This window comes from Sminthopsis crassicaudata, chromosome 6 (genome assembly GCF_048593235.1).
Source record: "Sminthopsis crassicaudata isolate SCR6 chromosome 6, ASM4859323v1, whole genome shotgun sequence".
Lineage (NCBI taxonomy): Eukaryota > Metazoa > Chordata > Mammalia > Dasyuromorphia > Dasyuridae > Sminthopsis > Sminthopsis crassicaudata.
Window position 1 is genome coordinate 197,833,978 of NC_133622.1, and position 72,089 is coordinate 197,906,066.

General features: G+C 39.8%; 6 long non-coding RNA genes across 9 annotated transcripts; 2 read left to right on the forward strand and 4 right to left on the reverse strand.

The window, feature by feature from the left end:
• Positions 1-15,193: 15,193 nt before the first annotated feature.
• On the reverse strand, positions 15,194-19,991 carry LOC141547977 (uncharacterized). The gene is made up of 3 exons (XR_012483713.1): positions 19,966-19,991; positions 16,448-16,555; positions 15,194-15,762 (listed from the first exon to the last, which is right to left on the reverse strand). It is a non-coding gene; the product is annotated as an uncharacterized LOC141547977 (long non-coding RNA).
• A 1,794-nt stretch (positions 19,992-21,785) lies between these two features.
• Positions 21,786-49,411, reverse strand: LOC141545851 (uncharacterized). 3 transcript variants are annotated; one of them, XR_012483150.1, is made up of 3 exons: positions 49,389-49,411; positions 46,337-46,444; positions 21,786-22,327 (listed from the first exon to the last, which is right to left on the reverse strand). It is a non-coding gene; the product is annotated as an uncharacterized LOC141545851 (long non-coding RNA). The 3 variants fall into 3 exon arrangements; XR_012483152.1 differs by lacking the exon at positions 21,786-22,327 and adding an exon at positions 45,083-45,624; XR_012483151.1 differs by lacking the exon at positions 21,786-22,327 and adding an exon at positions 45,083-45,651.
• A 1,796-nt stretch (positions 49,412-51,207) lies between these two features.
• LOC141545853 (uncharacterized) lies at positions 51,208-55,541 on the reverse strand. 2 transcript variants are annotated; one of them, XR_012483155.1, is made up of 3 exons: positions 55,516-55,541; positions 52,464-52,571; positions 51,208-51,751 (listed from the first exon to the last, which is right to left on the reverse strand). It is a non-coding gene; the product is annotated as an uncharacterized LOC141545853 (long non-coding RNA). The 2 variants fall into 2 exon arrangements; XR_012483154.1 differs by having other exon boundaries at positions 51,208-51,778; positions 55,516-55,538.
• Positions 55,542-55,614: 73 nt separating this feature from the next.
• Positions 55,615-59,487, forward strand: LOC141545852 (uncharacterized). Its single transcript, XR_012483153.1, has 4 exons — positions 55,615-56,144; positions 56,348-56,471; positions 57,751-57,911; positions 59,170-59,487. It is a non-coding gene; the product is annotated as an uncharacterized LOC141545852 (long non-coding RNA).
• Positions 57,074-58,694, reverse strand: LOC141545854 (uncharacterized). Its single transcript, XR_012483156.1, has 2 exons — positions 58,587-58,694; positions 57,074-57,901 (listed from the first exon to the last, which is right to left on the reverse strand). It is a non-coding gene; the product is annotated as an uncharacterized LOC141545854 (long non-coding RNA).
• A 2,250-nt stretch (positions 59,488-61,737) lies between the features above and the next one.
• Positions 61,738-65,603, forward strand: LOC141545856 (uncharacterized). The gene is made up of 4 exons (XR_012483158.1): positions 61,738-62,266; positions 62,470-62,593; positions 63,873-64,033; positions 65,286-65,603. It is a non-coding gene; the product is annotated as an uncharacterized LOC141545856 (long non-coding RNA).
• Positions 65,604-72,089: the final 6,486 nt, after the last annotated feature.

Here is a 72,089-nt window from a genome sequence, read left to right on the forward strand (position 1 = left end):
GTTTCTGTCAAATAATGAATACGTATTCCAAAATCTGGGATCTTTGGGTTTGTCAAAAACTAGATTGCTATTTTTATTCAATATCTTGCCCTGTGAAGCTAACCTATTCCACTGATCAACTAGTCTATTTATTAGCCAACACCCAATGGTTTTGGTGACTGCTGCTTTATAATATACTTTAGATCAGGTACAGCTAGGCTACCTTCATTTGATTATTTTTTTTTTCTCATTACTTCCCTTGCAATTCTCAACCTTTTGTTCTTTCCTATGAATGTTGTTGTTATTTTTTCTAGGTCATTAAAATAGTTTCTGATTGGTGTAGCACTAAATAAATAGATTAATTTAGAGAGTATTGTCATCTTGATAATATTCGCTCTGCTTATCCAAGAGCACTGAATGTCTTTCCAATTATTTAAATCTGACTTCATTTTTGTGGCAAGTGTTTTGTAATTTTTCTCATATAATTCCTGACTATTCTTTGGTAGATGGATTCCCAAATACTTTATACTCTCAACATTTGTTTGGAATGGAATTTCTCTTTGTATCTCTTGCTGTTGGATTGTGTTGGTAATATGTAAAAATGCTGAGGATTTAGGTGGATTTATTTTGTATCTTGAAACTTTGCTAAAGTTCTGAATTAATTCTAATAGCTTTTTAGCAGAGTCTTAGGGGTTCTCTAAGTATACCATCATGTCATCTGCAAAGAGTGATAGTTTGATTTCCTCATTAGCTACTCTAATTCCTGGAATCTCTCTGGGCTCTTATTGCCCAGGCTAGCATTTCTAATACAATATGGAATAGTAATGGTGATAGTGAGCAACCGTTGTTTCACTCCTTATCTTACTGGGAAAGGTTCCAGTGTATCACCATTACATATGATGTTTACGGACAGTTTTAAATATATAATCATGATTTTAAGGAATAGTCCATTTATTCCTGTACTCTCAAAGGTTTGTAGTAGGAATGGATGTTGGATTTTATGAAATGCTTTTTCTTCATCTATTGAGATGATCATATGGTTTTTGTTAATTTGGTTATTGATATAGTTGATTATACAAATAGTGTTCCTAATATTGAACCAGCCCTGCATTCCTGGTATAAATCCCACTTGGCCATAGTTTATCATCCTGGGGAGGGTTTTCTGTAGTCTTTTGGATAATATTTTATTTAAGATTTTAGCATCATTAGGGAGATTGGTCTATAATTTTGTTTCTCTGTTTTCAGCCTACCTGGTTTAGGTATCAGTACCATGTCTGTGTCATAAAAGGAATTTGGTAGGACTTTTTCAATCCCTATTTTTTCAAATAGTTTCTATAACATTGGAGTTGTTTTTTAAATTTTTGGTAGAATTCACATGTAAATCCATCTGGTGCTGGGGATTATTTTTTCTTAGGGAGTTGGTTAATAGCTTCTTCTATTGCTTTTTCTGAAATGGGACTATTCAGACTATTTCCTTCTTCCTCTGTTAGTCTGGGCAAGCTTATTTTTGAAGGTATTCTTCCACTTCATTTAAGTTATCGAATTTATTGCCGTAAAGTTGGGCAAAGTAGCTCCTAACTATTGTTCTAATTTCCTCTTCATTAGGGGTGAGTTCTCCCTTTTCATTTTTAAGACTAACAATTTTTGTTTCAAATACAGACAACTACAGGCACACAGTAGTAGACAGAGTCTAAAGTCGAGTCCTGACTTCTTTTAATCATCTTTTCTTTCTTAACTTTTTTGGATCATGGACTTTTTTGACTTACTGCTGAATGCCTCTTCTAGGAATAGACGTTTTTAAATGCTTAAAACAAAGGAACAGGATAACGAGGGAATCACTATTACTGAAATGCTGTTTTAAAATGTTTTTTTCTCAATAGTATTTTATTTTTTCCAAATACAGGTAAAGACAGTTTTCGACATTCATTATTAAAATTAGTTTTGAAAATAAACGTGATATATCCCAGGTTGAGAACCTGTGCACTAGGAACTTGGAATTTTCCCCCTCTCTCCACTCCTGGAAATGTCTCCATTCTTTATGAGGACACTCTGTTCCAAGCTGAAGTTGCTCTGAATTCCTTGGGAAACTGAAGGAGGAATAGACCTGGCTGAGTCTCCCCAGGCCTACTCCTTGGTTACTTGAACTGTGGTTCTGTGAGGAACCCATACAGAACTATCAGCCTCCACCTTGGAGCTGGTGAAGAACCAGTTCTATTTCTGTGGGCAATGCCATGCCAGAGGCACTTGTTGCTTCTCTGTTGCCAATTACTTCTTTAAAAGCCTGGGTGTATTTATTAATACAGACAGAATAATTTCTCATAGATCCACCGAATGCACTCCCTGGGATGTAAGGCACACACAGACAAACAAAGGGAGGCCTTGCATCCCACAGCACCAAGCTCTAATCCCTCTTAGTCTGCAAACTCAAAAATTCCATTACTCAGGACAATCATGAAGCAGAGAAGAATGGTCAATAATTGTAGGGAGTCACTCTGGCACCCTTTAAGGAGGGTATCTGCAAACAGCTTAGAGCCCCTTCCTCAACCTGGAAGGCTCTAAATCTTACCCATGCTCACTGATCAGAGAAGGAGCTCCCCGGCTGCCGGGATACTAGCATGGGAAGGCGCTGAGTGCTTTTCCTTCATTGTGCATTGCTTACCAGGAGATGTAGCCGCTCCAGTGTTCATGGCACACTCTTGGGCTTCACGGGGCAGAGACAGGTTACTGAGGGGAGGGGTAAGTTGGAGGTCTGAGCCAGTGAGGCAATGGTAATGTTCTTGGGTTTTAGTCACCAAGCATTCATCAAATGCCCAGTGCAGCAGACAGATCCCAGGCCTGAAGCCAGATGTGGCCTCAGGCTCACTGGCCTTGTCACCAAGGGAGAGGGGGCCCAGCTAGCTCATTTTTGAAAGGGGGAAAAAAAGAATACCTCCACTTCCAGGTTTGAGAGGAGGATCCAATTGGGATACATGCAAAGTTTAGCAGACATCCTGGCCTGTTCCTAGCCTTGGATTTAAATTGGTTGGATTTATTCAGGGAACTCGGCTGCTTGACGATTGGAACACATCGTTTTATTTCATTGAAAAGGGTCTTTACCCTACAATTTCTCAAAGCAAATGCTTCTGTTTAATGTGAGCTTCAATCTCTTCCCCCAGTTGTTGCAACATTAGATTTATTGGTGTATTAAGCAGATGTTGTTCTCAGGGCATGTTGCTCGTGACCTCTTCCAGACTTACTATCCTATGGATCTAACATGATAACCTTGGCCTAAGATTGGATGTGTCTTGTACAGACAACCCTGGCCTAATTAACAAAAGGATCCAAGATCTGCAGTGTTCAAATTGTCCAAGATGAAAGGTACCTGATGAAGAGGTCCGGGGACATAAACTTGGCCCTAGGCTCCATCCCAAGAGCAATATGTGGGCTTAGCTCCCTTTCCCGCTGGCTGCTTCTACTCATGTCCCCAGATTCTGGTCCCTGTGTCTTTTGTGACTGTATCATTCTTTGGTAGTCCACCTCATCCATCAGGCCTTAGACTACTCAATAAGCAAAGCACAATTAAACAAGGAGCAAACATATATTACATATACTTACTAGGGGTCAGATATTACACTAGACCCTGGAGACATAAAGATAAAAACAAAATGGTCTTGCCCTCAAAGTTTATATATTATTGCGGAAAATGATGTCAACAAAAAAAAAGTAGGAAGAAAATCATTGCATAAGCAAGATAATTGCATAAATATTTTCATATACATTGGATTTATCCTATATTTTCACATATATAACATGTAATGACTGGTCATTTAGGGAAGGAGGTGGAAGGAAGGAGGGGGAATGTTGGAACATGAGGTTTCGCAAGGCTCAGTGTTGTAAACTTGCCCCTTCATATGTTTTCTACATAAAGAGGTTTCCTAAAAAATATTGTTAAAAGAAAACTTCCGCATAAAGCCTGAGCACAATCCTCATCAGATGAGCAGTTGACTTGCTTACCTTGGCCATGGAGACCTCATTGTGTCATGCCCATTGTGACACGCCTGAGAACACCCAAGGTTTTCTGACTTAAAGGTGATGTTCTCTCCCCAACCACCCAGTTGGATCCTGACAGCAAAGGAAGTAGTACGTGAATAGAAGAATGGATGAGTGGACTAATAGACTGATAGACTAGATACATAGATTATTGGTGATGGATGGATGGGATAGAGAAGATAAACAAATAGATTGAATAGATACACTTAATGCATAGTTAAAAAGATAATGATGGATAGATAAGTGAAAAGATAGATTTATAGTAGAAAAGTTTATAGGTAGAAAAGTGATTTATAGGTAGAAAAGAAATTTTTAGATTAAAAAAAGGGATTTAGAAGTAGAAAAGAGATTTATAGGCAGAAGAGAATGAATAGCTGGATTAAAATATACATACACCCCCCCCCCAAAATATTGCAGTTTGTGGATGGTTTTTCCAGTATATGAAATGGACACATATCTTTCACTTATGCTGTAACATTTTACCTTTTCAGGCAACCTATAAGCCAATACTGAAGCAAAGGATATACTGAAGTCAGAGTGACCAGATTCTGGCGATATTGCTACGATCTACTTAAAATGGGATTTAGATTGTTGTTGGGGAGTTTTGATCTACACTTTGGAGTTTATTGCACTGGTGGGGGGAAGGGAAGAGATGATGTTTCTGAGTTTGATTGTTGGGGAGTTTTGATATCTATACTTTGGAGTTTATTGTACTGGTGGGCAGAAGGGGAGAGATGATGTTTCTGAGTTTGATGTGGTTTTAAAAATAAAAAAAGGTTTTTTTTTTTTTTTCTGTTTCCAAAAGTGTCAAGTTGTCATTCTTTCAGCTCCCACATGATTAGTGATATTTCCCAGTTTCTTCTGTACTATCTGGTGATTACATTTGCCAGCTCGTTAATCCTAAAGAAATACTTCTTGGCAAACTTATTGGGTAAACTACCTTTTTCCCTTATTTCCAGCTAGCCCATACTGCTGATGGGTAAAGCTATGGGCTAAGCTGGCTATCCTATCTGGGTTTGGGAATAAGAGAGGCAGGCAGATTTGTTCTTCTTTGAGATTGTGAAAAAACTGTAAGTAGGACCTTTGCCATCAGAGGCTGGGGACCATCTGAAAGTCTGGGAACAAAGAGGTAGTGAGGGTTAACAAGCAGCAGGGCTGTTGTGTTCTAGCCAGAGAAGTTCCAGAGAAGCTCGGAACTGGCCCTGCTGAAGTCTTTTGGATCTTCCTGGAGGAGCAGAGCAGCCATTCTCCACCAGGAGGGCAATTCAGAATGACAAGGGACTGGCTTAGAGATTTGCATCCAGGTGCTTCCCCTCAGCTCTAGGGGAAGGCTGAGCCAGAAAATAATTGGTGTCCCCACAGGCTTGTGCTAGAGCCCCCCATTCCCCCTTAGAAGTTTCTTCTGCCTGACTTGTGCTCATTATAATCTATATGAGTGAAATGTCAAACTTCTGTTTCTGAAAATAACCTTTCTACAGAAGCTGGGAACCTAAATCCCCTGGATGAAGAAGAGGGATAGTAAGAGTGCTAGAAAAGCAAATGGGTGCTCTGGAGACAGCAAGATTGGAGATGGGAAAACCCCATCTGATTTGATTCCATAGATAGTGGCAAACGTCAGGTTAGCCACAAAGGATGTTTGCACTGATTGATAAAGCTGGAACAATACCTCTTGGGAATTGATGTACAGGCCCTGGCAAGAAAATGAAACCAAACTAACTCCCAAGCAGGATGCAGCCTTAATTGGCTGAAGGGCCCCAGAAGACCCTGGACAAGCCAGTCAAGCCGGCTTCCAGAGCTAGTCCTTAGCTTGGCCTTGGGAATCCTCCCAGGGGGTGGAAGAGGAGGAGGTCTGAATTGCTCTCTGACAGCACCTTCTCATCCTCCATCTTGGGCTTTCCACTTCTGGGCTTGGGCTTGGAGGGTCTCATCTACAGAAAACCACCTTCTTGAGGGCAAGAACTGTTGGAGTTTTTCCTTGGTAGCTCTGCCATTTTTCCACTTCGAATCACTTCCGATTTACCAATATTTATTAAGGAAACAAGCATTTATTAAACTCTTTTGTACTAAGCACTGTGCTAAGCACTTTACACATATTCTCTCCTTAACATCACTGGGAGGTAGGTGCTAACTGAGGCAACAGGTCAGCAAAATAGAGGCGAGATTGAAACAGATCTTGTCTTGTACAGACAACCCTGGCCTAATTAACAAGGGGATTCTAGATCTGCAGCGTTCAATGGGGTGTTTTCCAAATTCTACATGATGAAAGGTACCTGATGAAGCGGTCTGGGGCCTTAACCGTGGCCCTAGCTCCTTCTGCTTTGCAGCCAAACCCTAGGCTCCATCCCAAGAGCAATATGTGGGCTTGGCTCCCTTTCCCGCTGGCGCTTCTATTCATGTCCCCAGTTTCTGGTCCCTGTGTCTTTTGTGACCATATCATTCATCTGGTAGCTCACCTCATCCATCTTCCTTAGACTACTCAATCAGCAAAGCTCAATTAAACAAGGAGCAAACATACATTACATACTTACTAGGGGTCATATATTTCACTAGACCCTGGAGACATAAAGGTAAAAACAAAATGGTCTTGCCCGCAAAGTTTATATTCTATTGGGGAAAATGATGTCAACAAAAAGAACTAGGAAGAAAATCTATGCATAAGCAAGATAATTGTACAAATATTTTTACATACATTGGATTAAGCATATATTTTCACATATTTAACATGTAATTACCTGTCATCTAGGGGAAGAGGTGGAAGGAAAGAGGGGAAAAGTTGGAAGAGAAGGTTTTGCAAAGGTCAGTGTTAAAAACTTACCCCTTCATATGTTTTGTAAATAAAAAGCTTTCCTCAAATAATTTTTTAAAAGAAAAAACTCCATAATACCATGTAGCGTGTTGTCGTCTCCAGAAGCTGCTGGATCACTCTCTGGGAAGAGATCTGCTGTGTCTACTCACATCTCTCAGACAGATTCTTCTTCCTGTAGTGAACTGTTGTCTCCAGGTAGTTGCTGTTAACTCTTGTCCAGAGAAGTGACTCCCCTTCCTGCAGAGAGCTGCATCAAGCCAGACTTAGTGCAGAGTCTTCTCCTTGAATCCTGGCTCTGAATCTCTTCCAGCTCTCATCCTTCTCCAGGCAGACTGACTTTCCAGGCCCACTGTTGCCTCTTTTATCCTCCCAGAGAAAGGGCGTGGCATAATGCAAGGGCTTCTGGGAAGAACCACTTTAGCCAATGAGCTTGCTCCTTCTATCAAGGCATCCTGAGTTCTCACCTTGTAATTGTCTAGACAACCTGAATTCTCACCTTGTCACTGTCCAGACAACGTGAGTTCTCACCTAGTAATCCTAATATCTCCCCCTTTCTTTTGATTTAGAACATAGGACAGTCATGACCTTGAAACCTAAAGCCATCAATATGGGAAGTATTACAGATAATTACATAAATTACATAAGCACATAGTAACATAGTAACATAACACATGCTAGAAGTATATAACATAATCAAATAATCATAAATTGAAAATTTATAAATGTCCATAAATCCATTGTCCATTAGTCTCATCTTGTGTGAGGAAGTCCAATGATTCCTGCTGGTTTTAAACTTCTTTAACAGTCTTTTTATTAGCCATGCTCTTTCGGTGTAAGATGTTTCTTAGATCTTCTCCTTTATTTTGAGGTCTTTCTCTTTTTCTGTCTCTCTCTGATGGACAAGGCGAATATGACTCGTTGGCACCCATCTGATTCCTTCTCCTGCTGAAGAAATACAAGCAAACCCTCTCCCCCAGGCAGTTAACCTACCTGGTCCCTTCCATTCACCACTTTCTGGATCTCTCCACATCACCTGGCGATTATCTAAGGACAGTGGAGCTGCTCGCACTGGACACTGCCCTTCTGGTGGGTTATAAAACCTGTCTGCCGCAGCCAGTGCATCTTTGTCAAAAATTAGAAAATTAATGGTATAGAGAACTAAATTTAGAAGTTCTCTAGGGTTACCTGTGGCTCCCCCTTTCTTTTGTTTTTGGAGGAGTGTCTTAATATCTCTGTTTCTTCTCTCTACTCTTGCCTGCCCTTGAGGATTAAAGGGTATGCCCGTGGTATGTAAAATCTTATACTGTGCACAAAAGTGTGTAAAATGTTTGGACGTATATGCAGGTCCATTGTCTGTTTTTATTGCTTGTGGCACACCCATAATTGCAAATGCTTGTATAAGGAATTCAGTGACCACTCGGGCTGTCTCTTTTGCTGCTGGCACTGCAAATGTGAATCCTGAAAAGGTGTCTACCACGACATGGATAAAAGATAGACGACCAAAAGATTTATAATGGGTCACATCCATTTGCCAGATTTCATTGGGTCTCAAACCACGAGGATTCTTCACTGGAGGGAGTGTAGGAGCATGGCAAGGAAGACAAGCTGTACAGCTTTTTACTATGCTCCTAGCTTCCTCTCTTGTGATTCCAAATTGTAAACGTAAAGCTCGAGCAGCCTGATGATATTTAGAATGAGATTCTTGTGCTTCCTGAAATAAAGGACTACTGGCTAACATCGTTAGAAGGCTATCTGCCTTTGAATTTCCAACAAAAATGGGACCTGGAAGTCCACTATGTGAGTGGACATGCAAGATATAAATCTTGCCTGGATGTTTTCTCACTTGCTCTTGAAGTTCCTTAAAGAGCTGATAAATATTAGAGGCTGCAAATTTTATTTGGGCTGTGGCAATTCTTTGTACTACACCTACAGAATAAGCTGAATCAGTAATTATATTTACGTCTCCTGGGTAATAAGTAAGAGCTAGCATGATAGCAAATAATTCATTCTGTTGAGTGGATTGAAAAGGAGTCCTGATTACTCTCTTTATGGTTAAATCATGAGAGTATACAGCACAAATATTTTCTTTGGAGGCGTCTGTAAAGATTGTTGGTCCTTTAAGAGGAACCTTGGAAACCTTTTCTTCAAAGATCCATCGCCAATTATGTAGTAGCCGGGTAATCTTTAATGGAGATCCATGTGCAAAATTTGGAGCGGTGGCCAATAAAATTTGCCATTCTGGGATGGTCTCACAGCATACATTAATTTGTGCGTTAGTATAGAATGTGTATATTTTTTCAGGACTTATTCCAGATAATTGTGTTACTCTCTTAATAGCCTTTAATAAAATCCTAGCCACAAGCACTGGGTAAGGTGTAAGGCTTTGTTCTGGTTGTGCTGGGAGGTTCATTCACTCAATCACTCTGTCTCCTTGATGAAGGACTGCTGTGGGTGCCTCTTTTGTAGCAAAAACTGATATTTCCAAGGGTTTTTGAGTGACTCTTTCAACCACATTTTGTGCTTCTTTTGTAAGCTGGCGTGGTGAATTTAAAGCACTGTCTCCCCTTAAAATGTCATATAGAGGTTGTAGTTGATTGGTAGTTAAGCCTAACACTGGACGCATCCATTGGATATCTCCTATTGATTTTTGAAAGTCATTTAAGGTGTTCAACTTCTCTGTTCTTAAAGAAAGCTTTTGTACTGTGAGTGTCTTAGGATATACTTGATATCCTAAATATTGAAAAGGAGCCTGTCTTTGAATTTTTTCTGTAGCTATATGCAGTTTGTAGTACTTTAATGTTTCCATGGTCCTTTGTAGACATGCTTCTAACATTTGTTCCTCAGGTACACATCCCAAAATATCATCCATATAATGTAACAATATTACTTTTGGAAAGGCTTTTCTTACTGGAGCAAGAGCAGCAGCAACATACATTTGGCACATAGTAGGGCTGTTTTTCATTCCCTGTGGCAAAACTGTCCATTCATATCTTTTATAAGGCTCAGCCAAATTAACACTAGGCACTGAAAAAGCACATCTTTTCATACCCTCCTTATCTAGAGGGATAGAATAGAAACAATCCTTAATGTCTATAACCCATAGAGGCCATTCTCTTGGCAACTGAGTAGGAGATGGAAGTCCAGGCTGAAGAGTTCCCATAGTTTCCATCTGTTCATTTACTCTTCTTAGATCAGTTAACATCCTCCATTTTCCAGATTTCTTTTTCACCACAAATACTGGGGAATTCCAAGGACTTAGAGAAGGCCGCAAGTGTCCTTGGTCAAGTTGTTCTTGCACTATGTCTAATAAGGCCTGAATTTTATCACTTCTTAAGGGCCACTGTTCTACCCACACTGGTGAATCAGTCTTCCACTGAATAGGAACTGGTGAAAGTGCAGGTAGGCCTTCAACAGCAGCCCTGCCTAAAAAGCTGAAGTGCTTATTTGTAATCCTATCTGCTGTAAAATGTCTCTTCCCCACAGATTGATGGGGATTTTTTCAACCACAAAAGGAGTAAAAGCTCCTGTTTCTCCTTCAAATACCTATCTCAAAGGCCTAGCACTAACTTCTGGGGCTATTGATCCTCCCACCCCAGACATATAGCAGACATGTCTGCTTTAATCTTTGGCCAGTGACCGGGCCAATTGGCACCTCTAATAACTGTACGATCTGCACCCGTGTCTACCGATCCTTCAAATGGTATTCCGTTTATATAAATAGTAAGCATAGGTCGGTCAGCTGTCACAGCTGCTGTCCAATATATTCCTGGATTTTGTTCATTGGAGTCAAAATCTAGGCGACTATCACGAGGTTGCTTATTAGGGGTACGTAACAATATGCCTGATGCTACTACTTCTCCTGGTTGATAAATCACACGTTGTCTGCCTGTGTTAGTGACTGGGATATTAGATACACGTTCTCCAGTTTCCCACATCAGTGTATGGATGGACACTGTTTTGTAGGCACTCTCAGAAGGTGAAATGGTCAAGCCTACTGTGCCTGGAGGCAAAGGATCCATAGGCTCAACAGGAACAGATTTCACTTCTCCAGGGAGTATCTCGGTAGTCTCTCCTGCACACAACTCTATTTTTCCTAATTTCAATCCCTTTCTTCCATCTGATTGCCTTTTGGCTGATTGATCATGTCTTAAAATTCTCTGGATGTAACCTCGGTTGCCATCATGCCCCACTTCGGGGGCTGAAGCTGGGCCCCACCTGTCATTTCCCTGTGTCAATCTACATTCGGAGGCCCAGTGGAGGCCCTTGTGACATTTTGGACATGGAGTTTTAGGTCTTCTCTCACCCTGTCTTCTCACTGTATCTCCATATCTACACTGAGCTCTTAGATGCCCAATTTTTCCACATTGAAAACATCGCCGAGTTTCTCTAGAAGGCCCTTGCCAGGAGGGACCCTGTCTTTCCACGTTCATCATTGTCCGGGTGTAAAAAGCATTTGTTCCCACTGTAGCACAGCGTCTTATGATCTCCTCTAAAGGAGCATCTTTGTCTAATCCCCATATAATTCTTTTGCAAATCTCATTGGCATTTTCCTTAGCCAGATGTCTGGTCATTATTTCTGTAGCTGAATTTTCTCCAATAGTTCTTTTGACAGCAGTTTGCAAATGTCCCACAAAATCTGCAAAAGGTTCATTGGGACCTTGCTGTATTTTAGTGAAAGCCTCTCCACGATCTTTCTGTCCAGGAAGGACACCCCAAGCTTTTATTGCAGCCTTAGCAATTTGCTCATATATTGTCATGGTATAATTAATCTGTTCTGAATTCTCTCCATAACAACCTTCACCAGCCAAGTGCTCAAAAGTGAATTGTGTGTTAACTCCTATTTCCAAATTGCATCTGTCTTGAATTTTACATAATTCATGAAATTCCACAAGCCATAATAAATTTTCTCCAGGTTCCAGGCATGTCCTTGCTATGGATTTCCAATCATTTGGGGTTAGGACTTCATAAGACAAACCATCTAGTAACATTTTAACATAAGCTGATGTAGCCCCATAAAGGGTACAACCTTTTTTCAAATCTTTAATTTTATTCAAATCTAAAGGTGCATATCTTCTCCTTTTTTGACCTACAGAGTCAATATTTTCAATCACAGGATATGCATGTATAAAATCACTTATATCCTGTCCTTCTCTCTTAGCTTTAACCAATGCTTTTTCTAATCTTGTCATAGGCTTAGGCTGCTTCACAGGCAATTCTGTTTGTGTTTCTGCCTCTTCCCCTCCTTCTTCCTCCACCTCTGAAGGTGGGGTGGATGTGGGCCTGCCAATAATCTGTTCTCTAGGCAGGGTTGAAGCTTCTTCAAGAGAATCATACCATAATTCCTCATTTAAATCCTCTTGCTCTAAGGCAAGATCTTGATCTTTCCTTTTTTCCTCACACTTCCTCCTCTGTTCCTTTTTAAAACTTTTCCTTCTCCAACAACTTGCTTGATAGTTTAAGGTTAATTGAACTATGTTGTAGATATAAAATACTTCTGCAGAAATTGAACGAGGCCCATTTTTTGCATAAAATTCTTTCATTTCAAATCCCACTAGCTTCCATTTATCTACATCTATCTTTTCTTCCTCTAAGAACCAAGGGGATGTGCGTCTTAATGCAGCCAAGAGTTTAGCAATCTGTACCCATGTTACAAGTAAACTCTGCTCCTCAATTATCTTGATTATACTCTCTATAGTACCACTCCTGAATGGGGGTGGAGCTGAGGTTGCTTCTGGGGCTGGGGATGAGTCGGCTGAGGTCCAGGGATTGAATATAGCTAACATCTGCCCCATTTCAGCTATAAGAGATTCCTGGTTTAGCCCTTAACAAGTTAAGTTCCTTATTTATCTATTAGCACGCTCACTTAATCTTTAACAAAGTTTCCTCGTTACTCACAGTTCTGGCTCAGAGAGACTGAGATCTGGATGGGAGGCTTTTCCACTGGAATCAGGACCGTGTCTGTCCCTGTTCGGGCGCCAAATTGCGAAGGTCTGGTCTAGCTCCTCTTGTCAGGATAAGCAAAAGTCCTTGCCCCACGTGTGGACGCCAAATGTAGCGTGCTGTCGTCTCCAGAAGCTGCTGGATCGCTCTCTGGGAAGAGATCTGCTGTGTCTACTCAAATCTCTCAGACAGATTCTTCTTCCTGTAGTGAACTGTTGTCTCCAGGGAGTTGCTGTTAACTCTTGTCCAGAGAAGTGACTTCCCTTCCTGCAGAGAGCTGCATCAAGCCAGATGTAGTGCAGAGTCTTCTCCTTGAATCCTGGCTCTGAATCACCTGCAGCTCTTATCCTTCTCCAGGCAGACTGACTTTCCAGGCCCACTGTTGCCTCCTTTATCCTCCCAGAGAATGGGCGTGGGATAATGCAAGGGCTTCAGGGAAGAACCACTTCAGCCAATGAGTTTGCTCCTTCTATCAAGTAAACCTGAGTTCTCACCTTGTAATTGTCCAGACAACCTGAATTCTCACCTTGTCACTGTACAGACAACGTGAGTTCTCACCTAGTAATCCTAACAATACCAAGTGAGCACTACCCTCATCTGATGAGCATTTGCTTTGCTTACCTTCTCCATGGAGACCTCATTGTGTCATGCCCATTGTGACACGCCTGAGAACACCCAAGGTTTTCTGACTTAAAGGGGATGTTCTCTCCCCAACAACCCAGTTGGATCCTGACAGCCAAGGGGGTAGTATGTGAATAGAAGAATAGATGAGTGGACAAATAGACTAATAGACTAGATACATAGATAAGTGCTGATAGATAGATGGGATAGATAGGGTAAACAAATAGATTCAATAGATACACTTGATGCATAGTTAAATAGATAATGATGGGTAGATAAGTGAAAAGATAGATTTATAGTAGAAAAGTTTATAGCTATCAAAGATATTTATAGGAAAAAAAGTGATTTATAGTTAGAAAAGAGATTTATATGAAAAAAGCGATACATAGGTAGAAAAGAGATATATATAGTTAAAAAAGTGATTTAGGAGAAGAAACGAGATTTATAGGTAGAAAAGAGATTTATAGGCAGAAGAGAATGAATAGCTGCCTTAAATTATACATAGATAATGAAGGAGTCAATGGAGGGTTAGGTAAATCAGTAAATAAATTACTGGAGAGAGAGATCCATTTGGGCCCTCATCAGCATGATACCAAGGGCTGCTGTCATAGATTGAGACTGCCTTCACGTCAGTATTAAACTATTATATTTTATTCTTCAATATTATAGAAGCTAAAATGGTTGCTTTCTATCTGGCTTGGGAAATTGTTGACTTCTCTTTCTTCCCCTCTTCCCCCACGCCCCCCCAAAATTGCATTTTGTGGATGGTTATTCTAGTAGATCAATTGGACACATATCTTTCACTTATGCTGTAACATTTTACCTTTTCAGGCATCCTATAAGCCACTGCTGAAGCAGAGGAGATACTGAACCAGTTGTGACCAGATGCTGGCGATATTGAACGCATCTTAAGCCTCGGGATCGACTTAAAACGGGATTTAACCTGTTCATGAAGGTAAAGCATCTACATAGAGATAATGTACCTGCAGCTTCCCTCCTGCAGTCAGTGTTAATAGGAGATCAAGGTAGGGCCTGGTTGCTGACTAGCCCTATATATAAACTAGAAGTACAAATAATCTGGGAAATAGAGAGCCTACACTTAAAAGCAAACAAACAAACAAAAGCAAATTCTTTTAGTTCGGAAACTATTTTCTTTTTCCTCATCCTATGGCTGGTTCCCAGAAAAAAGATGACTTGCTCATATTAGAGGTTTCATAAATGCTTGTTAAATTCAATTACATATAGATGAAGACTTTTTCTAAAATTATAGGCAGCTGGCTGGTTCAGTGGATAACACTGTTGGACCTCCCTTGAATCAGCAACTGATTTCAAACACCAGCTGTAGGACTCTGGGCAAGTCACTTAATCTGTGTTTGCCTCAATTTCCTCCTCTGTAAATTGGGAATGATACAATCATGTTTGCTCCACAGAGGATAAGCCTCTGAGAACTATTTGTTTTCAAGTAGAGTCACAGCATCGTGGATTTTGAGCTGGCAGCAATATTTCAGGGTTTCTACTTCCATATTTTACAAAGAAAGTCACTGAGACACAAGGAGGTTTAGTATAGTTAATATATTGTTCAAGCGCATACAAGTTGTAAGTGGCAGAGACAAGATTCAAACAGATCCTGTTAATACTATCGTGTTACCTCTAAGTGTTCATTATATATGGGTGTATGGGTGTCCATATATGTGTGTGTATATTTCCATACTCCAATCTTCTAACCTATAACTAAACATATTTACTCTTAAAAAAAAAAAAGTGGTGGGATGGGGTAGGGGAAAGACACTGTAATAAAGTAACATTAAACAAGTGGTATTTTGCTCTGCTGTTTATTTCTTACTTTCATGACTTTATATTATCACTTTAAACTCCCTGAGCCTCAGTTTCCTCACATGTTAAATGAGATAGTTGAGCTCCATGACCACTAGGAAACTACATTTCCAGTTCTAAAATTGTGATTCCACAGTGAAAATCTAGCAACATTGTGTCCTAATGTAAGATCTGTATTTGATCATTAATGAGTCATATATTTTCTCTTGGATTTTATATAGTTCATTTGTAGCAACATTAACCTGGCATTCCCTTCTGAGGGCTGACCCCATCCTTGTTGTGGTGACTGTTAGAGGTGGGCCGCCCTCATCCCGGTGACCATCCACTCCAGATCCTCTTTGTGGTTGGTGGGGTGACAATATCAGAAGCCAAAATGTTGAAAGATCTCGTTTCTTCCCTGAAGCCTGGAACACAGGTACCGAACCCGAAATAACAGGACATGCATCTCCCTGGCCCAAGGATGGGAGAGTCTGGCTGTTCCCACAAGACTTGGTCTGAGCCTTAGGGGTAGCATTTGAGGAGATGATCTATAGAATTCGGGAGATGGTGAAGCACTGTGTAAAGGTCAGATAATTCTCTTACTACTACCATTATTACTTGTACTCTTACCCCTATTATTATTACTACTATTTCTACTATTACTCCTCTTCCTACTCCTATTAGTATTACTCCTACGATTACTACTATTACTCTTCCACCAACTACTACAATTACTGCCACTCTTATTATTGTTATTATTCCTTCTAGATCTCTTCCTCCTGCTACTAGTACTATCATTGCTCCTATTACTATTAATACTCCTTTTACTACCACTACTACTATTATTTCTACTACCACTTTTACTATTTCTATTACTATTACTCCTACTGCTACTGCTACTCCTACTCCTACTAGTGTCACTCCTATTCCTATCATTATTACTGTTGCTATTACTACTTCTTCTACTACTATTATTCCTACTCCTATTATTATTAGTACTACTACCATTACTATTACTTTTATCATTACTACTCTTTTTACTACTTCTATCACTACTTTTATTCCTCTTCCTATTACTGTTACTACTCATACTACTCCTACTTCTTCTACGCCTCCACCTCCTACTACTGCCACTACTCCTTTGTCCGGAAGTCCATATGTTTTCTAAATAAAGAGGTTTCCTAAAAAATATTGTTAAAAGAAGACTTGCGCATAAAGCCTGAGCACAATCCTCATCAGATGAGCAGTTGACTTGCTTACCTTGGCCATGGAGACCTCATTGTGTGATGCTCATTGTGACATGCCGGAGAACACCCAAAGTTTTCTGACTTCAAGGTGATGTTCTCTTCCCAACAACCCAGTTGGATCCTGACAGCAAAGGGAGTAGTATGTGAATAGAAGAATGCATGAGTGGACTAATAGACTGATAGACTAGATACATAGATTCCTGGTGATGGATGAATGGGATAGAGAAGATAAACAAATAGATTGAATAGATACACTTAATGCATAGTTAAAAAGATAATGATGGATAGATAAGTGAAAAGATAGATTTATAGTAGAAAAGTTTATAGGTAGAAAAGTGATTTATAGGAAGAAAAGTGATTTATAGGTAGCAAACAGCTCTATAGGAAGAAAAGCCATTTATAGGTAGAAAAGAGATATTTAGATTAAAAAAAGGGATTTAGAAGTAGAAAAGAGATTTATAGGCAGAAGAGAATGAATAGCTGGATTAAAATATACATACAACCCCCCCCCAAATATTGCAGTTCGTGGATGGTTTTTCCAGTATATCAAATGGACACATATCTTTCACTTATGCTTTCACATTTTTTCTTTTCAGGCAACCTATAAGCCAATACTGAAGCAAAGGAGATACTGAAGCCAGAGTGACCAGATTCTGGCGATATTGAAAACATGTCTTTGGAAATCTACTTGAAACGGGATTTAGATTGTTGTTGGGGAGTTTTGATCTATACTTTGGAGTTTATTGCACTGGTGGGGGGAAGGGGAGAGAGGATGTTTCTGAGTTTGATTGTTGGGGAGTTTTGATATCTATACTTTGGAGTTTATTGTACTGGTGGGGGGAAGGGGAGAGATGATGTTTCTGAGTTTGATGTGTTTTTAAAAATAAAAAATGTTTTTTTTTTCTGTTTCCAAAAGTTTCAAGTTGTCATTCTTTCAGCTCCCACATGATTAGTGATATTTCCCAGTTTCTTCTTTACTATCTGATGATTATATTTGCCAGCTGGTTAATCCTAAAGAAATACTTGTTGGCAAACTTATTGGGTAAACAACATTTTTCCCTTATTTGCAGCTAGCCCATACTGCTGTTGGGTAAAGCTGGCTATCCTATCTGGGTTTGGGAATAAGAGAGGGAGGCAGATTTGTTCTTCTTTGAGATTGTGAAAAAACTGTAAGCAGGCCCTTTGCCATCAGAGGCTGGGGACCGTCTGAAAGTCTGGGAGCAAAGAGGTAGTGGGGGTTAACAAGCAGCAGGGCTGTTGTGTTCTAGCCAGAGAAGTTCCAGAGAAGCTCGGAACTGGCCCTGCTGAAGTCTTCTGGATCTTCCTGGAGGAGCAGAGCAGCCATTCTACACCAGGAGGGCAATTCAGAATGACAAGGGACTGGCTTAGAGATTTGCACCCAGTTGCTTCCCCTCAGCTCTAGGGGAAGGCTGAGCCAGAAAATAATTGGTGTCCCCACAGGCTTGTGCTAGAGCCCCCCATTCCCCCTTTGAAGTTTCTTCTGCCTGACTTGTGCTCATTATAATCTATATGACTGAAATGTCAAACTTCTGTTTCTAAAAATCTAACCTTTCTTCAGAAGCTGGGAACCTAAATCCCCTGGATGAAGAAGGGGGATAGTAAGAGTGCTAGAAAAGCAAATGGTTGCTCTGGAGACGGCAAGATTGGAGATGGGAAAACCCCGTCTGATTTGATTCCATAGATAGTGGCAAATGTCAGGTTAGCCACAAAAGATGTTTGCACTGATTGATAAAGCTGGAACAATACCTCTTGGGAATTGATGTACAAGCTCTGGCAAGAAAATGAAACCAAACTAACTCCCAAGCAGGATGCAGCCTTAATTGGCTGAAGGGCCCCAGAAGACCCTGGACAAACCAGTCAAGCCCGCTTCCAGAGCTAGTCCTTAGCTTGGCCTTAGGAATCCTCCCAGGGGGTGGAAGAGGAGGAGGTCTGGATTGCTCTCTGACAGCACCTTCTCATCCTCCATCTTGGGCTTTCCACTTCTGGGCTTGGGCTTGGAGGGTCTCATCTACAGAAAACCACCTTCTTGAGGGCAAGAACTGTTGGGGTTTTTCCTTGGTAGCTCTGCCAGTTTTCCACTTCGAATCACTTCCGATTTACCAATATTTATTAAGGAAACAAGCACTTATTAAACTCCTATGTACCAAGCACTGTGCTAAGCACTTTACACATATTCTCTCCTTAACATCACTGGGAGGTAGGTGCTATTATCCACTCTCTCAGATAAAGAAACTGAGGCAACAGGTCAGCAAAATAGAGGCGAGATTGAAACAGATCTTGTCTTGTACAGACAACCCTGGCCTAATTAACAAGGGGATTCTAGATCTGCAGCGTTCAATGGGGTGTTTTCCAAATTCTACATGATGAAAGGTACCGGATGAAGCGGTCTGGGGTCTTAACCGTGCCCCTAGCTCCTTCTGCTTTCCAGCCAAACCCTAGGCTCCATCCCAAGAGCAATATGTGGGCTTGGCTCCCTTTCCCGCTGGTGCTTCTACTCATGTCCCCAGTTTCTGGTCCCTGTGTCTTTTGTGACCATATCATTCATCTGGTAGCCCACCTCATCCATCTTCCTGAGACTACTCAATCAGCAAAGCTCAATTAAACAAGGAGCAAACATATATTACATACTCACTAGGGGTCATATATTTCACTAGACCCTAGAGACATAAAGGTAAAAACAAAATGGTCTTGCCCGCAAAGTTTATATTCTATTGGGGAAAATTGTTGGGATTACTAGGTGAGAACTCGGGTTGTCTGGATAGTGACAAGGTGAGAATTCAGGTTGGACAATTACAAGGTGAGAACTCAGGTTGACTTGATGGAAGGAGCAGGCTCATTGGCTGAGGTGGTTCTTCCCAGAAGCCCTTGCATTATCCCACGCCCATTCTCTGGGAGGATAAAAGAGACAGCACTGGGCCCAGAGAGCAGATCGGCCTGGAGAAGGATAAGAGCTGGAGGAGATTCAGAGCCAGGATTCAAGAAGAAGACTCTCAATTGCATCAGGCTTGACAGGGCTCTCTGCAGGAAGGGAAGTCACTTCTTTGGACAAGAGTTAACAGCAACTGCCTGGAGACAACGGTTCGTTACAGGAAGAAGAATCTGTTTGAGAGATTTGAGTAGACACAGCAGATCTCTTCCCAGAGAGCGATCCAGCAGCTTCTGGAGACGACAGCTCGATACAGAAAATGATGTCAACAAAAAGAACTAGGAAGAAAATCTATGCATAAGCAAGATAATTGTATAAATATTTTTACATACATTGGATTAAGCATATATTTTCATATATTTAACATGTGAATCCCCTGTCATCTTCCCTGTCATCTAGGGGAAGAGGTGGAAGGAAGGAGGGGAAAAGTTGGAAGAGAAGGTTTTGCAAGGGTCAGTGTTAAAAACTTACCCCTTCATATGTTTTGTAAATAAAAAGCTTTCCTCAAACAATTTTTAAAAAGAAAAAAAACCCACATACCAGGTGAGCACTACCCTCATCTGATGAGCATTTGCTTTGCTTACCTTCTCCATGGAGACCTCATTGTGTCATACCCATTGTGACACGCCTGAGAACACCCAAGGTTTTCTGACTTAAAGGTGATGTTCTCTCCCCAACAACCCAGTTGGATCCTGACAGCCAAGGGAGTAGTATGTGAATAGAAGAATAGATGAGTGGACAAATAGACTAATAGACTAGATACATAGATAAGTGCTGATAGATAGATGGGATAGATAGGGTAAACAAATAGATTCAATAGATACACTTGATGCATAGTTAAATAGATAATGATGGATAGATAAGTGAAAAGATAGATTTATAGTAGAAAAGTTTATAGGTAGAAAAGATATTTATAGGAAAAAAAAGTGATTTATAGTTAGAAAAGAGATTTATATGAAAAAAGCGATACATAGGTAGAAAAGAGATATATATAGTTAAAAAAGTGATTTAGGAGAAGAAACGAGATTTATAGGTAGAAAAGAGATTTATAGGCAGAAGAGAATGAATAGCTGCCTTAAATTATACATAGATAATGAAGGAGTCAATGGAGGGTTAGGTAAATCAGTAAATAAATTACTGGAGAGAGAGATCCATTTGGGCCCTCATCAGCATGATACCAAGGGCTGCTGTCATAGATTGAGACTGCCTTCACGTCAGTATTAAACTATTATATTTTATTCTTCAATATTATAGAAGCTAAAATGGTTGCTTTCTATCTGGCTTGGGAAATTGTTGACTTCTCTTTCTTCCCCTCTTCCCCCACGCCCCCCCAAAAATTGCATTTTGTGGATGGTTATTCTAGTAGATCAATTGGACACATATCTTTCACTTATGCTGTAACATTTTACCTTTTCAGGCATCCTATAAGCCACTGCTGAAGCAGAGGAGATACTGAACCAGTTGTGACCAGATGCTGGCGATATTGAACGCATCTTAAGCCTCGGGATCGACTTAAAACGGGATTTAACCTGTTCATGAAGGTAAAGCATCTACATAGAGATAATGTACCTGCAGCTTCCCTCCTGCAGTCAGTGTTAATAGGAGATCAAGGTAGGGCCTGGTTGCTGACTAGCCCTATATATAAACTAGAAGTACAAATAATCTGGGAAATAGAGAGCCTACACTTAAAAGCAAACAAACAAACAAAAGCAAATTCTTTTAGTTCGGAAACTATTTTCTTTTTCCTCATCCTATGGCTGGTTCCCAGAAAAAAGATGACTTGCTCATATTAGAGGTTTCATAAATGCTTGTTAAATTCAATAACATATAGATGAAGACTTTTTCTAAAATTATAGGCAGCTGGCTGGTTCAGTGGATAACACTGTTGGACCTCCCTTGAATCAGCAACTGATTTCAAACACCAGCTGTAGGACTCTGGGCAAGTCACTTAATCTGTGTTTGCCTCAATTTCCTCCTCTGTAAATTGGGAATGATACAATCATGTTTGCTCCACAGAGGATAAGCCTCTGAGAACTATTTGTTTTCAAGTAGAGTCACAGCATCGTGGATTTTGAGCTGGCAGCAATATTTCAGGGTTTCTACTTCCATATTTTACAAAGAAAGTCACTGAGACACAAGGAGGTTTAGTATAGTTAATATATTGTTCAAGCGCATACAAGTTGTAAGTGGCAGAGACAAGATTCAAACAGATCCTGTTAATACTATCGTGTTACCTCTAAGTGTTCATTATATATGGGTGTATGGGTGTCCATATATGTGTGTGTATATTTCCATACTCCAATCTTCTAACCTATAACTAAACATATTTACTCTTAAAAAAAAAAAAGTGGTGGGATGGGGTAGGGGAAAGACACTGTAATAAAGTAACATTAAACAAGTGGTATTTTGCTCTGCTGTTTATTTCTTACTTTCATGACTTTATATTATCACTTTAAACTCCCTGAGCCTCAGTTTCCTCACATGTTAAATGAGATAGTTGAGCTCCATGACCACTAGGAAACTACATTTCCAGTTCTAAAATTGTGATTCCACAGTGAAAATCTAGCAACATTGTGTCCTAATGTAAGATCTGTATTTGATCATTAATGAGTCATATATTTTCTCTTGGATTTTATATAGTTCATTTGTAGCAACATTAACCTGGCATTCCCTTCTGAGGGCTGACCCCATCCTTGTTGTGGTGACTGTTAGAGGTGGGCCGCCCTCATCCCGGTGACCATCCACTCCAGATCCTCTTTGTGGTTGGTGGGGTGACGATATCAGAAGCCAAAATGTTGAAAGATCTCGTTTCTTCCCTGAAGCCTGGAACACAGGTACCGAACCCGAAATAACAGGACATGCATCTCCCTGGCCCAAGGATGGGAGAGTCTGGCTGTTCCCACAAGACTTGGTCTGAGCCTTAGGGGTAGCATTTGAGGAGATGATCTATAGAATTCGGGAGATGGTGAAGCACTGTGTAAAGGTCAGATAATTCTCTTACTACTACTATTATTACTTGTACTCTTACCCCTATTATTATTACTACTATTTCTACTATTACTCCTCTTCCTACTCCTATTAGTATTACTCCTATGATTACTACTATTACTCTTCCACCAACTACTACAATTACTGCCACTCTTATTACTGTTATTATTCCTTGTAGATCTCTTCCTCCTGCTACTAGTACTATCATTGCTCCTATTCCTATTAATACTCCTTTTACTACCACTACTACTATTATTTCTACTACCACTTTTATTATTACTATTACTACTACTACTACTCCTCCTACTCCTACTCCTACTCCTACTATAGTGTAACTCCTATTCCTATCATCATTACTGTTGCTATTACTACTACTTCTACTACTATTATTCCTACTCCTATTCCTGTTACTACTCATACTACTCCTACTTCTTCTACTCCTCCACCTCCTACTACTAAAACTACTCCTTGGTCCCTACTATTACTATAATTACTACTAGCACTACCACTAGTACTACTACTACCACTACTACTACTACTACTACTACTACTACTACTACTACTACTACTACTACTATTGCTACTCTTACTTCTATTACTATTATTACTCCTACTGTGAGTACTGTTAAATTTTTCTAGTGCCATGACCAATTTCTTCTCCTAGAAGGGAGCCGACAACTTAACTATTACAACACCAGAAAGGGTGAAAGTGAGATTGTACAGCTGATAGAGGGCAGGGGCTTCAAGGCAGGAAGACTTAGAGTTCCAATTTTTCTTCCAAAACTTACTATATATTTTGACCTTAAACAAGTCATTTTACATCTGCTCTCAGTTTGCTCAATAGTGAAACGTTGTTTACAATAATCTCTATTGCCTAAGTTGTTGTGAGAGTCAAATGAGATTATAATTATAAAATAGTACAAATGCCAGCAAGTTATCATTTGTTGGGATTACTAGGTGAGAACTGAGGTTGTCTGGATGGTGACAAGGTGAGAATTCAGGTTTTCTGGACAATTACAAGGTGAGAACTCAGGTTGACTTGATAGAGGGGGCAAGCTCATTGGCTGGGGTGGTTCTTCCCAGAAGCCCTTGCATTATCCCACGCCCATTCTCTGGGAGGATAAAAAGAGACAGCAATGGGCGCAGAGGGCAGATCGGCCTGGAGAAGGATAAGAGCTGGAGGAGATTCAAGAAGAAAGACTCTGAATTGCATCAGGCTTGACGGGGCTCTCTGCAGGAAGGGAAGTCACTTCTTTGGACAAGAGTTAACAGCAACTGCCTGGAGACAACGGTTCGTTACAGGAAGAAGAATCTGTCTGAGAGATTTGAGTAGACACAGCAGATCTCTTCCCAGAGAGCGATCCAGCAGCTTCTGGAGACGACAGCACGTTACATTTGGCGTCCACACGTGGGGCAAGGACTTTTGCTTATCCTGACAAGAGGAGCTAGACCAGACCTTCGCAATTTGGCGCCCGAACAGGGACAGACACAGTCCTGATTCCAGTGGAAAAGCTTCCAATCTAGATCTCAGTCTCTCTGACCCAGAACCGTGAGTAACGAGGAAACTTTGTTAAAGATTAAGTGAGCGTGCTAATAGATAAATAAGGAACTTAACTTGTTAAGGGCTAAACCAGGAATCTCTTATAGCTGAAATGGGGCAGATGTTAGCTATATTCAATCCCTGGACCTCAGCCGACTCAACCTCAGCCCCAGACGCAACCTCAGCTCCATTCAGGAGTGGTACTATAGAGAGTATAATCAACATAATTGAGGAGCAGAGTTTACTTGTAACCTGGGTACAGATTGCTAAACTCTTGGCTGCATTAAGACGCACATCCCCTTGGTTCTTAGAGGAAGAAAAGATAGATGTAGATAAATGGAAGCTAGTGGGATATGAAATGAAAGAATTTCAAGCAAAAAATGGGCCTCGTTCAATTTCTGCAGAAGTATTTTATATCTACAACATAGTTCAATTAGCCTTAAACTATCAAGCAAGTTGTAGGAGAAGGAAAAGTTCTAAAAATGAACAGAGGAGGAAGTGTGAGGAAAAAAGGAAAGATCAAGATCTTTCCCTAGAGCAAGAGGATTTAAATGAGGAATTATGGTATGATTCTCTTGAAGAAGCTTCAACCCTGCCTAGAGAACAGATTATTGACAGGCCTACATCAACCCCACCTTCAGAGATGGAGGAAGAAAGAGGGGAAGAGGCAGAAACACAAACAGAATTGCCTGTGAAGAAGCCTAAGCCTATGACAAGATTAGAAAAAGCATTGGTTAAAGCTAAGAGAGAAGGACAGGATATAAGTGATTTTATACATGCATATCCTGTGATTGAAAATACTGACTCTGTAGGTAAAAAAAGGAGAAGATATGCACCTTTAGATTTGAATAAAATTAAGGATTTGAAAAAAGGTTGTACCCTTTATGGGGCTACATCAGCTTATGTCAAAATGTTACTAGATGGTTTGTCTTATGAAGTCCTAACCCCGAATGATTGGAAATCCATAGCAAGGACATGTCTGGAGCCTGGAGAAAATTTATTATGGCTTGCGGAATTTCATGAATTATGTAAAATTCAAGTCAGATGCAATTTGGAAATAGGAGTTAACACACAATTCACTTTTGAGCACTTAGCTGGTGAAGGTCAATATGGAGAGAATTCGGAACAGATTAATTATACCATGACAATATATGAACAAATTGCTAAGGCTGCAATAAAAGCTTGGGGTGTCCTCCCTGGACAGAAAGATTGCGGAGAGGCTTTCACTAAAATACAGCAAGGTCCCAATGAACCTTTTGCAGATTTTGTGGGACGTTTGCAAACTGCTGTCAAAAGAACTATTGGAGAAAATTCAGCTACAGAAATAATGACCAGACATCTGGCTAAAGAAAATGCCAATGAGATTTGCAAAAGAATTATATGGGGATTAGACAAAGATGCTCCTTTAGAGGAGATCATAAGACGCTGTGCTACAGTGGGAACAAATGCTTTTTACACCTGGACAATGATGAATGTGGAAAGACAGGGTCCCTCCTGGCAAAGGCCTTCTAGAGAAACTCGGCGATGTTTTCAATGTGGAAAAATTGGACATCTAAGAGCTCAGTGTAGGTATGGAGATACAGTGAGAAGACAGGGTGAGAGAAGACCTAAAACCCCATGTCCAAAATGCAACAGAGGACTCCATTGGGCATCAGAGTGTAGAATAATTCAGGGAAATGGGATGAGGGGCCCAGGTCCAGGGCCCCAGGCGAAAAAGACTTGGGGCATGATGGCAACTGATGTTACACCCAAAGAACCTTTAGAAGGCCAGGACTCTGATTTAATCAATCAGCAGAGAAGCAATCACATGGCAGAAAGGGATTACCTGATAAGTCAGTCAAAAGGCAATCAGATTGCAAAAATGGATTACACTTGGGGAGAATACAAGCCTTTTAAACCAACAGGGCTGTATCCAGTGCAAACAATTCCAATGTAATTGCCAGATGATGAGAAGAGATTTAGAAAGTGATAAATAGAAGGAAATTAGATAGGTTGGCTGCCTGGGAGAGAGGGTTTGCTTGTATTTCTTCAACAGGAGAAGGAATCAGATGGGTGCCAACGAGTCGTATTCGCCTTGTCCATCAGAGAGAGACAGAAAAAGAGAAAGATCTCAAAATAAAGGAGAAGATCTAAGAAACATCTTACACCGAAAGAGCATGGATAATAAGAAGACTATTAAAGAACTTTAAAAACCAGCAGGAATCATTGGACTTCCTCACACAAGATGAGAATAATGGACAATGGACTTATGGACATTTATAAATTTTCAATTTATGATTATTTGATTATGTTATATACTTCTAGCATGCGTTATGTTACTATGTTACTATATGCTTATGTAATTTATGTAATTATCTGTAATACTTCCCATATTGATGGATTTATGTTTCAAGGTCATTTATGTAATTATCTGTAATATTTCCCATATTGATGGATTTATGTTTCAAGGTCATGACTGTCCTATGTTCTAAATCAAAAGAAAGGGGGAGATGTTGGGATTACTAGGTGAGAACTGAGGTTGTCTGGATGGTGACAAGGTGAGAATTCAGGTTTTCTGGACAATTACAAGGTGAGAACTCAGGTTGACTTGATAGAGGGGGCAAGCTCATTGGCTGGGGTGGTTCTTCCCAGAAGCCCTTGCATTATCCCACGCCCATTCTCTGGGAGGATAAAAAGAGACAGCAATGGGCGCAGAGGGCAGATCGGCCTGGAGAAGGATAAGAGCTGGAGGAGATTCAAGAAGAAAGACTCTGAATTGCATCAGGCTTGACGGGGCTCTCTGCAGGAAGGGAAGTCACTTCTTTGGACAAGAGTTAACAGCAACTGCCTGGAGACAACGGTTCGTTACAGGAAGAAGAATCTGTCTGAGAGATTTGAGTAGACACAGCAGATCTCTTCCCAGAGAGCGATCCAGCAGCTTCTAGAGACAACAGCTCGCTACAATCATTATTTTTTATTGATTTTTGATTATAGCACATTTTTTTTGACAGTACACTGGCATATTTTTCTTTACAACATTATCCCTTGTACTCCTTTCTGTTCTGAATTATTCCCGTACTTCCCCACTAGGCCCTCCCATAGACGGCAGGCATTGCCATACATATTTAAATATCTTATAGTATATTCTTGGTACAATATATATGTGCAGAACCAAATTTTATTGTTGTTGTTATTGCAAAGGAAGAATTGTATTCGGAAGGTAAAAATAATCTGTGAAGAAAAATAAAAAGCAAACAAACAAAATGCTCTCACTTTACATATCCCAGTGTTCAGGTTCTGGGTGTAGCTGATTCTCTCCATCATTGATCAAGTGGACTTGTATTAGCTATTGTCTATGTTGAAGATATCCACTTCCATTCGAACACAACCTCATACAGTATCATTGTTGAAGTGTATAATGATCTCCTAGTTCTGCTCGTTTGACTCAGCATCAGTTGATGTAAGTCTCTCCAAGCCTCTCTGTTTTCCTCCTGTTGGTCATTTCTTACAGAACAAGAATATTGCATAACATTCTTATACCATAATTTACCCAACCATTCTCCAATTGATGGACATCCGTTCATTGTCCAGTTTCTAGCCACTACAAAAAGTGCTGCCACAAACATTTTGGCACATACAAGTCATTTTCCCTTCTTTAGGATTTCTTTGGGATATAAGCCCCGTAGTAGCACTGCTAGGTCAACGGATTGGCAGATTTTGATAACTTTTGGGGCATAATTCCAGATTGCTCTGCAGAATGGTTGGATTCTTTCACAACTCCACCAGCAAGGCATCATTTTCCCAATTTTCTCACAGCCCCTCCAACATTCATCATTGTTTTTTCCTGTCATCTTAACGAATGTGACAGATGTGTAGTGGTATCTCACACTTGTGATTTGGAACTTGTGAGTGGAAATAGTTTTAATTTCATCATCTGAAAATTGTCCATATCCTTTCACCCTTTTTCAATTTGAGAATGGCTTGTTTTCTTATAAATTAGCATCAATTCTCTCTATATCTTGGAAGTGAGGCCTTTCTCAGAACCTTTAACTGTAAAAATGTTTTCCCAATTGGTTACTTCCCTTCTAATCTTCCTGGCATTAGTTTTCCCCCCCCTGTGATAACTTTTTAATTTGATGTAACCTAAATTTTCTATTTTGTGATCAATAATGATCTCTAGGTCTCCTTTGGTCACATAATCCTTCCTCCTCCACAAGTCTGAGATGTAAACTATCCTATGTTCCTCTAATTTATTTATGACCTCGTTCTTTATGCCTAAATCATGGACCCATTTTGATCTTAAGTGTGGGTCCATGCCTAGTTTCTCCCATACTAATTTCCAGTTTTTCCAGCAGTTTTTGTCAAATAATGAATTCTTATGCCAAAAGTTGGGATCTCTGGGTTTGTCAAACACTAGATTGCTATTTTTATTCACTATCTTGCCCTGTGAACCTATGCTACTCCACTGAACAACTAGTCTATTTCTTAAGCAATACCAAATGGTTTTGGTGACTGTTGCTTTATAATATAGTTCTATATCAGGTACAGCTAGACAGCTAGACCACCTTCCTTTTTTTTTTCATTACTTACCTTGAAATTCTTGAACTTCTGTTGTTCCATATGAATTCTGTTATTTTTTCTAGGTCTTTAAAAAAGTTCCTTGGGAGTCAGATTGGTATAGCACTGAATAAATAGATTAGTTTAGGGAGTATTGTCATCTTCATTATATTCTCTCGGCCTATCCAAAAGCATTGAACGTCTTTCTAATTATTTAAATCTGACTTCATTTTTCTGGCAAGTGTTTCGTAATTTTGCTCCTGACTTTCCTTTGTTAGATATATTCCCAAATATTTTGTACTATCGACAGTTATTTTGAATGGAATTTCTCTTTGTGTCTCTTGCTGTTGGATTGTGTTGCTAATGTATAAAAATGCTGAGGATTTCTGTGGATTTATTTTGTATCCTGCAATTTTGCTAAAGTTCTGAATTGTTTATAATAGCTTTTTTAGCAGAGTCTTGGGGGTTCTCTAAGTATACCATAATGTCATCTGCAAAGATTGATAGTTTTATTTCCTCATTTCCTACTCTTAATTTTTGAATCTCTTTCTCGGCTCTTTTTGCCGAGGCTAGCGTTTGTAGTACTATATTGAATAGTAATGGTGATAGTGGGAAACCTTGTTTCACTCCTTATCTTACAGGGAAAAGTTCCTAAGATATTTGCTGACGGTTTTAAATATAGGTTCCTTATCATTTTAAGGAATAGTTCATTTATTCCTATACTCTCAAGTCTTTTTTTGTAGGAATGGATGTTGGATTTGATCAAATGCTTTTTCTGCATCTATTGAGAAGATCATATGGTTTTTAGTAATTTGATTATTAATATGGACAATTATACTAATAGTTTTCCCAATATTAAACCAACCCAGCACTGCTGGTATAAATCCTGCTTGATCGTAGTGTATTATCCTGGGGATGATTCTCTGAAGTCTTTTTGCTAATATCTTATTTAAGATTTTAGCATCAATATTCAAGAAGGAAAATGGTCTTTAGTTTTCTTTCTCTGTTTACAATCTACCTGGTTTTAGGTATCAGTACCATGTCTGGGGCATAAAAGGAATTTGGTAGGCCTCCTTCAATTCATTTTTTTTTCAAATAGTTTATATAGTATTAGAGTTAGTTGTTCTTTAAATGTTTGGTAGAATTCATATGTCAATCCATCTCTTCCTGAGGATTTTTTCTTAGGGTGTTGGTTGATAAATTGTTCTATTTCTTTTTCCGAAATGGGACTATTTAGACTTCTTACTTCTTCCTCTGTTAATCTGCGCAAGTTATATTTCCTCCACAAGTCTGAGAGATAAACTATCCTTTGTTCCTCTAATTTATTTATGATCTCATTCTTTATTCCTAACTCATGGACCCATTTTGATCTTTTCTCCCTATTTGCTGTTAAGTGTGGGTCCATGCCTAGTTTCTACCATAATAATTTCCAGTTTTCCCAGCAGTTTCTGTCAAATAATGAATACGTATTCCAAAATCTGGGATCTTTGGGTTTGTCAAAAACTAGATTGCTATTTTTATTCAATATCTTGCCCTGTGAAGCTAACCTATTCCACTGATCAACTAGTCTATTTATTAGCCAACACCCAATGGTTTTGGTGACTGCTGCTTTATAATATACTTTAGATCAGGTACAGCTAGGCTACCTTCATTTGATTATTTTTTTTTTCTCATTACTTCCCTTGCAATTCTCAACCTTTTGTTCTTTCCTATGAATGTTGTTGTTATTTTTTCTAGGTCATTAAAATAGTTTCTGATTGGTGTAGCACTAAATAAATAGATTAATTTAGAGAGTATTGTCATCTTGATAATATTCGCTCTGCTTATCCAAGAGCACTGAATGTCTTTCCAATTATTTAAATCTGACTTCATTTTTGTGGCAAGTGTTTTGTAATTTTTCTCATATAATTCCTGACTATTCTTTGGTAGATGGATTCCCAAATACTTTATACTCTCAACATTTGTTTGGAATGGAATTTCTCTTTGTATCTCTTGCTGTTGGATTGTGTTGGTAATATGTAAAAATGCTGAGGATTTAGGTGGATTTATTTTGTATCTTGAAACTTTGCTAAAGTTCTGAATTAATTCTAATAGCTTTTTAGCAGAGTCTTAGGGGTTCTCTAAGTATACCATCATGTCATCTGCAAAGAGTGATAGTTTGATTTCCTCATTAGCTACTCTAATTCCTGGAATCTCTCTGGGCTCTTATTGCCCAGGCTAGCATTTCTAATACAATATGGAATAGTAATGGTGATAGTGAGCAACCGTTGTTTCACTCCTTATCTTACTGGGAAAGGTTCCAGTGTATCACCATTACATATGATGTTTACTGACAGTTTTAAATATATAATCATGATTTTAAGGAATAGTCCATTTATTCCTGTACTCTCAAAGGTTTGTAGTAGGAATGGATGTTGGATTTTATGAAATGCTTTTTCTTCATCTATTGAGATGATCATATGGTTTTTGTTAATTTGGTTATTGATATAGTTGATTATACAAATAGTGTTCCTAATATTGAACCAGCCCTGCATTCCTGGTATAAATCCCACTTGGCCATAGTTTATCATCCTGGGGAGGGTTTTCTGTAGTCTTTTGGATAATATTTTATTTAAGATTTTAGCATCATTAGGGAGATTGGTCTATAATTTTGTTTCTCTGTTTTCAGCCTACCTGGTTTAGGTATCAGTACCATGTCTGTGTCATAAAAGGAATTTGGTAGGACTCCTTCAATCCCTATTTTTTCAAATAGTTTCTATAACATTGGAGTTGTTTTTTAAATTTTTGGTAGAATTCACATGTAAATCCATCTGGTGCTGGGGATTATTTTTTCTTAGGGAGTTGGTTAATAGCTTCTTCTATTGCTTTTTCTGAAATGGGACTATTCAGACTATTTCCTTCTTCCTCTGTTAGTCTGGGCAAGCTTATTTTTGAAGGTATTCTTCCACTTCATTTAAGTTATCGAATTTATTGCCGTAAAGTTGGGCAAAGTAGCTCCTAACTATTGTTCTAATTTCCTCTTCATTAGGGGTGAGTTCTCCCTTTTCATTTTTAAGACTAACAATTTTTGTTTCAAATACAGACAACTACAGGCACACAGTAGTAGACAGAGTCTAAAGTCGAGTCCTGACTTCTTTTAATCATCTTTTCTTTCTTAACTTTTTTGGATCATGGACTTTTTTGACTTACTGCTGAATGCCTCTTCTAGGAATAGACGTTTTTAAATGCTTAAAACAAAGGAACAGGATAACGAGGGAATCACGATTACTGAAATACTGTTTTAAAATGTTTTTTTCTCAATAGTATTTTATTTTTTCCAAATACAGGTAAAGACAGTTTTCGACATTCATTATTAAAATTAGTTTTGAAAATAAACGTGATATATCCCAGGTTGAGAACCTGTGCACTAGGAACTTGGAATTTTCCCCCTCTCTCCACTCCTGGAAATGTCTCCATTCTTTATGAGGACACTCTGTTCCAAGCTGAAGTTGCTCTGAATTCCTTGGGAAACTGAAGGAGGAATAGACCTGGCTGAGTCTCCCCAGGCCTACTCCTTGGTTACTTGAACTGTGGTTCTGTGAGGAACCCATACAGAACTATCAGCCTCCACCTTGGAGCTGGTGAAGAACCAGTTCTATTTCTGTGGGCAATGCCATGCCAGAGGCACTTGTTGCTTCTCTGTTGCCAATTACTTCTTTAAAAGCCTGGGTGTATTTATTAATACAGACAGAATAATTTCTCATAGATCCACCGAATGCACTCCCTGGGATGTAAGGCACACACAGACAAACAAAGGGAGGCCTTGCATCCCACAGCACCAAGCTCTAATCCCTCTTAGTCTGCAAACTCAAAAATTCCATTACTCAGGACAATCATGAAGCATAGAAGAATGGTCAATAATTGTAGGGAGTCACTCTGGCACCCTTTAAGGAGGGTATCTGCAAACAGCTTAGAGCCCCTTCCTCAACCTGGAAGGCTCTAAATCTTACCCATGCTCACTGATCAGAGAAGGAGCTCCCCGGCTGCCGGGATACTAGCATGGGAAGGCGCTGAGTGCTTTTCCTTCATTGTGCATTGCTTACCAGGAGATGTAGCCGCTCCAGTGTTCATGGCACACTCTTGGGCTTCACGGGGCAGAGACAGGTTACTGAGGGGAGGGGTAAGTTGGAGGTCTGAGCCAGTGAGGCAATGGTAATGTTCTTGGGTTTTAGTCACCAAGCATTCATCAAATGCCCAGTGCAGCAGACAGATCCCAGGCCTGAAGCCAGATGTGGCCTCAGGCTCACTGGCCTTGTCACCAAGGGAGAGGGGGCCCAGCTAGCTCATTTTTGAAAGGGGGAAAAAAAGAATACCTCCACTTCCAGGTTTGAGAGGAGGATCCAATTGGGATACATGCAAAGTTTAGCAGACATCCTGGCCTGTTCCTAGCCTTGGATTTAAATTGGTTGGATTTATTCAGGGAACTCGGCTGCTTGACGATTGGAACACATCGTTTTATTTCATTGAAAAGGGTCTTTACCCTACAATTTCTCAAAGCAAATGCTTCTGTTTAATGTGAGCTTCAATCTCTTCCCCCAGTTGTTGCAACATTAGATTTATTGGTGTATTAAGCAGATGTTGTTCTCAGGGCATGTTGCTCGTGACCTCTTCCAGACTTACTATCCTATGGATCTAACATGATAACCTTGGCCTAAGATTGGATGTGTCTTGTACAGACAACCCTGGCCTAATTAACAAAAGGATCCAAGATCTGCAGTGTTCAAATTGTCCAAGATGAAAGGTACCTGATGAAGAGGTCCGGGGACATAAACTTGGCCCTAGGCTCCATCCCAAGAGCAATATGTGGGCTTAGCTCCCTTTCCCGCTGGCTGCTTCTACTCATGTCCCCAGATTCTGGTCCCTGTGTCTTTTGTGACTGTATCATTCTTTGGTAGTCCACCTCATCCATCAGGCCTTAGACTACTCAATAAGCAAAGCACAATTAAACAAGGAGCAAACATATATTACATATACTTACTAGGGGTCAGATATTACACTAGACCCTGGAGACATAAAGATAAAAACAAAATGGTCTTGCCCTCAAAGTTTATATATTATTGCGAAAAATGATGTCAACAAAAAAAAAGTAGGAAGAAAATCATTGCATAAGCAAGATAATTGCATAAATATTTTCATATACATTGGATTTATCCTATATTTTCACATATATAACATGTAATGACTGGTCATTTAGGGAAGGAGGTGGAAGGAAGGAGGGGGAATGTTGGAACATGAGGTTTCGCAAGGCTCAGTGTTGTAAACTTGCCCCTTCATATGTTTTCTACATAAAGAGGTTTCCTAAAAAATATTGTTAAAAGAAAACTTCCGCATAAAGCCTGAGCACAATCCTCATCAGATGAGCAGTTGACTTGCTTACCTTGGCCATGGAGACCTCATTGTGTCATGCCCATTGTGACACGCCTGAGAACACCCAAGGTTTTCTGACTTAAAGGTGATGTTCTCTCCCCAACCACCCAGTTGGATCCTGACAGCAAAGGAAGTAGTACGTGAATAGAAGAATGGATGAGTGGACTAATAGACTGATAGACTAGATACATAGATTATTGGTGATGGATGGATGGGATAGAGAAGATAAACAAATAGATTGAATAGATACACTTAATGCATAGTTAAAAAGATAATGATGGATAGATAAGTGAAAAGATAGATTTATAGTAGAAAAGTTTATAGGTAGAAAAGTGATTTATAGGTAGAAAAGAAATTTTTAGATTAAAAAAAGGGATTTAGAAGTAGAAAAGAGATTTATAGGCAGAAGAGAATGAATAGCTGGATTAAAATATACATACACCCCCCCCCCAAAATATTGCAGTTTGTGGATGGTTTTTCCAGTATATGAAATGGACACATATCTTTCACTTATGCTGTAACATTTTACCTTTTCAGGCAACCTATAAGCCAATACTGAAGCAAAGGATATACTGAAGTCAGAGTGACCAGATTCTGGCGATATTGCTACAATCTACTTAAAATGGGATTTAGATTGTTGTTGGGGAGTTTTGATCTACACTTTGGAGTTTATTGCACTGGTGGGGGGAAGGGAAGAGATGATGTTTCTGAGTTTGATTGTTGGGGAGTTTTGATATCTATACTTTGGAGTTTATTGTACTGGTGGGCAGAAGGGGAGAGATGATGTTTCTGAGTTTGATGTGGTTTTAAAAATAAAAAAAGGTTTTTTTTTTTTTTTCTGTTTCCAAAAGTGTCAAGTTGTCATTCTTTCAGCTCCCACATGATTAGTGATATTTCCCAGTTTCTTCTGTACTATCTGGTGATTACATTTGCCAGCTCGTTAATCCTAAAGAAATACTTCTTGGCAAACTTATTGGGTAAACTACCTTTTTCCCTTATTTCCAGCTAGCCCATACTGCTGATGGGTAAAGCTATGGGCTAAGCTGGCTATCCTATCTGGGTTTGGGAATAAGAGAGGCAGGCAGATTTGTTCTTCTTTGAGATTGTGAAAAAACTGTAAGTAGGACCTTTGCCATCAGAGGCTGGGGACCATCTGAAAGTCTGGGAACAAAGAGGTAGTGAGGGTTAACAAGCAGCAGGGCTGTTGTGTTCTAGCCAGAGAAGTTCCAGAGAAGCTCGGAACTGGCCCTGCTGAAGTCTTTTGGATCTTCCTGGAGGAGCAGAGCAGCCATTCTCCACCAGGAGGGCAATTCAGAATGACAAGGGACTGGCTTAGAGATTTGCATCCAGGTGCTTCCCCTCAGCTCTAGGGGAAGGCTGAGCCAGAAAATAATTGGTGTCCCCACAGGCTTGTGCTAGAGCCCCCCATTCCCCCTTAGAAGTTTCTTCTGCCTGACTTGTGCTCATTATAATCTATATGAGTGAAATGTCAAACTTCTGTTTCTGAAAATAACCTTTCTACAGAAGCTGGGAACCTAAATCCCCTGGATGAAGAAGAGGGATAGTAAGAGTGCTAGAAAAGCAAATGGGTGCTCTGGAGACAGCAAGATTGGAGATGGGAAAACCCCATCTGATTTGATTCCATAGATAGTGGCAAACGTCAGGTTAGCCACAAAGGATGTTTGCACTGATTGATAAAGCTGGAACAATACCTCTTGGGAATTGATGTACAGGCCCTGGCAAGAAAATGAAACCAAACTAACTCCCAAGCAGGATGCAGCCTTAATTGGCTGAAGGACCCCAGAAGACCCTGGACAAGCCAGTCAAGCCGGCTTCCAGAGCTAGTCCTTAGCTTGGCCTTGGGAATCCTCCCAGGGGGTGGAAGAGGAGGAGGTCTGGATTGCTCTCTGACAGCACCTTCTCATCCTCCATCTTGGGCTTTCCACTTCTGGGCTTGGGCTTGGAGGGTCTCATCTACAGAAAACCACCTTCTTGAGGGCAAGAACTGTTGGAGTTTTTCCTTGGTAGCTCTGCCATTTTTCCACTTCGAATCACTTCCGATTTACCAATATTTATTAAGGAAACAAGCATTTATTAAACTCTTTTGTACTAAGCACTGTGCTAAGCACTTTACACATATTCTCTCCTTAACATCACTGGGAGGTAGGTGCTAACTGAGGCAACAGGTCAGCAAAATAGAGGCGAGATTGAAACAGATCTTGTCTTGTACAGACAACCCTGGCCTAATTAACAAGGGGATTCTAGATCTGCAGCGTTCAATGGGGTGTTTTCCAAATTCTACATGATGAAAGGTACCTGATGAAGCGGTCTGGGGCCTTAACCGTGGCCCTAGCTCCTTCTGCTTTTCAGCCAAACCCTAGGCTCCATCCCAAGAGCAATATGTGGGCTTGGCTCCCTTTCCCGCTGGCGCTTCTATTCATGTCCCCAGTTTCTGGTCCCTGTGTCTTTTGTGACCATATCATTCATCTGGTAGCTCACCTCATCCATCTTCCTTAGACTACTCAATCAGCAAAGCTCAATTAAACAAGGAGCAAACATACATTACATACTTACTAGGGGTCATATATTTCACTAGACCCTGGAGACATAAAGGTAAAAACAAAATGGTCTTGCCCGCAAAGTTTATATTCTATTGGGGAAAATGATGTCAACAAAAAGAACTAGGAAGAAAATCTATGCATAAGCAAGATAATTGTACAAATATTTTTACATACATTGGATTAAGCATATATTTTCACATATTTAACATGTAATTACCTGTCATCTAGGGGAAGAGGTGGAAGGAAAGAGGGGAAAAGTTGGAAGAGAAGGTTTTGCAAAGGTCAGTGTTAAAAACTTACCCCTTCATATGTTTTGTAAATAAAAAGCTTTCCTCAAATAATTTTTTAAAAGAAAAAACTCCATAATACCATGTAGCGTGTTGTCGTCTCCAGAAGCTGCTGGATCACTCTCTGGGAAGAGATCTGCTGTGTCTACTCACATCTCTCAGACAGATTCTTCTTCCTGTAGTGAACTGTTGTCTCCAGGTAGTTGCTGTTAACTCTTGTCCAGAGAAGTGACTCCCCTTCCTGCAGAGAGCTGCATCAAGCCAGACTTAGTGCAGAGTCTTCTCCTTGAATCCTGGCTCTGAATCTCTTCCAGCTCTCATCCTTCTCCAGGCAGACTGACTTTCCAGGCCCACTGTTGCCTCTTTTATCCTCCCAGAGAAAGGGCGTGGCATAATGCAAGGGCTTCTGGGAAGAACCACTTTAGCCAATGAGCTTGCTCCTTCTATCAAGGCATCCTGAGTTCTCACCTTGTAATTGTCTAGACAACCTGAATTCTCACCTTGTCACTGTCCAGACAACGTGAGTTCTCACCTAGTAATCCTAATATCTCCCCCTTTCTTTTGATTTAGAACATAGGACAGTCATGACCTTGAAACCTAAAGCCATCAATATGGGAAGTATTACAGATAATTACATAAATTACATAAGCACATAGTAACATAGTAACATAACACATGCTAGAAGTATATAACATAATCAAATAATCATAAATTGAAAATTTATAAATGTCCATAAATCCATTGTCCATTAGTCTCATCTTGTGTGAGGAAGTCCAATGATTCCTGCTGGTTTTAAACTTCTTTAACAGTCTTTTTATTAGCCATGCTCTTTCGGTGTAAGATGTTTCTTAGATCTTCTCCTTTATTTTGAGGTCTTTCTCTTTTTCTGTCTCTCTCTGATGGACAAGGCGAATATGACTCGTTGGCACCCATCTGATTCCTTCTCCTGCTGAAGAAATACAAGCAAACCCTCTCCCCCAGGCAGTTAACCTACCTGGTCCCTTCCATTCACCACTTTCTGGATCTCTCCACATCACCTGGCGATTATCTAAGGACAGTGGAGCTGCTCGCACTGGACACTGCCCTTCTGGTGGGTTATAAAACCTGTCTGCCGCAGCCAGTGCATCTTTGTCAAAAATTAGAAAATTAATGGTATAGAGAACTAAATTTAGAAGTTCTCTAGGGTTACCTGTGGCTCCCCCTTTCTTTTGTTTTTGGAGGAGTGTCTTAATATCTCTGTTTCTTCTCTCTACTCTTGCCTGCCCTTGAGGATTAAAGGGTATGCCCGTGGTATGTAAAATCTTATACTGTGCACAAAAGTGTGTAAAATGTTTGGACGTATATGCAGGTCCATTGTCTGTTTTTATTGCTTGTGGCACACCCATAATTGCAAATGCTTGTATAAGGAATTCAGTGACCACTCGGGCTGTCTCTTTTGCTGCTGGCACTGCAAATGTGAATCCTGAAAAGGTGTCTACCACGACATGGATAAAAGATAGACGACCAAAAGATTTATAATGGGTCACATCCATTTGCCAGATTTCATTGGGTCTCAAACCACGAGGATTCTTCACTGGAGGGAGTGTAGGAGCATGGCAAGGAAGACAAGCTGTACAGCTTTTTACTATGCTCCTAGCTTCCTCTCTTGTGATTCCAAATTGTAAACGTAAAGCTCGAGCAGCCTGATGATATTTAGAATGAGATTCTTGTGCTTCCTGAAATAAAGGACTACTGGCTAACATCGTTAGAAGGCTATCTGCCTTTGAATTTCCAACAAAAATGGGACCTGGAAGTCCACTATGTGAGTGGACATGCAAGATATAAATCTTGCCTGGATGTTTTCTCACTTGCTCTTGAAGTTCCTTAAAGAGCTGATAAATATTAGAGGCTGCAAATTTTATTTGGGCTGTGGCAATTCTTTGTACTACACCTACAGAATAAGCTGAATCAGTAATTATATTTACGTCTCCTGGGTAATAAGTAAGAGCTAGCATGATAGCAAATAATTCATTCTGTTGAGTGGATTGAAAAGGAGTCCTGATTACTCTCTTTATGGTTAAATCATGAGAGTATACAGCACAAATATTTTCTTTGGAGGCGTCTGTAAAGATTGTTGGTCCTTTAAGAGGAACCTTGGAAACCTTTTCTTCAAAGATCCATCGCCAATTATGTAGTAGCCGGGTAATCTTTAATGGAGATCCATGTGCAAAATTTGGAGCGGTGGCCAATAAAATTTGCCATTCTGGGATGGTCTCACAGCATACATTAATTTGTGCGTTAGTATAGAATGTGTATATTTTTTCAGGACTTATTCCAGATAATTGTGTTACTCTCTTAATAGCCTTTAATAAAATCCTAGCCACAAGCACTGGGTAAGGTGTAAGGCTTTGTTCTGGTTGTGCTGGGAGGTTCATTCACTCAATCACTCTGTCTCCTTGATGAAGGACTGCTGTGGGTGCCTCTTTTGTAGCAAAAACTGATATTTCCAAGGGTTTTTGAGTGACTCTTTCAACCACATTTTGTGCTTCTTTTGTAAGCTGGCGTGGTGAATTTAAAGCACTGTCTCCCCTTAAAATGTCATATAGAGGTTGTAGTTGATTGGTAGTTAAGCCTAACACTGGACGCATCCATTGGATATCTCCTATTGATTTTTGAAAGTCATTTAAGGTGTTCAACTTCTCTGTTCTTAAAGAAAGCTTTTGTACTGTGAGTGTCTTAGGATATACTTGATATCCTAAATATTGAAAAGGAGCCTGTCTTTGAATTTTTTCTGTAGCTATATGCAGTTTGTAGTACTTTAATGTTTCCATGGTCCTTTGTAGACATGCTTCTAACATTTGTTCCTCAGGTACACATCCCAAAATATCATCCATATAATGTAACAATATTACTTTTGGAAAGGCTTTTCTTACTGGAGCAAGAGCAGCAGCAACATACATTTGGCACATAGTAGGGCTGTTTTTCATTCCCTGTGGCAAAACTGTCCATTCATATCTTTTATAAGGCTCAGCCAAATTAACACTAGGCACTGAAAAAGCACATCTTTTCATACCCTCCTTATCTAGAGGGATAGAATAGAAACAATCCTTAATGTCTATAACCCATAGAGGCCATTCTCTTGGCAACTGAGTAGGAGATGGAAGTCCAGGCTGAAGAGTTCCCATAGTTTCCATCTGTTCATTTACTCTTCTTAGATCAGTTAACATCCTCCATTTTCCAGATTTCTTTTTCACCACAAATACTGGGGAATTCCAAGGACTTAGAGAAGGCCGCAAGTGTCCTTGGTCAAGTTGTTCTTGCACTATGTCTAATAAGGCCTGAATTTTATCACTTCTTAAGGGCCACTGTTCTACCCACACTGGTGAATCAGTCTTCCACTGAATAGGAACTGGTGAAAGTGCAGGTAGGCCTTCAACAGCAGCCCTGCCTAAAAAGCTGAAGTGCTTATTTGTAATCCTATCTGCTGTAAAATGTCTCTTCCCCACAGATTGATGGGGATTTTTTCAACCACAAAAGGAGTAAAAGCTCCTGTTTCTCCTTCAAATACCTATCTCAAAGGCCTAGCACTAACTTCTGGGGCTATTGATCCTCCCACCCCAGACATATAGCAGACATGTCTGCTTTAATCTTTGGCCAGTGACCGGGCCAATTGGCACCTCTAATAACTGTACGATCTGCACCCGTGTCTACCGATCCTTCAAATGGTATTCCGTTTATATAAATAGTAAGCATAGGTCGGTCAGCTGTCACAGCTGCTGTCCAATATATTCCTGGATTTTGTTCATTGGAGTCAAAATCTAGGCGACTATCACGAGGTTGCTTATTAGGGGTACGTAACAATATGCCTGATGCTACTACTTCTCCTGGTTGATAAATCACACGTTGTCTGCCTGTGTTAGTGACTGGGATATTAGATACACGTTCTCCAGTTTCCCACATCAGTGTATGGATGGACACTGTTTTGTAGGCACTCTCAGAAGGTGAAATGGTCAAGCCTACTGTGCCTGGAGGCAAAGGATCCATAGGCTCAACAGGAACAGATTTCACTTCTCCAGGGAGTATCTCGGTAGTCTCTCCTGCACACAACTCTATTTTTCCTAATTTCAATCCCTTTCTTCCATCTGATTGCCTTTTGGCTGATTGATCATGTCTTAAAATTCTCTGGATGTAACCTCGGTTGCCATCATGCCCCACTTCGGGGGCTGAAGCTGGGCCCCACCTGTCATTTCCCTGTGTCAATCTACATTCGGAGGCCCAGTGGAGGCCCTTGTGACATTTTGGACATGGAGTTTTAGGTCTTCTCTCACCCTGTCTTCTCACTGTATCTCCATATCTACACTGAGCTCTTAGATGCCCAATTTTTCCACATTGAAAACATCGCCGAGTTTCTCTAGAAGGCCCTTGCCAGGAGGGACCCTGTCTTTCCACGTTCATCATTGTCCGGGTGTAAAAAGCATTTGTTCCCACTGTAGCACAGCGTCTTATGATCTCCTCTAAAGGAGCATCTTTGTCTAATCCCCATATAATTCTTTTGCAAATCTCATTGGCATTTTCCTTAGCCAGATGTCTGGTCATTATTTCTGTAGCTGAATTTTCTCCAATAGTTCTTTTGACAGCAGTTTGCAAATGTCCCACAAAATCTGCAAAAGGTTCATTGGGACCTTGCTGTATTTTAGTGAAAGCCTCTCCACGATCTTTCTGTCCAGGAAGGACACCCCAAGCTTTTATTGCAGCCTTAGCAATTTGCTCATATATTGTCATGGTATAATTAATCTGTTCTGAATTCTCTCCATAACAACCTTCACCAGCCAAGTGCTCAAAAGTGAATTGTGTGTTAACTCCTATTTCCAAATTGCATCTGTCTTGAATTTTACATAATTCATGAAATTCCACAAGCCATAATAAATTTTCTCCAGGTTCCAGGCATGTCCTTGCTATGGATTTCCAATCATTTGGGGTTAGGACTTCATAAGACAAACCATCTAGTAACATTTTAACATAAGCTGATGTAGCCCCATAAAGGGTACAACCTTTTTTCAAATCTTTAATTTTATTCAAATCTAAAGGTGCATATCTTCTCCTTTTTTGACCTACAGAGTCAATATTTTCAATCACAGGATATGCATGTATAAAATCACTTATATCCTGTCCTTCTCTCTTAGCTTTAACCAATGCTTTTTCTAATCTTGTCATAGGCTTAGGCTGCTTCACAGGCAATTCTGTTTGTGTTTCTGCCTCTTCCCCTCCTTCTTCCTCCACCTCTGAAGGTGGGGTGGATGTGGGCCTGCCAATAATCTGTTCTCTAGGCAGGGTTGAAGCTTCTTCAAGAGAATCATACCATAATTCCTCATTTAAATCCTCTTGCTCTAAGGCAAGATCTTGATCTTTCCTTTTTTCCTCACACTTCCTCCTCTGTTCCTTTTTAAAACTTTTCCTTCTCCAACAACTTGCTTGATAGTTTAAGGTTAATTGAACTATGTTGTAGATATAAAATACTTCTGCAGAAATTGAACGAGGCCCATTTTTTGCATAAAATTCTTTCATTTCAAATCCCACTAGCTTCCATTTATCTACATCTATCTTTTCTTCCTCTAAGAACCAAGGGGATGTGCGTCTTAATGCAGCCAAGAGTTTAGCAATCTGTACCCATGTTACAAGTAAACTCTGCTCCTCAATTATCTTGATTATACTCTCTATAGTACCACGACTGAATGGGGGTGGAGCTGAGGTTGCTTCTGGGGCTGGGGATGAGTCGGCTGAGGTCCAGGGATTGAATATAGCTAACATCTGCCCCATTTCAGCTATAAGAGATTCCTGGTTTAGCCCTTAACAAGTTAAGTTCCTTATTTATCTATTAGCACGCTCACTTAATCTTTAACAAAGTTTCCTCGTTACTCACAATTCTGGCTCAGAGAGACTGAGATCTGGATGGGAGGCTTTTCCACTGGAATCAGGACCGTGTCTGTCCCTGTTCGGGCGCCAAATTGCGAAGGTCTGGTCTAGCTCCTCTTGTCAGGATAAGCAAAAGTCCTTGCCCCACATGTGGACGCCAAATGTAGCGTGCTGTCGTCTCCAGAAGCTGCTGGATCGCTCTCTGGGAAGAGATCTGCTGTGTCTACTCAAATCTCTCAGACAGATTCTTCTTCCTGTAGTGAACTGTTGTCTCCAGGGAGTTGCTGTTAACTCTTGTCCAGAGAAGTGACTTCCCTTCCTGCAGAGAGCTGCATCAAGCCAGATGTAGTGCAGAGTCTTCTCCTTGAATCCTGGCTCTGAATCACCTGCAGCTCTTATCCTTCTCCAGGCAGACTGACTTTCCAGGCCCACTGTTGCCTCCTTTATCCTCCCAGAGAATGGGCGTGGGATAATGCAAGGGCTTCAGGGAAGAACCACTTCAGCCAATGAGTTTGCTCCTTCTATCAAGTAAACCTGAGTTCTCACCTTGTAATTGTCCAGACAACCTGAATTCTCACCTTGTCACTGTCCAGACAACGTGAGTTCTCACCTAGTAATCCTAACAATACCAAGTGAGCACTACCCTCATCTGATGAGCATTTGCTTTGCTTACCTTCTCCATGGAGACCTCATTGTGTCATGCCCATTGTGACACGCCTGAGAACACCCAAGGTTTTCTGACTTAAAGGGGATGTTCTCTCCCCAACAACCCAGTTGGATCCTGACAGCCAAGGGGGTAGTATGTGAATAGAAGAATAGATGAGTGGACAAATAGACTAATAGACTAGATACATAGATAAGTGCTGATAGATAGATGGGATAGATAGGGTAAACAAATAGATTCAATAGATACACTTGATGCATAGTTAAATAGATAATGATGGGTAGATAAGTGAAAAGATAGATTTATAGTAGAAAAGTTTATAGCTATCAAAGATATTTATAGGAAAAAAAGTGATTTATAGTTAGAAAAGAGATTTATATGAAAAAAGCGATACATAGGTAGAAAAGAGATATATATAGTTAAAAAAGTGATTTAGGAGAAGAAACGAGATTTATAGGTAGAAAAGAGATTTATAGGCAGAAGAGAATGAATAGCTGCCTTAAATTATACATAGATAATGAAGGAGTCAATGGAGGGTTAGGTAAATCAGTAAATAAATTACTGGAGAGAGAGATCCATTTGGGCCCTCATCAGCATGATACCAAGGGCTGCTGTCATAGATTGAGACTGCCTTCACGTCAGTATTAAACTATTATATTTTATTCTTCAATATTATAGAAGCTAAAATGGTTGCTTTCTATCTGGCTTGGGAAATTGTTGACTTCTCTTTCTTCCCCTCTTCCCCCACGCCCCCCCAAAATTGCATTTTGTGGATGGTTATTCTAGTAGATCAATTGGACACATATCTTTCACTTATGCTGTAACATTTTACCTTTTCAGGCATCCTATAAGCCACTGCTGAAGCAGAGGAGATACTGAACCAGTTGTGACCAGATGCTGGCGATATTGAACGCATCTTAAGCCTCGGGATCGACTTAAAACGGGATTTAACCTGTTCATGAAGGTAAAGCATCTACATAGAGATAATGTACCTGCAGCTTCCCTCCTGCAGTCAGTGTTAATAGGAGATCAAGGTAGGGCCTGGTTGCTGACTAGCCCTATATATAAACTAGAAGTACAAATAATCTGGGAAATAGAGAGCCTACACTTAAAAGCAAACAAACAAACAAAAGCAAATTCTTTTAGTTCGGAAACTATTTTCTTTTTCCTCATCCTATGGCTGGTTCCCAGAAAAAAGATGACTTGCTCATATTAGAGGTTTCATAAATGCTTGTTAAATTCAATTACATATAGATGAAGACTTTTTCTAAAATTATAGGCAGCTGGCTGGTTCAGTGGATAACACTGTTGGACCTCCCTTGAATCAGCAACTGATTTCAAACACCAGCTGTAGGACTCTGGGCAAGTCACTTAATCTGTGTTTGCCTCAATTTCCTCCTCTGTAAATTGGGAATGATACAATCATGTTTGCTCCACAGAGGATAAGCCTCTGAGAACTATTTGTTTTCAAGTAGAGTCACAGCATCGTGGATTTTGAGCTGGCAGCAATATTTCAGGGTTTCTACTTCCATATTTTACAAAGAAAGTCACTGAGACACAAGGAGGTTTAGTATAGTTAATATATTGTTCAAGCGCATACAAGTTGTAAGTGGCAGAGACAAGATTCAAACAGATCCTGTTAATACTATCGTGTTACCTCTAAGTGTTCATTATATATGGGTGTATGTGTGTCCATATATGTGTGTGTATATTTCCATACTCCAATCTTCTAACCTATAACTAAACATATTTACTCTTAAAAAAAAAAAAGTGGTGGGATGGGGTAGGGGAAAGACACTGTAATAAAGTAACATTAAACAAGTGGTATTTTGCTCTGCTGTTTATTTCTTACTTTCATGACTTTATATTATCACTTTAAACTCCCTGAGCCTCAGTTTCCTCACATGTTAAATGAGATAGTTGAGCTCCATGACCACTAGGAAACTACATTTCCAGTTCTAAAATTGTGATTCCACAGTGAAAATCTAGCAACATTGTGTCCTAATGTAAGATCTGTATTTGATCATTAATGAGTCATATATTTTCTCTTGGATTTTATATAGTTCATTTGTAGCAACATTAACCTGGCATTCCCTTCTGAGGGCTGACCCCATCCTTGTTGTGGTGACTGTTAGAGGTGGGCCGCCCTCATCCCGGTGACCATCCACTCCAGATCCTCTTTGTGGTTGGTGGGGTGACAATATCAGAAGCCAAAATGTTGAAAGATCTCGTTTCTTCCCTGAAGCCTGGAACACAGGTACCGAACCCGAAATAACAGGACATGCATCTCCCTGGCCCAAGGATGGGAGAGTCTGGCTGTTCCCACAAGACTTGGTCTGAGCCTTAGGGGTAGCATTTGAGGAGATGATCTATAGAATTCGGGAGATGGTGAAGCACTGTGTAAAGGTCAGATAATTCTCTTACTACTACCATTATTACTTGTACTCTTACCCCTATTATTATTACTACTATTTCTACTATTACTCCTCTTCCTACTCCTATTAGTATTACTCCTACGATTACTACTATTACTCTTCCACCAACTACTACAATTACTGCCACTCTTATTATTGTTATTATTCCTTCTAGATCTCTTCCTCCTGCTACTAGTGCTATCATTGCTCCTATTACTATTAATACTCCTTTTACTACCACTACTACTATTATTTCTACTACCACTTTTACTATTTCTATTACTCCTACTAGTACTGCTACTCCTACTCCTACTCCTACTAGTGTCACTCCTATTCCTATCATTATTACTGTTGCTATTACTACTTCTTCTACTACTATTATTCCTACTCCTATTATTATTAATACTACTACCATTACTATTACTTTTATCATTACTACTCTTTTTACTACTTCTATCACTACTTTTATTCCTCTTCCTATTACTGTTACTACTCATAATACTCCTACTTCTTCTACGCCTCCACCTCCTACTACTGCCACTACTCCTTTGTCCGGAAGTCCATATGTTTTCTAAATAAAGAGGTTTCCTAAAAAATATTGTTAAAAGAAGACTTGCGCATAAAGCCTGAGCACAATCCTCATCAGATGAGCAGTTGACTTGCTTACCTTGGCCATGGAGACCTCATTGTGTGATGCTCATTGTGACATGCCGGAGAACACCCAAAGTTTTCTGACTTAAAGGTGATGTTCTCTTCCCAACAACCCAGTTGGATCCTGACAGCAAAGGGAGTAGTATGTGAATAGAAGAATGGATGAGTGGACTAATAGACTGGTAGACTAGATACATAGATTCCTGGTGATGGATGGATCAGATAGAGAAGATAAACAAATAGATTGAATAGATACACTTAATGCATAGTTAAAAAGATAATGATGGATAGATAAGTGAAAAGATAGATTTATAGTAGAAAAGTTTATAGGTAGAAAAGTGATTTATAGGAAGAAAAGTGATTTATAGGTAGCAAACAGCTCTATAGGAAGAAAAGCCATTTATAGGTAGAAAAGAGATATTTAGATTAAAAAAAGGGATTTAGAAGTAGAAAAGAGATTTATAGGCAGAAGAGAATGAATAGCTGGATTAAAATATACATACAACCCCCCCCCAAAATATTGCAGTTCGTGGATGGTTTTTCCAGTATATCAAATGGACACATATCTTTCACTTATGCTTTCACATTTTATCTTTTCAGGCAACCTATAAGCCAATACTGAAGCAAAGGAGATACTGAAGCCAGAGTGACCAGATTCTGGCGATATTGAAAACATGTCTTTGGAAATCTACTTGAAACGGGATTTAGATTGTTGTTGGGGAGTTTTGATCTATACTTTGGAGTTTATTGCACTGGTGGGGGGAAGGGGAGAGAGGATGTTTCTGAGTTTGATTGTTGGGGAGTTTTGATATCTATACTTTGGAGTTTATTGTACTGGTGGGGGGAAGGGGAGAGATGATGTTTCTGAGTTTGATGTGTTTTTAAAAATAAAAAATGTTTTTTTTTCTGTTTCCAAAAGTTTCAAGTTGTCATTCTTTCAGCTCCCACATGATTAGTGATATTTCCCAGTTTCTTCTTTACTATCTGATGATTATATTTGCCAGCTGGTTAATCCTAAAGAAATACTTGTTGGCAAACTTATTGGGTAAACAACATTTTTCCCTTATTTGCAGCTAGCCCATACTGCTGATGGGTAAAGCTGGCTATCCTATCTGGGTTTGGGAATAAGAGAGGGAGGCAGATTTGTTCTTCTTTGAGATTGTGAAAAAACTGTAAGCAGGCCCTTTGCCATCAGAGGCTGGGGACCGTCTGAAAATCTGGGAGCAAAGAGGTAGTGGGGGTTAACAAGCAGCAGGGCTGTTGTGTTCTAGCCAGAGAAGTTCCAGAGAAGCTCGGAACTGGCCCTGCTGAAGTCTTTTGGATCTTCCTGGAGGAGCAGAGCAGCCATTCTACACCAGAAGGGCAATTCAGAATGACAAGGGACTGGCTTAGAGATTTGCATCCAGGTGCTTCCCCTCAGCTCTAGGGGAAGGCTGAGCCAGAAAATAATTGGTGTCCCCACAGGCTTGTGCTAGAGCCCCCCATTCCCCCTTTGAAGTTTCTTCTGCCTGACTTGTGCTCATTATAATCTATATGACTGAAATGTCAAACTTCTGTTTCTGAAAATCTAACCTTTCTTCAGAAGCTGGGAACCTAAATCCCCTGGATGAAGAAGGGGGATAGTAAGAGTGCTAGAAAAGCAAATGGGTGCTCTGGAGACGGCAAGATTGGAGATGGGAAAACCCCGTCTGATTTGATTCCATAGATAGTGGCAAAGGTCAGGTTAGCCACAAAAGATGTTTGCACTGATTGATAAAGCTGGAACAATACCTCTTGGGAATTGATGTACAGGCTCTGGCAAGAAAATGAAACCAAACTAACTCCCAAGCAGGATGCAGCCTTAATTGGCTGAAGGGCCCCAGAAGACCCTGGACAAGCCAGTCAAGCCGGCTTCCAGAGCTAGTCCTTAGCTTGGCCTTGGGAATCCTCCCAGGGGGTGGAAGAGGAGGAGGTCTGGATTGCTCTCTGACAGCACCTTCTCATCCTCCATCTTGGGCTTTCCACTTCTGGGCTTGGGCTTGGAGGGTCTCATCTACAGAAAACCACCTTCTTGAGGGCAAGAACTGTTGGAGTTTTTCCTTGGTAGCTCTGCCATTTTTCCACTTCGAATCACTTCCGATTTACCAATATTTATTAAGGAAACAAGCATTTATTAAACTCCTATTTACCAAGCACTGTGCTAAGCACTTTACACATATTCTCTCCTGAACATCACTGGGAGGTAGGTGCTAATATCCACTCTCTCAGTTAAAGAAACTGAGGCAAAAAGTCAGCAAAATAGAGGCGAGATTGAAACAGATCTTGTCTTGTACAGACAACCCTGGCCTAATTAACAAGGGGATTCTAGATCTGCAGCGTTCAATGGGGTGTTTTCCAAATTCTACATGATGAAAGGTACCGGATGAAGCGGTCTGGGGTCTTAACCGTGGCCCTAGCTCCTTCTGCTTTGCAGCCAAACCCTAGGCTCCATCCCAAGAGCAATATGTGGGCTTGGCTCCCTTTCCCGCTGGTGCTTCTACTCATGTCCCCAGTTTCTGGTCCCTGTGTCCTTTGTGACCATATCATTCATCTGGTAGCCCACCTCATCCATCTTCCTTAGACTACTCAATCAGCAAAGCTCAATTAAACAAGGAGCAAACATATATTACATACTCACTAGGGGTCGTATATTTCACTAGACCCTGGAGACATAAAGGTAAAAACAAAATGGTCTTGCCCGCAAAGTTTATATTCTATTGGGGAAAATGATGTCAACAAAAAGAACTAGGAAGACAATCTATGCATAAGCAAGATAATTGTATAAATATTTTTACATACATTGGATTAAGCATATATTTTCATATATTTAACATGTGAATCCCCTGTCATCTTCCCTGTCATCTAGGGGAAGAGGTGGAAGGAAGGAGGGGAAAAGTTGGAAGAGAAGGTTTTGCAAGGGTCAGTGTTAAAAACTTACCCCTTCATATGTTTTGTAAATAAAAAGCTTTCCTCAAACAATTTTTAAAAAGAAAAAAACCCACATACCAGGTGAGCACTACCGTCATCTGATGAGCATTTGCTTTGCTTACCTTCTCCATGGAGACCTCATTGTGTCATGCCCATTGTGACACGCCTGAGAACACCCAAGGTTTTCTGACTTAAAGGGGATGTTCTCTCCCCAACAACCCAGTTGGATCCTGACAGCCAAGGGAGTAGTATGTGAATAGAAGAATAGATGAGTGGACAAATAGACTAATAGACTAGATACATAGATAAGTGCTGATAGATAGATGGGATAGATAGGGTAAACAAATAGATTCAATAGATACACTTGATGCATGGTTAAATAGATAATGATGGGTAGATAAGTGAAAAGATAGATTTATAGTAGAAAAGTTTATAGCTATCAAAGATATTTATAGGAAAAAAAAGTGATTTATAGTTAGAAAAGAGATTTATATGAAAAAAGCGATACATAGGTAGAAAAGAGATATATATATAGTTAAAAAAGTGATTTAGGAGAAGAAACGAGATTTATAGGTAGAAAAGAGATTTATAGGCAGAAGAGAATGAATAGCTGCCTTAAATTATACATAGATAATGAAGGAGTCAATGGAGGGTTAGGTAAATCAGTAAATAAATTACTGGAGAGAGAGATCCATTTGGGCCCTCATCAGCATGATACCAAGGGCTGCTATCATAGATTGAGACTGCCTTCACGTCAGTATTAAACTATTATATTTTATTCTTCAATATTATAGAAGCTAAAATGGTTGCTTTCTATCTGGCTTGGGAAATTGTTGACTTCTCTTTCTTCCCCTCTTCCCCCACGCCCCCCCAAAATTGCATTTTGTGGATGGTTATTCTAGTAGATCAATTGGACACATATCTTTCACTTATGCTGTAACATTTTACCTTTTCAGGCATCCTATAAGCCACTGCTGAAGCAGAGGAGATACTGAACCAGTTGTGACCAGATGCTGGCGATATTGAACGCATCTTAAGCCTCGGGATCGACTTAAAACGGGATTTAACCTGTTCATGAAGGTAAAGCATCTACATAGAGATAATGTACCTGCAGCTTCCCTCCTGCAGTCAGTGTTAATAGGAGATCAAGGTAGGGCCTGGTTGCTGACTAGCCCTATATATAAACTAGAAGTACAAATAATCTGGGAAATAGAGAGCCTACACTTAAAAGCAAACAAACAAACAAAAGCAAATTCTTTTAGTTCGGAAACTATTTTCTTTTTCCTCATCCTATGGCTGGTTCCCAGAAAAAAAATGACTTGCTCATATTAGAGGTTTCATAAATGCTTGTTAAATTCAATTACATATAGATGAAGACTTTTTCTAAAATTATAGGCAGCTGGCTGGTTCAGTGGATAACACTGTTGGACCTCCCTTGAATCAGCAACTGATTTCAAACACCAGCTGTAGGACTCTGGGCAAGTCACTTAATCTGTGTTTGCCTCAATTTCCTCCTCTGTAAATTGGGAATGATACAATCATGTTTGCTCCACAGAGGATAAGCCTCTGAGAACTATTTGTTTTCAAGTAGAGTCACAGCATCGTGGATTTTGAGCTGGCAGCAATATTTCAGGGTTTCTACTTTCATATTTTACAAAGAAAGTCACTGAGACACAAGGAGGTTTAGTATAGTTAATATATTGTTCAAGCGCATACAAGTTGTAAGTGGCAGAGACAAGATTCAAACAGATCCTGTTAATACTATCGTGTTACCTCTAAGTGTTCATTATATATGGGTGTATGGGTGTCCATATATGTGTGTGTATATTTCCATTCTCCAATCTTCTAACCTATAACTAAACATATTTACTCTTAAAAAAAAAAAAGTGGTGGGATGGGGTAGGGGAAAGACACTGTAATAAAGTAACATTAAACAAGTGGTATTTTGCTCTGCTGTTTATTTCTTACTTTCATGACTTTATATTATCACTTTAAACTCCCTGAGCCTCAGTTTTCTCACATGTTAAATGAGATAGTTGAGCTCCATGACCACTAGGAAACTACATTTCCAGTTCTAAAATTGTGATTCCACAGTGAAAATCTAGCAACATTGTGTCCTAATGTAAGATCTGTATTTGATCATTAATGAGTCATATATTTTCTCTTGGATTTTATATAGTTCATTTGTAGCAACATTAACCTGGCATTCCCTTCTGAGGGCTGACCCCATCCTTGTTGTGGTGACTGTTAGAGGTGGGCCGCCCTCATCCCGGTGACCATCCACTCCAGATCCTCTTTGTGGTTGGTGGGGTGACAATATCAGAAGCCAAAATGTTGAAAGATCTCGTTTCTTCCCTGAAGCCTGGAACACAGGTACCGAACCCGAAATAACAGGACATGCATCTCCCTGGCCCAAGGATGGGAGAGTCTGGCTGTTCCCACAAGACTTGGTCTGAGCCTTAGGGGTAGCATTTGAGGAGATGATCTATAGAATTCGGGAGATGGTGAAGCACTGTGTAAAGGTCAGATAATTCTCTTACTACTACTATTATTACTTGTACTCTTACGCCTATTATTATTACTACTATTTCTACTATTACTCCTCTTCCTACTCCTATTAGTATTACTCCTACGATTACTACTATTACTCTTCCACCCACTACTACAATTACTGCCACTCTTATTATTGTTATTATTCCTTCTAGATCTCTTCCTCCTGCTACTAGTACTATCATTGCTCCTATTCCTATTAATACTCCTTTTACTACCACTACTACTATTATTTCTACTACCACTTTTACTATTTCTATTACTATTACTCCTACTGCTACTGCTACTCCTACTCCTACTAGTGTCACTCCTATTCCTATCATTATTACTGTTGCTATTACTACTTCTTCTACTACTATTATTCCTACTCCTATTATTATTAGTACTACTACCATTACTATTACTTTTATCATTACTACTCTTTTTACTACTTCTATCACTACTTTTATTCCTCTTCCTATTACTGTTACTACTCATACTACTCCTACTTCTTCTACGCCTCCACCTCCTACTACTGCCACTACTCCTTTGTCCGGAAGTCCATATGTTTTCTAAATAAAGAGGTTTCCTAAAAAATATTGTTAAAAGAAGACTTGCGCATAAAGCCTGAGCACAATCCTCATCAGATGAGCAGTTGACTTGCTTACCTTGGCCATGGAGACCTCATTGTGTGATGCTCATTGTGACATGCCGGAGAACACCCAAAGTTTTCTGACTTCAAGGTGATGTTCTCTTCCCAACAACCCAGTTGCATCCTGACAGCAAAGGGAGTAGTATGTGAATAGAAGAATGCATGAGTGGACTAATAGACTGATAGACTAGATACATAGATTCCTGGTGATGGATGAATGGGATAGAGAAGATAAACAAATAGATTGAATAGATACACTTAATGCATAGTTAAAAAGATAATGATGGATAGATAAGTGAAAAGATAGATTTATAGTAGAAAAGTTTATAGGTAGAAAAGTGATTTATAGGAAGAAAAGTGATTTATAGGTAGCAAACAGCTCTATAGGAAGAAAAGCCATTTATAGGTAGAAAAGAGATATTTAGATTAAAAAAAGGGATTTAGAAGTAGAAAAGAGATTTATAGGCAGAAGAGAATGAATAGCTGGATTAAAATATACATACAACCCCCCCCAAAATATTGCAGTTCGTGGATGGTTTTTCCAGTATATCAAATGGACACATATCTTTCACTTATGCTTTCACATTTTTTCTTTTCAGGCAACCTATAAGCCAATACTGAAGCAAAGGAGATACTGAAGCCAGAGTGACCAGATTCTGGCGATATTGAAAACATGTCTTTGGAAATCTACTTGAAACGGGATTTAGATTGTTGTTGGGGAGTTTTGATCTATACTTTGGAGTTTATTGCACTGGTGGGGGGAAGGGGAGAGAGGATGTTTCTGAGTTTGATTGTTGGGGAGTTTTGATATCTATACTTTGGAGTTTATTGTACTGGTGGGGGGAAGGGGAGAGATGATGTTTCTGAGTTTGATGTGTTTTTAAAAATAAAAAATGTTTTTTTTTCTGTTTCCAAAAGTTTCAAGTTGTCATTCTTTCAGCTCCCACATGATTAGTGATATTTCCCAGTTTCTTCTTTACTATCTGATGATTATATTTGCCAGCTGGTTAATCCTAAAGAAATACTTGTTGGCAAACTTATTGGGTAAACAACATTTTTCCCTTATTTGCAGCTAGCCCATACTGCTGATGGGTAAAGCTGGCTATCCTATCTGGGTTTGGGAATAAGAGAGGGAGGCAGATTTGTTCTTCTTTGAGATTGTGAAAAAACTGTAAGCAGGCCCTTTGCCATCAGAGGCTGGGGACCGTCTGAAAATCTGGGAGCAAAGAGGTAGTGGGGGTTAACAAGCAGCAGGGCTGTTGTGTTCTAGCCAGAGAAGTTCCAGAGAAGCTCGGAACTGGCCCTGCTGAAGTCTTTTGGATCTTCCTGGAGGAGCAGAGCAGCCATTCTACACCAGAAGGGCAATTCAGAATGACAAGGGACTGGCTTAGAGATTTGCATCCAGGTGCTTCCCCTCAGCTCTAGGGGAAGGCTGAGCCAGAAAATAATTGGTGTCCCCACAGGCTTGTGCTAGAGCCCCCCATTCCCCCTTTGAAGTTTCTTCTGCCTGACTTGTGCTCATTATAATCTATATGACTGAAATGTCAAACTTCGGTTTCTGAAAATCTAACCTTTCTTCAGAAGCTGGGAACCTAAATCCCCTGGATGAAGAAGGGGGATAGTAAGAGTGCTAGAAAAGCAAATGGGTGCTCTGGAGACGGCAAGATTGGAGATGGGAAAACCCCGTCTGATTTGATTCCATAGATAGTGGCAAAGGTCAGGTTAGCCACAAAAGATGTTTGCACTGATTGATAAAGCTGGAACAATACCTCTTGGGAATTGATGTACAGGCTCTGGCAAGAAAATGAAACCAAACTAACTCCCAAGCAGGATGCAGCCTTAATTGGCTGAAGGGCCCCAGAAGACCCTGGACAAGCCAGTCAAGCCGGCTTCCAGAGCTAGTCCTTAGCTTGGCCTTGGGAATCCTCCCAGGGGGTGGAAGAGGAGGAGGTCTGGATTGCTCTCTGACAGCACCTTCTCATCCTCCATCTTGGGCTTTCCACTTCTGGGCTTGGGCTTGGAGGGTCTCATCTACAGAAAACCACCTTCTTGAGGGCAAGAACTGTTGGAGTTTTTCCTTGGTAGCTCTGCCATTTTTCCACTTCGAATCACTTCCGATTTACCAATATTTATTAAGGAAACAAGCATTTATTAAACTCCTATGTACCAAGCACTGTGCTAAGCACTTTACACATATTCTCTCCTGAACATCACTGGGAGGTAGGTGCTAATATCCACTCTCTCAGTTAAAGAAACTGAGGCAACAGGTCAGCAAAATAGAGGCGAGATTGAAACAGATCTTGTCTTGTACAGACAACCCTGGCCTAATTAACAAGGGGATTCTAGATCTGCAGCGTTCAATGGGGTGTTTTCCAAATTCTACATGATGAAAGGTACCGGATGAAGCGGTCTGGGGTCTTAACCGTGGCCCTAGCTCCTTCTGCTTTGCAGCCAAACCCTAGGCTCCATCCCAAGAGCAATATGTGGGCTTGGCTCCCTTTCCCGCTGGTGCTTCTACTCATGTCCCCAGTTTCTGGTCCCTGTGTCCTTTGTGACCATATCATTCATCTGGTAGCCCACCTCATCCATCTTCCTTAGACTACTCAATCAGCAAAGCTCAATTAAACAAGGAGCAAACATATATTACATACTTACTAGGGGTCGTATATTTCACTAGACCCTGGAGACATAAAGGTAAAAACAAAATGGTCTTGCCCGCAAAGTTTATATTCTATTGGGGAAAATGATGTCAACAAAAAGAACTAGGAAGACAATCTATGCATAAGCAAGATAATTGTATAAATATTTTTACATACATTGGATTAAGCATATATTTTCATATATTTAACATGTGAATCCCCTGTCATCTTCCCTGTCATCTAGGGGAAGAGGTGGAAGGAAGGAGGGGAAAAGTTGGAAGAGAAGGTTTTGCAAGGGTCAGTGTTAAAAACTTACCCCTTCATATGTTTTGTAAATAAAAAGCTTTCCTCAAACAATTTTTAAAAAGAAAAAAAACCGACATACCAGGTGAGCACTACCCTCATCTGATGAGCATTTGCTTTGCTTACCTTCTCCATGGAGACCTCATTGTGTCATGCCCATTGTGACACGCCTGAGAACACCCAAGGTTTTCTGACTTAAAGGGGATGTTCTCTCCCCAACAACCCAGTTGGATCCTGACAGCCAAGGGAGTAGTATGTGAATAGAAGAATAGATGAGTGGACAAATAGACTAATAGACTAGATACATAGATAAGTGCTGATAGATAGATGGGATAGATAGGGTAAACAAATAGATTCAATAGATACACTTGATGCATAGTTAAATAGATAATGATGGGTAGATAAGTGAAAAGATAGATTTATAGTAGAAAAGTTTATAGGTAGAAAAGATATTTATAGGAAAAAAAAGTGATTTATAGTTAGAAAAGAGATTTATATGAAAAAAGCGATACATAGGTAGAAAAGAGATATATATAGTTAAAAAAGTGATTTAGGAGAAGAAACGAGATTTATAGGTAGAAAAGAGATGTATAGGCAGAAGAGAATGAATAGCTGCCTTAAATTATACATAGATAATGAAGGAGTCAATGGAGGGTTAGGTAAATCAGTAAATAAATTACTGGAGAGAGAGATCCATTTGGGCCCTCATCAGCATGATACCAAGGGCTGCTGTCATAGATTGAGACTGCCTTCACGTCAGTATTAAACTATTATATTTTATTCTTCAATATTATAGAAGCTAAAATGGTTGCTTTCTATCTGGCTTGGGAAATTGTTGACTTCTCTTTCTTCCCCTCTTCCCCCACGCCCCCCCAAAATTGCATTTTGTGGATGGTTATTCTAGTAGATCAATTGGACACATATCTTTCACTTATGCTGTAACATTTTACCTTTTCAGGCATCCTATAAGCCACTGCTGAAGCAGAGGAGATACTGAACCAGTTGTGACCAGATGCTGGCGATATTGAACGCATCTTAAGCCTCGGGATCGACTTAAAACGGGATTTAACCTGTTCATGAAGGTAAAGCATCTACATAGAGATAATGTACCTGCAGCTTCCCTCCTGCAGTCAGTGTTAATAGGAGATCAAGGTAGGGCCTGGTTGCTGACTAGCCCTATATGTAAACTAGAAGTACAAATAATCTGGGAAATAAAGAGCCTACACTTAAAAGCAAACAAACAAACAAAAGCAAATTCTTTTAGTTCGGAAACTATTTTCTTTTTCCTCATCCTATGGCTGGTTCCCAGAAAAAAGATGACTTGCTCATATTAGAGGTTTCATAAATGCTTGTTAAATTCAATTACATATAGATGAAGACTTTTTCTAAAATTATAGGCAGCTGGCTGGTTCAGTGGATAACACTGTTGGACCTCCCTTGAATCAGCAACTGATTTCAAACACCAGCTGTAGGACTCTGGGCAAGTCACTTAATCTGTGTTTGCCTCAATTTCCTCCTCTGTAAATTGGGAATGATACAATCATGTTTGCTCCACAGAGGATAAGCCTCTGAGAACTATTTGTTTTCAAGTAGAGTCACAGCATCGTGGATTTTGAGCTGGCAGCAATATTTCAGGGTTTCTACTTCCATATTTTACAAAGAAAGTCACTGAGACACAAGGAGGTTTAGTATAGTTAATATATTGTTCAAGCGCATACAAGTTGTAAGTGGCAGAGACAAGATTCAAACAGATCCTGTTAATACTATCGTGTTACCTCTAAGTGTTCATTATATATGGGTGTATGGGTGTCCATATATGTGTGTGTATATTTCCATACTCCAATCTTCTAACCTATAACTAAACATATTTACTCTTAAAAAAAAAAGTGGTGGGATGGGGTAGGGGAAAGACACTGTAATAAAGTAACATTAAACAAGTGGTATTTTGCTCTGCTGTTTATTTCTTACTTTCATGACTTTATATTATCACTTTAAACTCCCTGAGCCTCAGTTTCCTCACATGTTAAATGAGATAGTTGACCTCCATGACCACTAGGAAACTACATTTCCAGTTCTAAAATTGTGATTCCACAGTGAAAATCTAGCAACATTGTGTCCTAATGTAAGATCTGTATTTGATCATTAATGAGTCATATATTTTCTCTTGGATTTTATATAGTTCATTTGTAGCAACATTAACCTGGCATTCCCTTCTGAGGGCTGACCCCATCCTTGTTGTGGTGACTGTTAGAGGTGGGCCGCCCTCATCCCGGTGACCATCCACTCCAGATCCTCTTTGTGGTTGGTGGGGTGACAATATCAGAAGCCAAAATGTTGAAAGATCTCGTTTCTTCCCTGAAGCCTGGAACACAGGTACCGAACCCGAAATAACAGGACATGCATCTCCCTGGCCCAAGGATGGGAGAGTCTGGCTGTTCCCACAAGACTTGGTCTGAGCCTTAGGGGTAGCATTTGAGGAGATGATCTATAGAATTCGGGAGATGGTGAAGCACTGTGTAAAGGTCAGATAATTCTCTTACTACTACCATTATTACTTGTACTCTTACCCCTATTATTATTACTACTATTTCTACTATTACTCCTCTTCCTACTCCTATTAGTATTACTCCTACGATTACTACTATTACTCTTCCACCCACTACTACAATTACTGCCACTCTTATTATTGTTATTATTCCTTCTAGATCTCTTCCTCCTGCTACTAGTACTATCATTGCTCCTATTCCTATTAATACTCCTTTTACTACCACTACTACTATTATTTCTACTACCACTTTTACTATTTCTATTACTATTACTCCTACTGCTACTGCTACTCCTACTCCTACTAGTGTCACTCCTATTCCTATCATTATTACTGTTGCTATTACTACTTCTTCTACTACTATTATTCCTACTCCTATTATTATTAGTACTACTACCATTACTATTACTTTTATCATTACTACTCTTTTTACTACTTCTATCACTACTTTTATTCCTCTTCCTATTACTGTTACTACTCATACTACTCCTACTTCTTCTACGCCTCCACCTCCTACTACTGCCACTACTCCTTTGTCCGGAAGTCCATATGTTTTCTAAATAAAGAGGTTTCCTAAAAAATATTGTTAAAAGAAGACTTGCGCATAAAGCCTGAGCACAATCCTCATCAGATGAGCAGTTGACTTGCTTACCTTGGCCATGGAGACCTCATTGTGTGATGCTCATTGTGACATGCCGGAGAACACCCAAAGTTTTCTGACTTCAAGGTGATGTTCTCTTCCCAACAACCCAGTTGCATCCTGACAGCAAAGGGAGTAGTATGTGAATAGAAGAATGCATGAGTGGACTAATAGACTGATAGACTAGATACATAGATTCCTGGTGATGGATGAATGGGATAGAGAAGATAAACAAATAGATTGAATAGATACACTTAATGCATAGTTAAAAAGATAATGATGGATAGATAAGTGAAAAGATAGATTTATAGTAGAAAAGTTTATAGGTAGAAAAGTGATTTATAGGAAGAAAAGTGATTTATAGGTAGCAAACAGCTCTATAGGAAGAAAAGCCATTTATAGGTAGAAAAGAGATATTTAGATTAAAAAAAGGGATTTAGAAGTAGAAAAGAGATTTATAGGCAGAAGAGAATGAATAGCTGGATTAAAATATACATACAACCCCCCCCAAAATATTGCAGTTCGTGGATGGTTTTTCCAGTATATCAAATGGACACATATCTTTCACTTATGCTTTCACATTTTTTCTTTTCAGGCAACCTATAAGCCAATACTGAAGCAAAGGAGATACTGAAGCCAGAGTGACCAGATTCTGGCGATATTGAAAACATGTCTTTGGAAATCTACTTGAAACGGGATTTAGATTGTTGTTGGGGAGTTTTGATCTATACTTTGGAGTTTATTGCACTGGTGGGGGGAAGGGGAGAGAGGATGTTTCTGAGTTTGATTGTTGGGGAGTTTTGATATCTATACTTTGGAGTTTATTGTACTGGTGGGGGGAAGGGGAGAGATGATGTTTCTGAGTTTGATGTGTTTTTAAAAATAAAAAATGTTTTTTTTTCTGTTTCCAAAAGTTTCAAGTTGTCATTCTTTCAGCTCCCACATGATTAGTGATATTTCCCAGTTTCTTCTTTACTATCTGATGATTATATTTGCCAGCTGGTTAATCCTAAAGAAATACTTGTTGGCAAACTTATTGGGTAAACAACATTTTTCCCTTATTTGCAGCTAGCCCATACTGCTGATGGGTAAAGCTGGCTATCCTATCTGGGTTTGGGAATAAGAGAGGGAGGCAGATTTGTTCTTCTTTGAGATTGTGAAAAAACTGTAAGCAGGCCCTTTGCCATCAGAGGCTGGGGACCGTCTGAAAATCTGGGAGCAAAGAGGTAGTGGGGGTTAACAAGCAGCAGGGCTGTTGTGTTCTAGCCAGAGAAGTTCCAGAGAAGCTCGGAACTGGCCCTGCTGAAGTCTTTTGGATCTTCCTGGAGGAGCAGAGCAGCCATTCTACACCAGAAGGGCAATTCAGAATGACAAGGGACTGGCTTAGAGATTTGCATCCAGGTGCTTCCCCTCAGCTCTAGGGGAAGGCTGAGCCAGAAAATAATTGGTGTCCCCACAGGCTTGTGCTAGAGCCCCCCATTCCCCCTTTGAAGTTTCTTCTGCCTGACTTGTGCTCATTATAATCTATATGACTGAAATGTCAAACTTCGGTTTCTGAAAATCTAACCTTTCTTCAGAAGCTGGGAACCTAAATCCCCTGGATGAAGAAGGGGGATAGTAAGAGTGCTAGAAAAGCAAATGGGTGCTCTGGAGACGGCAAGATTGGAGATGGGAAAACCCCGTCTGATTTGATTCCATAGATAGTGGCAAAGGTCAGGTTAGCCACAAAAGATGTTTGCACTGATTGATAAAGCTGGAACAATACCTCTTGGGAATTGATGTACAGGCTCTGGCAAGAAAATGAAACCAAACTAACTCCCAAGCAGGATGCAGCCTTAATTGGCTGAAGGGCCCCAGAAGACCCTGGACAAGCCAGTCAAGCCGGCTTCCAGAGCTAGTCCTTAGCTTGGCCTTGGGAATCCTCCCAGGGGGTGGAAGAGGAGGAGGTCTGGATTGCTCTCTGACAGCACCTTCTCATCCTCCATCTTGGACTTTCCACTTCTGGGCTTGGGCTTGGAGGGTCTCATCTACAGAAAACCACCTTCTTGAGGGCAAGAACTGTTGGAGTTTTTCCTTGGTAGCTCTGCCATTTTTCCACTTCGAATCACTTCCGATTTACCAATATTTATTAAGGAAACAAGCATTTATTAAACTCCTATGTACCAAGCACTGTGCTAAGCACTTTACACATATTCTCTCCTGAACATCACTGGGAGGTAGGTGCTAATATCCACTCTCTCAGTTAAAGAAACTGAGGCAACAGGTCAGCAAAATAGAGGCGAGATTGAAACAGATCTTGTCTTGTACAGACAACCCTGGCCTAATTAACAAGGGGATTCTAGATCTGCAGCGTTCAATGGGGTGTTTTCCAAATTCTACATGATGAAAGGTACCGGATGAAGCGGTCTGGGGTCTTAACCGTGGCCCTAGCTCCTTCTGCTTTGCAGCCAAACCCTAGGCTCCATCCCAAGAGCAATATGTGGGCTTGGCTCCCTTTCCCGCTGGTGCTTCTACTCATGTCCCCAGTTTCTGGTCCCTGTGTCCTTTGTGACCATATCATTCATCTGGTAGCCCACCTCATCCATCTTCCTTAGACTACTCAATCAGCAAAGCTCAATTAAACAAGGAGCAAACATATATTACATACTTACTAGGGGTCGTATATTTCACTAGACCCTGGAGACATAAAGGTAAAAACAAAATGGTCTTGCCCGCAAAGTTTATATTCTATTGGGGAAAATGATGTCAACAAAAAGAACTAGGAAGACAATCTATGCATAAGCAAGATAATTGTATAAATATTTTTACATACATTGGAATAAGCATATATTTTCATATATTTAACATGTGAATCCCCTGTCATCTTCCCTGTCATCTAGGGGAAGAGGTGGAAGGAAGGAGGGGAAAAGTTGGAAGAGAAGGTTTTGCAAGGGTCAGTGTTAAAAACTTACCCCTTCATATGTTTTGTAAATAAAAAGCTTTCCTCAAACAATTTTTAAAAAGAAAAAAAACCGACATACCAGGTGAGCACTACCCTCATCTGATGAGCATTTGCTTTGCTTACCTTCTCCATGGAGACCTCATTGTGTCATGCCCATTGTGACACGCCTGAGAACACCCAAGGTTTTCTGACTTAAAGGGGATGTTCTCTCCCCAACAACCCAGTTGGATCCTGACAGCCAAGGGAGTAGTATGTGAATAGAAGAATAGATGAGTGGACAAATAGACTAATAGACTAGATACATAGATAAGTGCTGATAGATAGATGGGATAGATAGGGTAAACAAATAGATTCAATAGATACACTTGATGCATAGTTAAATAGATAATGATGGGTAGATAAGTGAAAAGATAGATTTATAGTAGAAAAGTTTATAGGTAGAAAAGATATTTATAGGAAAAAAAGTGATTTATAGTTAGAAAAGAGATTTATATGAAAAAAGCGATACATAGGTAGAAAAGAGATATATATAGTTAAAAAAGTGATTTAGGAGAAGAAACGAGATTTATAGGTAGAAAAGAGATGTATAGGCAGAAGAGAATGAATAGCTGCCTTAAATTATACATAGATAATGAAGGAGTCAATGGAGGGTTAGGTAAATCAGTAAATAAATTACTGGAGAGAGAGATCCATTTGGGCCCTCATCAGCATGATACCAAGGGCTGCTGTCATAGATTGAGACTGCCTTCACGTCAGTATTAAACTATTATATTTTATTCTTCAATATTATAGAAGCTAAAATGGTTGCTTTCTATCTGGCTTGGGAAATTGTTGACTTCTCTTTCTTCCCCTCTTCCCCCACGCCCCCCCAAAATTGCATTTTGTGGATGGTTATTCTAGTAGATCAATTGGACACATATCTTTCACTTATGCTGTAACATTTTACCTTTTCAGGCATCCTATAAGCCACTGCTGAAGCAGAGGAGATACTGAACCAGTTGTGACCAGATGCTGGCGATATTGAACGCATCTTAAGCCTCGGGATCGACTTAAAACGGGATTTAACCTGTTCATGAAGGTAAAGCATCTACATAGAGATAATGTACCTGCAGCTTCCCTCCTGCAGTCAGTGTTAATAGGAGATCAAGGTAGGGCCTGGTTGCTGACTAGCCCTATATGTAAACTAGAAGTACAAATAATCTGGGAAATAAAGAGCCTACACTTAAAAGCAAACAAACAAACAAAAGCAAATTCTTTTAGTTCGGAAACTCTTTTCTTTTTCCTCATCCTATGGCTGGTTCCCAGAAAAAAGATGACTTGCTCATATTAGAGGTTTCATAAATGCTTGTTAAATTCAATTACATATAGATGAAGACTTTTTCTAAAATTATAGGCAGCTGGCTGGTTCAGTGGATAACACTGTTGGACCTCCCTTGAATCAGCAACTGATTTCAAACACCAGCTGTAGGACTCTGGGCAAGTCACTTAATCTGTGTTTGCCTCAATTTCCTCCTCTGTAAATTGGGAATGATACAATCATGTTTGCTCCACAGAGGATAAGCCTCTGAGAACTATTTGTTTTCAAGTAGAGTCACAGCATCGTGGATTTTGAGCTGGCAGCAATATTTCAGGGTTTCTACTTCCATATTTTACAAAGAAAGTCACTGAGACACAAGGAGGTTTAGTATAGTTAATATATTGTTCAAGCGCATACAAGTTGTAAGTGGCAGAGACAAGATTCAAACAGATCCTGTTAATACTATCGTGTTACCTCTAAGTGTTCATTATATATGGGTGTATGGGTGTCCATATATGTGTGTGTATATTTCCATACTCCAATCTTCTAACCTATAACTAAACATATTTACTCTTAAAAAAAAAAGTGGTGGGATGGGGTAGGGGAAAGACACTGTAATAAAGTAACATTAAACAAGTGGTATTTTGCTCTGCTGTTTATTTCTTACTTTCATGACTTTATATTATCACTTTAAACTCCCTGAGCCTCAGTTTCCTCACATGTTAAATGAGATAGTTGACCTCCATGACCACTAGGAAACTACATTTCCAGTTCTAAAATTGTGATTCCACAGTGAAAATCTAGCAACATTGTGTCCTAATGTAAGATCTGTATTTGATCATTAATGAGTCATATATTTTCTCTTGGATTTTATATAGTTCATTTGTAGCAACATTAACCTGGCATTCCCTTCTGAGGGCTGACCCCATCCTTGTTGTGGTGACTGTTAGAGGTGGGCCGCCCTCATCCCGGTGACCATCCACTCCAGATCCTCTTTGTGGTTGGTGGGGTGACAATATCAGAAGCCAAAATGTTGAAAGATCTCGTTTCTTCCCTGAAGCCTGGAACACAGGTACCGAACCCGAAATAACAGGACATGCATCTCCCTGGCCCAAGGATGGGAGAGTCTGGCTGTTCCCACAAGACTTGGTCTGAGCCTTAGGGGTAGCATTTGAGGAGATGATCTATAGAATTCGGGAGATGGTGAAGCACTGTGTAAAGGTCAGATAATTCTCTTACTACTACCATTATTACTTGTACTCTTACCCCTATTATTATTACTACTATTTCTACTATTACTCCTCTTCCTACTCCTATTAGTATTACTCCTACGATTACTACTATTACTCTTCCACCCACTACTACAATTACTGCCACTCTTATTATTGTTATTATTCCTTCTAGATCTCTTCCTCCTGCTACTAGTACTATCATTGCTCCTATTCCTATTAATACTCCTTTTACTACCACTACTACTATTATTTCTACTACCACTTTTACTATTTCTATTACTATTACTCCTACTGCTACTCCTACTCCTACTAGTGTCACTCCTATTCCTATCATTATTACTGTTGCTATTACTACTTCTTCTACTACTATTATTCCTACTCCTATTATTATTAGTACTACTACCATTACTATTACTTTTATCATTACTACTCTTTTTACTACTTCTATCACTACTTTTATTCCTCTTCCTATTACTGTTACTACTCATACTACTCCTACTTCTTCTACGCCTCCACCTCCTACTACTGCCACTACTCCTTTGTCCGGAAGTCCATATGTTTTCTAAATAAAGAGGTTTCCTAAAAAATATTGTTAAAAGAAGACTTGCGCATAAAGCCTGAGCACAATCCTCATCAGATGAGCAGTTGACTTGCTTACCTTGGCCATGGAGACCTCATTGTGTGATGCTCATTGTGACATGCCGGAGAACACCCAAAGTTTTCTGACTTCAAGGTGATGTTCTCTTCCCAACAACCCAGTTGCATCCTGACAGCAAAGGGAGTAGTATGTGAATAGAAGAATGCATGAGTGGACTAATAGACTGATAGACTAGATACATAGATTCCTGGTGATGGATGAATGGGATAGAGAAGATAAACAAATAGATTGAATAGATACACTTAATGCATAGTTAAAAAGATAATGATGGATAGATAAGTGAAAAGATAGATTTATAGTAGAAAAGTTTATAGGTAGAAAAGTGATTTATAGGAAGAAAAGTGATTTATAGGTAGCAAACAGCTCTATAGGAAGAAAAGCCATTTATAGGTAGAAAAGAGATATTTAGATTAAAAAAAGGGATTTAGAAGTAGAAAAGAGATTTATAGGCAGAAGAGAATGAATAGCTGGATTAAAATATACATACAACCCCCCCCAAAATATTGCAGTTCGTGGATGGTTTTTCCAGTATATCAAATGGACACATATCTTTCACTTATGCTTTCACATTTTTTCTTTTCAGGCAACCTATAAGCCAATACTGAAGCAAAGGAGATACTGAAGCCAGAGTGACCAGATTCTGGCGATATTGAAAACATGTCTTTGGAAATCTACTTGAAACGGGATTTAGATTGTTGTTGGGGAGTTTTGATCTATACTTTGGAGTTTATTGCACTGGTGGGGGGAAGGGGAGAGAGGATGTTTCTGAGTTTGATTGTTGGGGAGTTTTGATATCTATACTTTGGAGTTTATTGTACTGGTGGGGGGAAGGGGAGAGATGATGTTTCTGAGTTTGATGTGTTTTTAAAAATAAAAAATGTTTTTTTTTCTGTTTCCAAAAGTTTCAAGTTGTCATTCTTTCAGCTCCCACATGATTAGTGATATTTCCCAGTTTCTTCTTTACTATCTGATGATTATATTTGCCAGCTGGTTAATCCTAAAGAAATACTTGTTGGCAAACTTATTGGGTAAACAACATTTTTCCCTTATTTGCAGCTAGCCCATACTGCTGATGGGTAAAGCTGGCTATCCTATCTGGGTTTGGGAATAAGAGAGGGAGGCAGATTTGTTCTTCTTTGAGATTGTGAAAAAACTGTAAGCAGGCCCTTTGCCATCAGAGGCTGGGGACCGTCTGAAAATCTGGGAGCAAAGAGGTAGTGGGGGTTAACAAGCAGCAGGGCTGTTGTGTTCTAGCCAGAGAAGTTCCAGAGAAGCTCGGAACTGGCCCTGCTGAAGTCTTTTGGATCTTCCTGGAGGAGCAGAGCAGCCATTCTACACCAGAAGGGCAATTCAGAATGACAAGGGACTGGCTTAGAGATTTGCATCCAGGTGCTTCCCCTCAGCTCTAGGGGAAGGCTGAGCCAGAAAATAATTGGTGTCCCCACAGGCTTGTGCTAGAGCCCCCCATTCCCCCTTTGAAGTTTCTTCTGCCTGACTTGTGCTCATTATAATCTATATGACTGAAATGTCAAACTTCGGTTTCTGAAAATCTAACCTTTCTTCAGAAGCTGGGAACCTAAATCCCCTGGATGAAGAAGGGGGATAGTAAGAGTGCTAGAAAAGCAAATGGGTGCTCTGGAGACGGCAAGATTGGAGATGGGAAAACCCCGTCTGATTTGATTCCATAGATAGTGGCAAAGGTCAGGTTAGCCACAAAAGATGTTTGCACTGATTGATAAAGCTGGAACAATACCTCTTGGGAATTGATGTACAGGCTCTGGCAAGAAAATGAAACCAAACTAACTCCCAAGCAGGATGCAGCCTTAATTGGCTGAAGGGCCCCAGAAGACCCTGGACAAGCCAGTCAAGCCGGCTTCCAGAGCTAGTCCTTAGCTTGGCCTTGGGAATCCTCCCAGGGGGTGGAAGAGGAGGAGGTCTGGATTGCTCTCTGACAGCACCTTCTCATCCTCCATCTTGGGCTTTCCACTTCTGGGCTTGGGCTTGGAGGGTCTCATCTACAGAAAACCACCTTCTTGAGGGCAAGAACTGTTGGAGTTTTTCCTTGGTAGCTCTGCCATTTTTCCACTTCGAATCACTTCCGATTTACCAATATTTATTAAGGAAACAAGCATTTATTAAACTCCTATGTACCAAGCACTGTGCTAAGCACTTTACACATATTCTCTCCTGAACATCACTGGGAGGTAGGTGCTAATATCCACTCTCTCAGTTAAAGAAACTGAGGCAACAGGTCAGCAAAATAGAGGCGAGATTGAAACAGATCTTGTCTTGTACAGACAACCCTGGCCTAATTAACAAGGGGATTCTAGATCTGCAGCGTTCAATGGGGTGTTTTCCAAATTCTACATGATGAAAGGTACCGGATGAAGCGGTCTGGGGTCTTAACCGTGGCCCTAGCTCCTTCTGCTTTGCAGCCAAACCCTAGGCTCCATCCCAAGAGCAATATGTGGGCTTGGCTCCCTTTCCCGCTGGTGCTTCTACTCATGTCCCCAGTTTCTGGTCCCTGTGTCCTTTGTGACCATATCATTCATCTGGTAGCCCACCTCATCCATCTTCCTTAGACTACTCAATCAGCAAAGCTCAATTAAACAAGGAGCAAACATCTATTACATACTTACTAGGGGTCGTATATTTCACTAGACCCTGGAGACATAAAGGTAAAAACAAAATGGTCTTGCCCGCAAAGTTTATATTCTATTGGGGAAAATGATGTCAACAAAAAGAACTAGGAAGACAATCTATGCATAAGCAAGATAATTGTATAAATATTTTTACATACATTGGATTAAGCATATATTTTCATATATTTAACATGTGAATCCCCTGTCATCTTCCCTGTCATCTAGGGGAAGAGGTGGAAGGAAGGAGGGGAAAAGTTGGAAGAGAAGGTTTTGCAAGGGTCAGTGTTAAAAACTTACCCCTTCATATGTTTTGTAAATAAAAAGCTTTCCTCAAACAATTTTTAAAAAGAAAAAAACCCACATACCAGGTGAGCACTACCGTCATCTGATGAGCATTTGCTTTGCTTACCTTCTCCATGGAGACCTCATTGTGTCATGCCCATTGTGACACGCCTGAGAACACCCAAGGTTTTCTGACTTAAAGGGGATGTTCTCTCCCCAACAACCCAGTTGGATCCTGACAGCCAAGGGAGTAGTATGTGAATAGAAGAATAGATGAGTGGACAAATAGACTAATAGACTAGATACATAGATAAGTGCTGATAGATAGATGGGATAGATAGGGTAAACAAATAGATTCAATAGATACACTTGATGCATAGTTAAATAGATAATGATGGGTAGATAAGTGAAAAGATAGATTTATAGTAGAAAAGTTTATAGGTAGAAAAGATATTTATAGGAAAAAAAAGTGATTTATAGTTAGAAAAGAGATTTATATGAAAAAAGCGATACATAGGTAGAAAAGAGATATATATAGTTAAAAAAGTGATTTAGGAGAAGAAACGAGATTTATAGGTAGAAAAGAGATGTATAGGCAGAAGAGAATGAATAGCTGCCTTAAATTATACATAGATAATGAAGGAGTCAATGGAGGGTTAGGTAAATCAGTAAATAAATTACTGGAGAGAGAGATCCATTTGGGCCCTCATCAGCATGATACCAAGGGCTGCTGTCATAGATTGAGACTGCCTTCACGTCAGTATTAAACTATTATATTTTATTCTTCAATATTATAGAAGCTAAAATGGTTGCTTTCTATCTGGCTTGGGAAATTGTTGACTTCTCTTTCTTCCCCTCTTCCCCCACGCCCCCCCAAAATTGCATTTTGTGGATGGTTATTCTAGTAGATCAATTGGACACATATCTTTCACTTATGCTGTAACATTTTACCTTTTCAGGCATCCTATAAGCCACTGCTGAAGCAGAGCAGATACTGAACCAGTTGTGACCAGATGCTGGCGATATTGAACGCATCTTAAGCCTCGGGATCGACTTAAAACGGGATTTAACCTGTTCATGAAGGTAAAGCATCTACATAGAGATAATGTACCTGCAGCTTCCCTCCTGCAGTCAGTGTTAATAGGAGATCAAGGTAGGGCCTGGTTGCTGACTAGCCCTATATATAAACTAGAAGTACAAATAATCTGGGAAATAAAGAGCCTACACTTAAAAGCAAACAAACAAACAAAAGCAAATTCTTTTAGTTCGGAAACTATTTTCTTTTTCCTCATCCTATGGCTGGTTCCCAGAAAAAAGGTGACTTGCTCATATTAGAGGTTTCATAAATGCTTGTTAAATTCAATTACATATAGATGAAGACTTTTTCTAAAATTATAGGCAGCTGGCTGGTTCAGTGGATAACACTGTTGGACCTCCCTTGAATCAGCAACTGATTTCAAACACCAGCTGTAGGACTCTGGGCAAGTCACTTAATCTGTGTTTGCCTCAATTTCCTCCTCTGTAAATTGGGAATGATACAATCATGTTTGCTCCACAGAGGATAAGGCTCTGAGAACTATTTGTTTTCAAGTAGAGTCACAGCATCGTGGATTTTGAGCTGGCAGCAATATTTCAGGGTTTCTACTTCCATATTTTACAAAGAAAGTCACTGAGACACAAGGAGGTTTAGTATAGTTAATATATTGTTCAAGCGCATACAAGTTGTAAGTGGCAGAGACAAGATTCAAACAGATCCTGTTAATACTATCGTGTTATCTCTAAGTGTTCATTATATATGGGTGTATGGGTGTCCATATATGTGTGTGTATATTTCCATTCTCCAATCTTCTAACCTATAACTAAACATATTTACTCTTAAAAAAAAAAAAGTGGTGGGATGGGGTAGGGGAAAGACACTGTAATAAAGTAACATTAAACAAGTGGTATTTTGCTCTGCTGTTTATTTCTTACTTTCATGACTTTATATTATCACTTTAAACTCCCTGAGCCTCAGTTTCCTCACATGTTAAATGAGATAGTTGAGCTCCATGACCACTAGGAAACTACATTTCCAGTTCTAAAATTGTGATTCCACAGTGAAAATCTAGCGACATTGTGTCCTAATGTAAGATCTGTATTTGATCATTAATGAGTCATATATTTTCTCTTGGATTTTATATAGTTCATTTGTAGCAACATTAACCTGGCATTCCCTTCTGAGGGCTGACCCCATCCTTGTTGTGGTGACTGTTAGAGGTGGGCCGCCCTCATCCCGGTGACCATCCACTCCAGATCGTCTTTGTGGTTGGTGGGGTGACAATATCAGAAGCCAAAATGTTGAAAGATCTCGTTTCTTCCCTGAAGCCTGGAACACAGGTACCGAACCCGAAATAACAGGACATGCATCTCCCTGGCCCAAGGATGGGAGAGTCTGGCTGTTCCCACAAGACTTGGTCTGAGCCTTAGGGGTAGCATTTGAGGAGATGATCTATAGAATTCGGGAGATGGTGAAGCACTGTGTAAAGGTCAGATAATTCTCTTACTACTACTATTATTACTTGTACTCTTACCCCTATTATTATTACTACTATTTCTACTATTACTCCTCTTCCTACTCCTATTAGTATTACTCCTACGATTACTACTATTACTCTTCCACCAACTACTACAATTACTGCCACTCTTATTATTGTTATTATTCCTTCTAGATCTCTTCCTCCTGCTACTAGTACTATCATTGCTCCTATTACTATTAATACTCCTTTTACTACCACTACTATTATTTCTACTACCACTTTTACTATTACTATTACTCCTACTGCTACTGCTACTCCTACTCCTACTAGTGTCACTCCTATTCCTATCATTATTACTGTTGCTATTACTACTTCTTCTACTACTATAATTCCTACTCCTATTATTATTAGTACTACTACCATTACTATTACTTTTATCATTACTACTCTTTTTACTACTTCTATCACTACTTTTATTCCTCTTCCTATTACTGTTACTACTCATACTACTCCTACTTCTTCTACGCCTCCACCTCCTACTACTGCCACTACTCCTTTGTCCGGAAGTCCATATGTTTTCTAAATAAAGAGGTTTCCTAAAAAATATTGTTAAAAGAAGACTTGCGCATAAAGCCTGAGCACAATCCTCATCAGATGAGCAGTTGACTTGCTTACCTTGGCCATGGAGACCTCTCATTGTGTGATGCTCATTGTGACATGCCGGAGAACACCCAAAGTTTTCTGACTTCAAGGTGATGTTCTCTTCCCAACAACCCAGTTGGATCCTGACAGGAAAAGGGAGTAGTATGTGAATAGAAGAATGCATGAGTGGACTAATAGACTGATAGACTAGATACATAGATTCCTGGTGATGGATGAATGGGATAGAGAAGATAAACAAATAGATTGAATAGATACACTTAATGCATAGTTAAAAAGATAATGATGGATAGATAAGTGAAAAGATAGATTTATAGTAGAAAAGTTTATAGGTAGAAAAGTGATTTATAGGAAGAAAAGTGATTTATAGGTAGCAAACAGCTCTATAGGAAGAAAAGCCATTTATAGGTAGAAAAGAGATTTTTAGATTAAAAAAAGGGATTTAGAAGTAGAAAAGAGATTTATAGGCAGAAGAGAATGAATAGCTGGATTAAAATATACATACAACCCCCACCCAAAATATTGCAGTTTGTGGATGGTTTTTCCAGTATATCAAATGGACACATATCTTTCACTTATGCTTTAACATTTTATCTTTTCAGGCAAGCTATAAGCCAGTACTGAAGCAAAGGAGATACTGAAGCCAGAGTGACCAGATTCTGGCGATATTGAAAACATGTCTTTGGAAATCTACTTGAAACGGGATTTAGATTGTTGTTGGGGAGTTTTGATCTATACTTTGGAGTTTATTGCACTGGTGGGGGGAAGGGGAGAGAGGATGTTTCTGAGTTTGATTGTTGGGGAGTTTTGATATCTATACTTTGGAGTTTATTGTACTGGTGGGGGGAAGGGGAGAGATGATGTTTCTGAGTTTGATGTGTTTTTAAAAATAAAAAATTTTTTTTTTCTGTTTCCAAAAGTTTCAAGTTGTCATTCTTTCAGCTCCCACATGATTAGTGATATTTCCCAGTTTCTTCTTTACTATCTGATGATTATATTTGCCAGCTGGTTAATCCTAAAGAAATACTTGTTGGCAAACTTATTGGGTAAACAACATTTTTCCCTTATTTGCAGCTAGCCCATACTGCTGATGGGTAAAGCTGGCTATCCTATCTGGGTTTGGGAATAAGAGAGGGAGGCAGATTTGTTCTTCTTTGAGATTGTGAAAAAACTGTAAGCAGGCCCTTTGCCATCAGAGGCTGGGGACCGTCTGAAAATCTGGGAGCAAAGAGGTAGTGGGGGTTAACAAGCAGCAGGGCTGTTGTGTTCTAGCCAGAGAAGTTCCAG